At 43.2% G+C, this 55,000-nt stretch overlaps 1 protein-coding gene across 1 annotated transcript; it reads right to left on the reverse strand.

The window, feature by feature from the left end:
• Positions 1 to 18,607: 18,607 nt before the first annotated feature.
• On the reverse strand, positions 18,608 to 43,350 carry LOC311126735 (inner nuclear membrane protein Man1-like). Its single transcript, XM_084200725.1, has 11 exons — positions 41,787 to 43,350; positions 37,741 to 37,781; positions 35,031 to 35,100; positions 34,024 to 34,183; positions 33,218 to 33,363; positions 32,826 to 33,030; positions 27,136 to 27,314; positions 23,134 to 23,215; positions 22,581 to 22,686; positions 20,810 to 20,888; positions 18,608 to 19,918 (listed from the first exon to the last, which is right to left on the reverse strand). The coding sequence occupies exons 1-11, from the start codon at positions 43,342 to 43,344 to the stop codon at positions 19,740 to 19,742; spliced, it is 2,805 nt and encodes a 934-aa protein (XP_084056851.1). The 5' UTR covers positions 43,345 to 43,350; the 3' UTR covers positions 18,608 to 19,739.
• Between the last annotated feature and the right edge of the window lie 11,650 nt (positions 43,351 to 55,000).

Consider the following 55,000-nt stretch of genomic DNA (forward strand, 5'->3'; position numbering starts at 1 on the left):
AGACTGATAGGATACTGTACCTATTAGACTGATAGGATACTGTACCTATTAGACTGATAGGATACTGTACTATTAGACTGATAGGATACTGTAGCCTACTATTAGACTGATAGGATACTGTAGCCTACTATTAGACTGATAGGATACTGTACTATTAGACTGATAGGATACTGTAGCACTATTAGACTGATAGGATACTGTAGCCTACTATTAGACTGATAGGATACTGTAGCCTACTATTAGACTGATAGGATACTGTACTATTAGACTGATAGGATACTGTAGCCTAATAGGACTATTAGACTGATAGGATACTGTAGCCTACTATTAGACTGATAGGATACTGTAGCCTACTATTAGACTGATAGGATACTGTACTATTAGACTGATAGGATACTGTAGCTACTATTAGACTGATAGGATACTGTACTATTAGACTGATAGGATACTGTACTATTAGACTGATAGGATACTGTACTATTAGACTGATAGGATACTGTAGCCTGCGACTATTAGACTGATAGGATACTGTAGCCTACTATTAGACTGATAGGATACTGTACTATTAGACTGATAGGATACTGTAGCCTACTATTAGACTGATAGGATACTGTAGCCTACTATTAGACTGATAGGATACTGTACTATTAGACTGATAGGATACTGTACTATTAGACTGATAGGATACTGTACTATTAGACTGATAGGATACTGTACTACTATTAGACTGATAGGATACTGTAGCCTACTATTAGACTGATAGGATACTGTACTATTAGACTGATAGGATACTGTAGCGCTATTAGACTGATAGGATACTGTTAGCCTACTATTAGACTGATAGGATACTGTAGCTATTAGACTGATAGGATACTGTAGCCTGCTATTAGACTGATAGGATACTGTAGCCTACTATTAGACTGATAGGATACTGTACTATTAGACTGATAGGATACTGTAGCCTACTATTAGACTGATAGGATACTGTACTATTAGACTGATAGGATACTGTAGCCTGCTATTAGACTGATAGGATACTGTACTATTAGACTGATAGGATACTGTACTATTAGACTGATAGGATACTGTAGCCTGCTATTAGACTGATAGGATACTGTAGCCTACTATTAGACTGATAGGATACTGTAGCCTACTATTAGACTGATAGGATACTGTACTATTAGACTGATAGGATACTGTACTATTAGACTGATAGGATACTGTAGCCTACTATTAGACTGATAGGATACTGTAGCCTGCTATTAGACTGATAGGATACTGTAGCCTACTATTAGACTGATAGGATACTGTAGCCTACTATTAGACTGATAGGATACTGTACTATTAGACTGATAGGATACTGTAGCCTACTATTAGACTGATAGGATACTGTAGCCTACTATTAGACTGATAGGATACTGTAGCCTGCTATTAGACTGATAGGATACTGTACTATTAGACTGATAGGATACTGTAGCTACTTGCTATTAGACTGATAGGATACTGTAGCCTACTATTAGACTGATAGGATACTGTACTATTAGACTGATAGGATACTGTAGCCTGCTATTAGACTGATAGGATACTGTAGCCTACTATTAGACTGATAGGATACTGTAGCCTACTATTAGACTGATAGGATACTGTAGCCTACTATTAGACTGATAGGATACTGTACTATTAGACTGATAGGATACTGTAGCTATTAGACTGATAGGATACTGTAGCCTACTATTAGACTGATAGGATACTGTACTATTAGACTGATAGGATACTGTAGCCAAAGGATAGTAATATTAGACTGATAGGATACTGTAGCCTGCTATTAGACTGATAGGATACTGTAGTGCTATTAGACTGATAGGATACTGTAGCCTACTATTAGACTGATAGGATACTGTACTATTAGACTGATAGGATACTGTAGCCTACTATTAGACTGATAGGATACTGTAGCCTACTATTAGACTGATAGGATACTGTCAAGCCTGCCTATTAGACTGATAGGATACTGTGCTAGCTATTAGACTGATAGGATACTGTACTATTAGACTGATAGGATACTGTACCTATTAGACTGATAGGATACTGTAGCCTACTATTAGACTGATAGGATACTGTACTATTAGACTGATAGGATACTGTAGCCTGCTATTAGACTGATAGGATACTGTAGCCTACTATTAGACTGATAGGATACTGTAGCCTGCTATTAGACTGATAGGATACTGTACTATTAGACTGATAGGATACTGTAGCCTACTATTAGACTGATAGGATACTGTAGCCTGCTATTAGACTGATAGGATACTGTAGCCTACTATTAGACTGATAGGATACTGTAGCCTAACTATTAGACTGATAGGATACTGTAGCCTACTATTAGACTGATAGGATACTGTAGCCTACTATTAGACTGATAGGATACTGTACTATTAGACTGATAGGATACTGATACTATTAGACTGATAGGATACTGGTACTTACTATTAGACTGATAGGATACTGTACTATTAGACTGATAGGATACTGTAGCCTACTATTAGACTGATAGGATACTGTACTATTAGACTGATAGGATACTGTAGCTGCTATTAGACTGATAGGATACTGTAGCCTACTATTAGACTGATAGGATACTGTAGCCTGCTATTAGACTGATAGGATACTGTACTATTAGACTGATAGGATACTGTACTATTAGACTGATAGGATACTGTACCCCTGCTATTAGACTGATAGGATACTGTACTATTAGACTGATAGGATACTGTAGCCTACTATTAGACTGATAGGATACTGTAGCCTGCTATTAGACTGATAGGATACTGTACTATTAGACTGATAGGATACTGTAGCCTACTATTAGACTGATAGGATACTGTACTATTAGACTGATAGGATACTGTAGCCTACTATTAGACTGATAGGATACTGTAGCTGGGCTATTAGACTGATAGGATACTGTAGCCTGCTATTAGACTGATAGGATACTGTAGCCTACTATTAGACTGATAGGATACTGTCAGCTAACTATTAGACTGATAGGATACTGTAGCCTACTATTAGACTGATAGGATACTGTACTATTAGACTGATAGGATACTGTAGCCTACTATTAGACTGATAGGATACTGTAGCCTACTATTAGACTGATAGGATACTGTAGCCTGCTATTAGACTGATAGGATACTGTAGCCTGCTATTAGACTGATAGGATACTGTAGCCTATTAGACTGATAGGATACTGTACTATTAGACTGATAGGATACTGTAGCCTACTATTAGACTGATAGGATACTGTACTATTAGACTGATAGGATACTGTACTATTAGACTGATAGGATACTGTAGCCTGCTATTAGACTGATAGGATACTGTAGCCTACTATTAGACTGATAGGATACTGTAGCCTACTATTAGACTGATAGGATACTGTACTATTAGACTGATAGGATACTGTAGCCTACTATTAGACTGATAGGATACTGTAGCCTACTATTAGACTGATAGGATACTGTAGCCTACTATTAGACTGATAGGATACTGTAGACTATTAGACTGATAGGATACTGTAGCCTACTATTAGACTGATAGGATACTGTAGCCTACTATTAGACTGATAGGATACTGTACTATTAGACTGATAGGATACTGTAGACTACTATTAGACTGATAGGATACTGTACTATTAGACTGATAGGATACTGTAGCCTACTATTAGACTGATAGGATACTGTACTATTAGACTGATAGGATACTGTAGCCTACTATTAGACTGATAGGATACTGTACTATTAGACTGATAGGATACTGTACTATTAGACTGATAGGATACTGTACTATTAGACTGATAGGATACTGTAGCCTGCTATTAGACTGATAGGATACTGTACTATTAGACTGATAGGATACTGTAGCCTACTATTAGACTGATAGGATACTGTAGCCTGCTATTAGACTGATAGGATACTGTAGCCTACTATTAGACTGATAGGATACTGTACTATTAGACTGATAGGATACTGTACTATTAGACTGATAGGATACTGTAGCCTACTATTAGACTGATAGGATACTGTACTATTAGACTGATAGGATACTGTACTATTAGACTGATAGGATACTGTAGCCTACTATTAGACTGATAGGATACTGTAGCCTACTATTAGACTGATAGGATACTGTACTATTAGACTGATAGGATACTGTAGCCTACTATTAGACTGATAGGATACTGTACTATTAGACTGATAGGATACTGTACTATTAGACTGATAGGATACTGTACTATTAGACTGATAGGATACTGTAGCCTACTATTAGACTGATAGGATACTGTAGCCTACTATTAGACTGATAGGATACTGTAGCCTACTATTAGACTGATAGGATACTGTACTATTAGACTGATAGGATACTGTAGACTACTATTAGACTGATAGGATACTGTAGCCTACTATTAGACTGATAGGATACTGTACTATTAGACTGATAGGATACTGTACTATTAGACTGATAGGATACTGTAGCCTACTATTAGACTGATAGGATACTGTACTATTAGACTGATAGGATACTGTAGCCTACTATTAGACTGATAGGATACTGTAGCCTACTATTAGACTGATAGGATACTGTAGACTACTATTAGACTGATAGGATACTGTACTATTAGACTGATAGGATACTGTACTATTAGACTGATAGGATACTGTACTATTAGACTGATAGGATACTGTACTATTAGACTGATAGGATACTGTAGCCTACTATTAGACTGATAGGATACTGTAGCCTGCTATTAGACTGATAGGATACTGTACTATTAGACTGATAGGATACTGTAGCCTACTATTAGACTGATAGGATACTGTAGCCTACTATTAGACTGATAGGATACTGTAGCCTACTATTAGACTGATAGGATACTGTAGCCTACTATTAGACTGATAGGATACTGTAGCCTACTATTAGACTGATAGGATACTGTAGCCTGCTATTAGACTGATAGGATACTGTAGCCTAGCTATTAGACTGATAGGATACTGTACTATTAGACTGATAGGATACTGTACTATTAGACTGATAGGATACTGTAGCCTGCTATTAGACTGATAGGATACTGTAGCCTACTATTAGACTGATAGGATACTGTACTATTAGACTGATAGGATACTGTAGCCTGCTATTAGACTGATAGGATACTGTACTATTAGACTGATAGGATACTGTAGCCTACTATTAGACTGATAGGATACTGTACTATTAGACTGATAGGATACTGTAGCCTACTATTAGACTGATAGGATACTGTACTATTAGACTGATAGGATACTGTACTATTAGACTGATAGGATACTGTAGCCTGCTATTAGACTGATAGGATACTGTACTATTAGACTGATAGGATACTGTAGCCTACTATTAGACTGATAGGATACTGTACTATTAGACTGATAGGATACTGTAGCCTACTATTAGACTGATAGGATACTGTAGCCTACTATTAGACTGATAGGATACTGTAGCCTGCTATTAGACTGATAGGATACTGTAGCCTGCTATTAGACTGATAGGATACTGTACTATTAGACTGATAGGATACTGTAGCCTACTATTAGACTGATAGGATACTGTACTATTAGACTGATAGGATACTGTACTATTAGACTGATAGGATACTGTAGCCTACTATTAGACTGATAGGATACTGTAGCCTACTATTAGACTGATAGGATACTGTAGCCTACTATTAGACTGATAGGATACTGTAGCCTACTATTAGACTGATAGGATACTGTACTATTAGACTGATAGGATACTGTACTATTAGACTGATAGGATACTGTACTATTAGACTGATAGGATACTGTAGCCTACTATTAGACTGATAGGATACTGTACTATTAGACTGATAGGATACTGTACTATTAGACTGATAGGATACTGTAGCCTGCTATTAGACTGATAGGATACTGTAGCCTACTATTAGACTGATAGGATACTGTAGCCTACTATTAGACTGATAGGATACTGTACTATTAGACTGATAGGATACTGTAGCCTACTATTAGACTGATAGGATACTGTAGCCTGCTATTAGACTGATAGGATACTGTAGCCTGCTATTAGACTGATAGGATACTGTACTATTAGACTGATAGGATACTGTACTATTAGACTGATAGGATACTGTAGCCTACTATTAGACTGATAGGATACTGTAGCCTGCTATTAGACTGATAGGATACTGTACTATTAGACTGATAGGATACTGTAGCCTACTATTAGACTGATAGGATACTGTAGCCTACTATTAGACTGATAGGATACTGTACTATTAGACTGATAGGATACTGTAGCCTACTATTAGACTGATAGGATACTGTACTATTAGACTGATAGGATACTGTAGCCTACTGATAGGATACTGTACTATTAGACTGATAGGATACTGTAGCCTACTATTAGACTGATAGGATACTGTAGCCTACTATTAGACTGATAGGATACTGTACTATTAGACTGATAGGATACTGTACTATTAGACTGATAGGATACTGTAGCCTGCTATTAGACTGATAGGATACTGTAGCCTGCTATTAGACTGATAGGATACTGTACTATTAGACTGATAGGATACTGTACTATTAGACTGATAGGATACTGTACTATTAGACTGATAGGATACTGTACTATTAGACTGATAGGATACTGTACTATTAGACTGATAGGATACTGTAGCCTGCTATTAGACTGATAGGATACTGTAGCCTACTATTAGACTGATAGAATACTGTACTATTAGACTGATAGGATACTGTAGCCTACTATTAGACTGATAGGATACTGTAGCCTGCTATTAGACTGATAGGATACTGTAGCCTACTATTAGACTGATAGGATACTGTACTATTAGACTGATAGGATACTGTAGCCTGCTATTAGACTGATAGGATACTGTACTATTAGACTGATAGGATACTGTAGCCTACTATTAAACTGATAGGATACTGTAGCCTGCTATTAGACTGATAGGATACTGTAGCCTGCTATTAGACTGATAGGATACTGTAGCCTACTATTAGACTGATAGGATACTGTAGCCTACTATTAGACTGATAGGATACTGTACTATTAGACTGATAGGATACTGTACTATTAGACTGATAGGATACTGTAGCCTACTATTAGACTGATAGGATACTGTACTATTAGACTGATAGGATACTGTACTATTAGACTGATAGGATACTGTACTATTAGACTGATAGGATACTGTAGCCTGCTATTAGACTGATAGGATACTGTAGCCTACTATTAGACTGATAGGATACTGTACTATTAGACTGATAGGATACTGTAGCCTGCTATTAGACTGATAGGATACTGTAGCCTGCTATTAGACTGATAGGATACTGTAGCCTACTATTAGACTGATAGGATACTGTAGCCTGCTATTAGACTGATAGGATACTGTAGCCTGCTATTAGACTGATAGGATACTGTAGCCTACTATTAGACTGATAGGATACTGTACTATTAGACTGATAGGATACTGTAGCCTGCTATTAGACTGATAGGATACTGTAGCCTGCTATTAGACTGATAGGATACTGTAGCCTACTATTAGACTGATAGGATACTGTACTATTAGACTGATAGGATACTGTACTATTAGACTGATAGGATACTGTACTATTAGACTGATAGGATACTGTAGCCTACTATTAGACTGATAGGATACTGTAGCCTACTATTAGACTGATAGGATACTGTACTATTAGACTGATAGGATACTGTAGCCTGCTATTAGACTGATAGGATACTGTACTATTAGACTGATAGGATACTGTAGCCTACTATTAGACTGATAGGATACTGTAGCCTACTATTAGACTGATAGGATACTGTACTATTAGACTGATAGGATACTGTAGCCTACTATTAGACTGATAGGATACTGTACTATTAGACTGATAGGATACTGTACTATTAAACTGATAGGATACTGTAGCCTACTATTAGACTGATAGGATACTGTAGCCTGCTATTAGACTGATAGGATACTGTAGCCTACTATTAGACTGATAGGATACTGTAGCCTGCTATTAGACTGATAGGATACTGTAGCCTGCTATTAGACTGATAGGATACTGTACTATTAGACTGATAGGATACTGTAGCCTACTATTAGACTGATAGGATACTGTAGCCTGCTATTAGACTGATAGGATACTGTACTATTAGACTGATAGGATACTGTAGCCTACTATTAGACTGATAGGATACTGTACTATTAGACTGATAGGATACTGTACTATTAGACTGATAGGATACTGTACTATTAGACTGATAGGATACTGTAGCCTGCTATTAGACTGATAGGATACTGTACTATTAGACTGATAGGATACTGTAGCCTACTATTAGACTGATAGGATACTGTACTATTAGACTGATAGGATACTGTAGCCTGCTATTAGACTGATAGGATACTGTAGCCTGCTATTAGACTGATAGGATACTGTACTATTAGACTGATAGGATACTGTAGCCTGCTATTAGACTGATAGGATACTGTACTATTAGACTGATAGGATACTGTAGCCTGCTATTAGACTGATAGGATACTGTATTCTACTATTAGACTGATAGGATACTGTAGCCTACTATTAGACTGATAGGATACTGTAGCCTACTATTAGACTGATAGGATACTGTACTATTAGACTGATAGGATACTGTAGCCTGCTATTAGACTGATAGGATACTGTAGCCTACTATTAGACTGATAGGATACTGTAGCCTGCTATTAGACTGATAGGATACTGTACTATTAGACTGATAGGATACTGTACTATTAGACTGATAGGATACTGTAGCCTACTATTAGACTGATAGGATACTGTAGCCTGCTATTAGACTGATAGGATACTGTACTATTAGACTGATAGGATACTGTACTATTAGACTGATAGGATACTGTAGCCTGCTATTAGACTGATAGGATACTGTAGCCTACTATTAGACTGATAGGATACTGTAGCCTGCTATTAGACTGATAGGATACTGTACTATTAGACTGATAGGATACTGTACTATTAGACTGATAGGATACTGTAGCCTACTATTAGACTGATAGGATACTGTAGCCTGCTATTAGACTGATAGGATACTGTAGCCTACTATTAGACTGATAGGATACTGTACTATTAGACTGATAGGATACTGTAGCCTACTATTAGACTGATAGGATACTGTAGCCTACTATTAGACTGATAGGATACTGTACTATTAGACTGATAGGATACTGTAGCCTACTATTAGACTGATAGGATACTGTACTATTAGACTGATAGGATACTGTAGCCTACTATTAGACTGATAGGATACTGTACTATTAGACTGATAGGATACTGTGCTATTAGACTGATAGGATACTGTAGCCTGCTATTAGACTGATAGGATACTGTACTATTAGACTGATAGGATACTGTAGCCTACTATTAGACTGATAGGATACTGTAGCCTACTATTAGACTGATAGGATACTGTACTATTAGACTGATAGGATACTGTAGACTACTATTAGACTGATAGGATACTGTACTATTAGACTGATAGGATACTGTAGCCTACTATTAGACTGATAGGATACTGTACTATTAGACTGATAGGATACTGTACTATTAGACTGATAGGATACTGTAGCCTACTATTAGACTGATAGGATACTGTACTATTAGACTGATAGGATACTGTAGCCTACTATTAGACTGATAGGATACTGTAGCCTTGATAGGATACTGTAGCCTGCTATTAGACTGATAGGATACTGTAGCCTGCTATTAGACTGATAGGATACTGTAGCCTACTATTAGACTGATAGGATACTGTACTATTAGACTGATAGGATACTGTACTATTAGACTGATAGGATACTGTACTATTAGACTGATAGGATACTGTAGCCTACTATTAGACTGATAGGATACTGTACTATTAGACTGATAGGATACTGTAGCCTGCTATTAGACTGATAGGATACTGTACTATTAGACTGATAGGATACTGTACTATTAGACTGATAGGATACTGTAGCCTGCTATTAGACTGATAGGATACTGTACTATTAGACTGATAGGATACTGTAGCCTGCTATTAGACTGATAGGATACTGTACTATTAGACTGATAGGATACTGTAGCCTACTATTAGACTGATAGGATACTGTAGCCTGCTATTAGACTGATAGGATACTGTACTATTAGACTGATAGGATACTGTAGCCTACTATTAGACTGATAGGATACTGTAGCCTGCTATTAGACTGATAGGATACTGTACTATTAGACTGATAGGATACTGTAGCCTACTATTAGACTGATAGGATACTGTAGCCTGCTATTAGACTGATAGGATACTGTACTATTAGACTGATAGGATACTGTAGCCTACTATTAGACTGATAGGATACTGTACTATTAGACTGATAGGATACTGTAGCCTACTATTAGACTGATAGGATACTGTAGCCTGCTATTAGACTGATAGGATACTGTACTATTAGACTGATAGGATACTGTAGCCTGCTATTAGACTGATAGGATACTGTACTATTAGACTGATAGGATACTGTAGCCTGCTATTAGACTGATAGGATACTGTACTATTAGACTGATAGGATACTGTACTATTAGACTGATAGGATACTGTAGCCTACTATTAGACTGATAGGATACTGTAGCCTGCTATTAGACTGATAGGATACTGTACTATTAGACTGATAGGATACTGTACTATTAGACTGATAGGATACTGTACTATTAGACTGATAGGATACTGTAGCCTACTATTAGACTGATAGGATACTGTACTATTAGACTGATAGGATACTGTACTATTAGACTGATAGGATACTGTACTATTAGACTGATAGGATACTGTAGCCTACTATTAGACTGATAGGATACTGTAGCCTACTATTAGACTGATAGGATACTGTAGCCTACTATTAGACTGATAGGATACTGTACTATTAGACTGATAGGATACTGTAGCCTGCTATTAGACTGATAGGATACTGTACTATTAGACTGATAGGATACTGTACTATTAGACTGATAGGATACTGTAGCCTACTATTAGACTGATAGGATACTGTAGCCTGCTATTAGACTGATAGGATACTGTAGCCTGCTATTAGACTGATAGGATACTGTACTATTAGACTGATAGGATACTGTACTATTAGACTGATAGGATACTGTACTATTAGACTGATAGGATACTGTAGCCTGCTATTAGACTGATAGGATACTGTAGCCTGCTATTAGACTGATAGGATACTGTAGCCTACTATTAGACTGATAGGATACTGTACTATTAGACTGATAGGATACTGTACTATTAGACTGATAGGATACTGTAGCCTACTATTAGACTGATAGGATACTGTAGCCTGCTATTAGACTGATAGGATACTGTACTATTAGACTGATAGGATACTGTAGCCTACTATTAGACTGATAGGATACTGTACTATTAGACTGATAGGATACTGTACTATTAGACTGATAGGATACTGTAGCCTACTATTAGACTGATAGGATACTGTACTATTAGACTGATAGGATACTGTAGCCTACTATTAGACTGATAGGATACTGTAGCCTACTATTAGACTGATAGGATACTGTACTATTAGACTGATAGGATACTGTAGCCTACTATTAGACTGATAGGATACTGTACTATTAGACTGATAGGATACTGTAGCCTACTATTAGACTGATAGGATACTGTAGCCTACTATTAGACTGATAGGATACTGTAGCCTGCTATTAGACTGATAGGATACTGTACTATTAGACTGATAGGATACTGTAGCCTACTATTAGACTGATAGGATACTGTAGCCTACTATTAGACTGATAGGATACTGTACTATTAGACTGATAGGATACTGTAGCCTACTATTAGACTGATAGGATACTGTAGCCTACTATTAGACTGATAGGATACTGTACTATTAGACTGATAGGATACTGTACTATTAGACTGATAGGATACTGTACTATTAGACTGATAGGATACTGTAGCCTGCTATTAGACTGATAGGATACTGTAGCAGGATAGTATCAATGGAAATGATCTTCAAAATGATGAATATATTTTTGCATTTGGTACATTTGATTTTGTAGCCTACGCTTCCATTGATTTCGCAAATTGACGTTTCTTAAGCTTGCCACCGACTATTTAACATGGCTAATGACTACAGTGTGTTGATGCAGTAGCGGTGTGGCAGCATTGGGACTGAGCACAGCAGGCAGGCAGGCAGTGATTATTGTGCTAAGCAAGTAGCCTTTGTTTTGGACACAATGAACAATAACTGCTGAAGGAGAGTGCCATCCTATCCAAGCCCTCTTAAGAAGGCCCGGGCTATGCATGCCCTCGAACGGGTAGGACGTGCTGCCAAATAATGACTGAGACTACGGCCAACAACCTTGTGGTAAACCCACACGTACATATTACTTCAACTACCTCAACTAGCCGGTGCCCCCGCACATTGACTCTGCACCGGTACCCCCCTGTATATATAGCCTCCCTACTGTTATTTTATTTTACTTCTGCTCTTTTTTTTTCTCTCAACACTTTTTTGTTGTTGTTTTATTTTACTTTTTAATTAAAAATAAAATCCATTGTTGGTTAAGGGCTTGTAAGTAAGCATTTCACTGTAATGTCTACACCTGTTGTATTCGCCGCATGTGGCCAGTAAAAATTTGATTTGATTTGAGTGGTGAATGATGCAGCACATTTCTCTAGTTGATTAGTGGTGATTTGATCACGTTTTAATGGCTTTGTTACTATTATATGAATTGTAAAGGTGAAAATTCTGTCGATGTGCCCTTGAGCAAGGCACTTAACCCTAATTGCGCCTGTAAGTCGCTCTGGATAAGAGCTTCTGCTAAAATGTAAATGTAAATGTGTGACATTACAGACCGGTTAGAACTGGGTGGCCTAACAGGTAACTGGGTATTTTATTAGGATCACTCTTCCTGGGGTCCACACAAAACATGACATAATACAGAACATTAATAGACAAGAACAGCTCAAGGACAGAACTACATACATTTTCTTTTTAAAAGGCACACATAGCCTACAATAGGTAGGTAACTGTGTAATCGCCTATTGACGATAGTATCTTCTGGTCGGTGGAGTATTTTTACGAGCCCCGACGCTCGTTCTGAACGTTAAAACGCATCACTTGCGGTACAGTTTTGTAAACTGCGAGAAATAACTTTAATAAAACAATGGTTAAAAATACTACACACCTTTAATAGGGTTAGGGTCAGTGTTCCCACAGGTTCCAGCTCTTGTTTAGGGAACACAGAAGGAAGGCTATCTAGCATGTTTTGAACACCTGTGTGTCAGCTAACTGGGGAGGAAGGGCAGGTGGTCAATTGGAGACACAGCCTTTGGATCTGTGCTAAACTGCCACAGTAAGTCTCTTTAATAATAATAATAATAATTATTATTATTATTATTATTGTAGTTCCCACGCAGCCAACCGTGGTCGAAGCCAACCTCTGAAAACCCAACCGATAAGAAGAGTTTTTTTTTTTTCTCCAGACATAGTAACTGTGTAGGTCAGTAACAAGGTAGGGCGATCCTTATAACATTCTCCTCTCCTTTTATTTTATTTTACCTTTATTTAACCAGGTAAGCCAGTTGAGAACAAGTTCTCATTTACAACTGCGACCTGGCCAAGATAAAGCATGGACGGTCCGACCATAGAATCGTCTCATTCTAGGAGTTCTGTGAATATTTATTATGGGCCATCCAACTCAAGGTGAACCACCACTTCATACATCGGATGAATTAACTCCCAGCCAGTCAATAATAAAGAATATAATAGAGTAGGCGTATGTTCTATATTCTGTACTAAATGCTCATGCCATGGTTTATTACCAACTACGCTTATAACGGAGGCTGTACTGAATGAACTGAGATTAACCCTGCTTCGAGCTATTTCTAATACCGTTTTGCCTTGATAAGCAAAGGCTGACAAGTGCGCCGTATTAAAAATGCGATAGGCTACAGTCAGTATGGACTACAGTCAAGTGGTCAGCTCTTCTGTAACGTTTGGTCTAGTAGCTTACTGTAACATAATAACTAGCCGTGTTGCTAATGCATCCGATTACACACTGACCCTGGATACAACACGTTTTTACCGTTAATATAAATGTATCCACCAACAACTGTTGCCACGTCAAGTGTCAACGTCGCTACAGAAAAGGCAATATTGTCGCCTACACGTGTATGACTGTGTATTAGAACTGAAGAGGCTATTTCAGCAACTGTTGTCTCAAAACCCCCCTGTATTGTTAGCTAGGCTATCACATGACAAAGACATTGTTTTGTCGTGGACGGTCAACAAGCGCCACTTTCCCCGAGCAGAAAGTTCTGGAAACAAAATGACAATCTATACAGACTCCCACTATTTTTGTCGGGCTATTGCAACAGCTAGTAAATAAAACTACGAATCGAAATGTCGTTCACGTACCTGTAAAAAGCAGGGCCACCAAAGTAACGCAGACCGTCAACCCGCTGACAGACAGGCAGTCCATACGCTGTCAACACAACTCAGTGAGACTAGAGAAACCGAGAACACACCACTGGTCTGTCTGTCTACTGAGGGGTTGGGACTATCTGGCCAAGCTGCAAAACCGGAACTTCTACAATTTATCTTCTCAACATCGGATTTTAAAACTAACGCTAACATTAACCATACTCCTAAAACGTGTGCCTGACCTACGCTTACATGAAGAGCAAAAAGCTAATTGACGTCTTCATACATTTTCACGATTTATGCCAAATTTCGACTTTGCAGCTTGCCACTATAGTGGGAAATGTCTACTGTGGACTTCTTAGTTAGGTAATGACTGGTGCATTGTGGGATAGATTCCAGCGCCACGGGCACAGATCTCCAAATATGAGCAAGAGCTAAATCTGATTACGCGAAGCTGAGTACGTACAGTCGGATCAAACCGAACTAGCAGACTATTTAAATTAAAAACAGTTATCCTACTACTGGCTCTCATTCCTGGAAACACTATCATAATGTATTGTTGCTAGAGCAGATTGGAAAGCGAGTCCAATGAGAGACATAGAATAGACTGGAATATAATAGAACTGTTAGAATAGTGAGACAAATATTTAGAATGAATTAGAATAGAATAGAACTGTTAGAATTCAGTCTGTTTTGAAGAAGCAGTTTTAATTATCTATTTTTTTTTCACTGCTTATGGTGGGTCGCGACTCAACAGACGCCTCAATTGGCGGGTCAGGAAGCAAAGTGTACACAGGCCCTGCTGCTGGACAGGCTCTGCACTGAGGGGCAGGTCGGGTGGAGGTAGAGACGGGCAGGACACCTCCCATTTCCATATAGGAGAAGATATAGAGAGAGATAAAGCTGTGGAACAATACTTCTCACACCATTAGCAGTCTTCAATGCACAGTCTAGCCATGTAGACCAGTGAAGGAAAAAACAAACAAACCTTTAAATCAGCCTTTTTTTACGAGACAATTAAGTGACAAATTACATTAAAATAATCAACTGACCCTTTTAAAATGTCTGGAGATTATTGTACAACCTTGCCTTCATCTGGCTTGCAGGGGGTGATAGTGATATGTCAAACTGAACGATACAATGCAATAGAAATTAAACAGCTTCTGCATATAATAATAGTATATAATTACAGGTATATAAATGTACAGTGTTTCCATAAAATACATAAATCAGAAGAGGAAACCTCATTTAGGGGGTGCAGCCGATAGTTGAAGCAGCCAGCGTCACCTTGGACCACAGAGAAGTGCCACACAGATAGGGTTAGAAAATTCTGGAAAGCGTTCCCAAAATTCCCGGTTGGAAGATACCCGGAATAAAAAGAGGGAATAAGCAGAAAATCCCAAAATCCTCCAACCAGGATTTCAGGAAAACGTAAAGTCTTTTTTGTAAACCGCACACAGACCAAACTTACATGTACATTCACGCACTCACTTTACACAGTCTCTTATAAGAGTTTCAAATACAATTTCTTATACATTTCTTAGTTTCTTATAAGAAAAACAACCTTCGGGTGCATCACTGGTATTCAACATTACAAAAATATAAAAGATTACCATTACCCATGACGCACCACGCAGGAAAGTACAGTAAGCAAAAACTGGCTTCCATTTTGAACGTTGTTTATTTTGTACATATTCAGCTCTGTGCAGTGGAATACAATTGTTTAAAGTGAATGTAAGGTTGTTCTGTAACGGGAAGGAGAGTAAGTACTTTAAATCATGTAAGCACTAACACACAGTATCTAAACAACATTAAAATGACTACCCAAAACGACAACAACCTGACTTTAATTAAAAAAACACTGATTACGTCCCAAATGGCATCCTATTCACCATAGGGCTCTGGTCAAAAGTAGTGCACTATATAGGGAATAGGGTGCCATTGGGGACGGAAACCCTGGTGGGGGTGCAGGAGAGCATATTTGTTGTACACAAACACCTACAAAACCCCCCATTCTGGGTGTTGACCTGAAAAAAACATTCCAAGAAAACACAATTATTTCTGACCTTACGTTCCCTTTAAACAAATGACTGTACCACTTTAGTAAACCCAAGACATTCTCCAGTAATGCAGCGCCAGACGTAAAAAAAAAAAAAAAAGCACAAAGTTAAGGCACAACCAGGTCAACTGTTGCAGGGGACATGACTGCACCAGGTTAAAAACATTTTTAAAATGTGCATCGTTTTGTACAACTTACTGCGCCCCACTTTCAACTTTACACTGCATTTCCCCCCCCACCCCCAACATTTTTTTTTTACGAATCTGAATGGTGACCTATCCTTTCATCTTGAAGCATTATGAATGTGTTCATAGTTAGACGCCAACACAACGTCACGTCTAACTCACAAGCAATCGCTCAGAACTTTACAGTCTCCATTTAGATACAGAGGGGTTGGAATACTTGTGTGCTTCCCAAATGGCACCCTAGTCCCCAAGTAGTATACAACTTTTGGTTGAAATAGGGTGGCATTTGGGACACGACTATTGAGTTTGTACTTTCATAAAGAAAATATTTGAAATCAGCTTATTTCCCGCATCAACGTTAAACACCATTTATTCCGTGTTACATCTAAAAAAACAACTGGGTTTTGCATTCTCTCTCTGTGCATCATTATAATAACATCAACATTACATTAGGTCTGTGTTTATGAACAACAAAATGGCTGGATACAATTAAAATAACCACTATAACAAAAAGAAGTCAAATGACTTTCAACATGGCAGGAAAAAAAAAGTGTTTGTATGCGTCCCAAAATGGCACCCCATTCCCTTAGTAGTGCACTATAAAAAAGAAACAGGGTGCCATTTTGGGACGCTGATTTTTCTTTCTCACAAAGTAGTTATAAAACGGTATGCATAAATGACCAATAAAAGGAATCTGGAGCGTCACATATGGAACCAGCTGAACTCTGTTCCTGTACACAGGACTGGCTGCGTCTGACATGGCACCCTATTCCCTTTGTAGTGCACTACTTTTGACCAGGACCCGTAGGGTTAGTGCACCATATAGGGAATAGGGTGCCATTTAACACACAGGACTGTATTGGAGGGACCATAGAACAGCGATGCATGGCTTCCACTCCATCTACACATCCATGGATATATACAAAACATATTAAAACCAGTGTCTTACTGAGAATCCATTCACCCCTCTGAATGGCAACACATACACAATCCATGTCTCAAGGCTTAAAAATCCTTCTTTAACCACCTGTCTCCTCGCCTTCATCTACACCGACTGAAGTGGATTTAACAAGCGACATCAATAAAAGGGATGATAGCCTTCACCTGGTCAGTCGGTGTCATGGAAAGAGCAGGTGTTCTTAATGTTTTGTATACTCAGTGTACGTGTGACTCCCAAATGGCCACCCTATTTATTCCCTATATATAGTGGGGCTCTGGTCAAAAAGTAGTGCACTCTAAAATGGAAAAGGAGTGCCATTTGGGTTGCAGGAAGCCTAGGTATGCATACATCCCATGTTCCAGCAGAAGTCTATGTGGATGGAACAATTAAAGAGCATGAACCATAAATCAATTAGAAATCAAAAACAGTTGTTATTCATGAAAACAGTAACACAAAACAATATAACATTGGAATCCATTGGAATATATTCTGACTGACTGGAGAAGTGCTTCAGGAGCTTGAGGGAGGAAAGATACTTAAAAAATGGCCACCAATACGGAATTTTAAAAAAAGACAGAAAAGCAAAGAAGCCAAAAAAAAATGGACGACTGACTGACCGCCCACGTTATTGCTCCCTCTTCTCTGAGCGCCACAGGGAGGGAGTCTCTCTCTCTAAGATGTAGGCCCAGAGTGCACTAACACCACCAGCCAAAAATCACAGTCTCGCAAACAAGTTACCCATGGATGTTATCCTCCCCAACCCTCACAAAAACGCTTCCACCTCTGATACAGAATCTGATGCAGTCAGCACGTTAAAAGAGAAATTGGGAGCGGTAGGCCGGAAAAATGAGCTTATGGTTTTGCTTTATTAATACAGACAACTCAAAAAAAGGACGCCACCGCCACCAACCAACCATTCAACATGTATCTACAGCTTCCAGCTAGCACCCAGCCTTTCCCCCCGCCGCTCCACTAAAACACCAAAAGAAAAAAGGGGATTACGTCCTCCAGGAAATAAACATCCACATTATGTTATAAATTCAAAAGCTTAAATAAGAGGCATACTTTAACCAGCACATGCAGCAATTTCAATGTATAGCCCAACTCAACTCCTTGAGAAATCATGGGGCCAGTCATTAAAAGAGGGGGATGGTGGGAAGGAGGGGAGACGAGAGAAAGAAGGGATTGTTTCTCTCTCATTTCTCTCTTTAAATATGCCATTAGAACGAAATGGAAGTTTGTTTCCTTGTTAAATCCATAAAAGTTTGTAATACAAAAAGACACAAAAAATTTTAAATAGTGTCGACGGCACCAGCGAATCACACATCTCCACCTTTCTCATGGAGAGCTCAGACCACGCCCCCTAGTCTCCAATCTCCCAGCCCATTGGTTGTTCAAGCGGTCTTCCAAAGTTTAGCTCACCGCTTTTGTTTTCAACACTGATTGTTCTTTACAATAAAAACACCACAGGTCTGTCAGTCAGTCTAAATCCTCCCAACCACTCCTGTGGTCCAGACAGGTTGTGGACAACCAACAGTCAGACAGACAGACAGTCAGTCCCCTTAAAGAGAAAACAAAGCCCTGTGAGTTGGACAGACGGTTCACCCAGCCCTGTGAGTTGGACAGACGGTTCACCCAGCCCTGTGAGTTGGACAGACGGTTCACCCAGCCCTGTGAGTTGGACAGACGGTTCACCCAGCCCTGTGAGTTGGACAGACGGTTCACCCAGCCCTGTGAGTTGGACAGACGGTTCACCCAGCCCTGTGAGTTGGACAGACGGTTCACCCAGCCCTGTGAGTTGACAGACCAAGCCACCATCACCTCCAGTGGAGGCTGGCTAAGGGGAGACTGAAGGAAGGGGGGCTTGTGTTGAGGTGAGACCGTTACACTGTGGTAAGAAGGAGCTGGTTGGGTTGGTAGCGTTGGTAGCTGTGGGGTTGAGGGAGAGAGGAGGCTGGGGTAATCTGCCCCCCCCCCTCAGGAGAAGCCTAGAGAGTTAGCGTTAGTGCTGGTATCAGGGCTGGTGTGGTGACGTAGCCTGGACATGGTGTTCATGTGAGTACCAGAGGGCTTCAGGGAGGTGGTACAGCCCTGGGCCTGGGGAAACCGCTGGTGGTAGCGGTCCAGACGCAGGTACTTCACCGTCACCAGCTTCCCTGGGAGGGGGGAGGGAGGGAGGGAGAGAGAGACGGGAGGGGAGGAGAGGAGAGACGGGAGGGAGGGAGAGAGAGACGGGAGGGGAGGGGAAACGGGAGGGAGAGACGGGAGGGAGGGGGGGAGAGACGGGAGGGGAGGGAGGGAGAGACGGGAGGGAGGGGGGGAGAGACGGGAGGGGAGGGGAAACGGGAGGGGAGGAGAGGGGAGGGGAGGAGAGACGGGAGGGAGGGAGAGAGAGACGGGAGGGGAGGGGAAACGGGAGGGAGGGAGAGAGAGACGGGAGGGGAGGAGAGACGGGAGGGAGGGAGAGAGAGACGGGAGGGGAGGGGAGACGGGAGGGGAGGAGAGACGGGAGGGGAGGAGAGACGGGAGGGAGGGAGAGACGGGGGAGGGAGAGAGGGGAGGGGAGGGGAAACGGGAGGGAGGGGAGGAGAGACGGGAGGGGAGGGGAAACGGGAGGGAGGGGAGGAGAGACGGGAGGGGAGGGGAAACGGGAGGGAGGGAGGGGAGGAGAGACGGGAGGGGAGGAGAGACGGGAGGGGAGGAGAGACGGGAGGGGAGGAGAGACGGGAGGTAGGGAGAGGAGAGACGGGAGGGAGGGAGAGACGGGAGGTAGGGAGGGAGACAATGAAGACCAACCATGTGACTAAATCTCTTAAATCCTTCCTACTTTATCCAGTATCAATTACCAAAACACCACATGACTAGTAGTACAAATGCTATTGGCTCATAGTTTGCAAACACGGGATTGTTGAAATTGGTTAGATAAATGTTGAGCACCAGGACCTCAGCAGGGAACAACAAGGTCCATTAAAGGATGGAAGGACAATGAAGCCCAAACCAAGACAAGTGTGTTGATGCTAAAGCCTTGTCATTTAAAATGGATTTACCATCGAACCAGGAGCCGTGTAGCGCCTTGAAGGCTTTCCCTGAGTGCTCTGATGACAGACACTTCACATAGACACAGCCCTGGGGAGAGAAAAGGGGGGAGGGGGGAGAGGGGAGAGAGGGGGGAGAGGGGGAGAGGGGGGAGAGGGGGAAGAGGGGGAGGGGGAGAGAAGAGGGGAGAGGGGGGAGAGGGGGGAGAGGGGGGAGAGGGGGGAGAGAAGAGGGGAGAGGGGGAGAGAAGAGGGGAGAGAGAAGAGGGGGGAGGGGGGGAGAGAGAGAGAGAGAGAGAGAAGAGGAGAAGAGGAGAGAGAGAGAGGGGAGAGAGAGAGAGAAAGAGGGGAGAGAGAGCGAGAAAGAGGGGAGAGAGAGAGAGGAGAGAGAGAGAAAGAGGGGGGAGAGAGAGAGAGAGAGGGGAGAGAGAGAGAAAGAGGGGAGAGAGAGAGTTTAACAAGCTCTTCTATCACAGGTTGTAACACAGCCACATCACTCTGCCTGTAGAGACTCACACACTGCAATATATAACAACCATATGGCTGTTGGTCACATCTGGTCAGTGACTATATAACAACCATATGGCTGTTGGTCACATCTGGTCAGTGAATATATAACAACCATATGGCTGTTGGTCACATCTGGTCAGTGAATATATAACAACCATATGGCTGTTGGTCACATCTGGTCAGTGAATATATAACAACCATATGGCTGTTGGTCACATCTGGTCAGTGAATATATAACAACCATATGGCTGTTGGTCACATCTGGTCAGTGAATATATAACAACCATATGGCTGTTGGTCACATCTGGTCAGTGAATATATAACAACCATATGGCTGTTGGGCACATCTGGTCAGTGAATATATAACAATCATATGGCTGTTGGTCACATCTGGTCAGTGAATATATAACAACCATATATGGCTGTTGGTCACATCTGGTCAGTGAATATATAACAACCATATGGCTGTTGGTCACATCTGGTCAGTGAATATATAACAACCATATGGCTGTTGGTCACATCTGGTCAGTGAATATATAACAACCATATGGCTGTTGGTCACATCTGGTCAGTGAATATATAACAATCATATGGCTGTTGGTCACATCTGGTCAGTGAATACATAACAACCATATGGCTGTTGGTCACATCTGGTCAGTGAATATATAACAACCATATGGCTGTTTCGTCACATCTGGTCAGTGAATATATAACAATCATATGGCTGTTGGTCACATCTGGTCAGTGAATATATAACAACCATATGGCTGTTGGTCACATCTGGTCAGTGAATATATAACAACCATATGGCTGTTGGGCACATCTGGTCAGTGAATATATAACAATCATATGGCTGTTGGTCACATCTGGTCAGTGAATATATAACAACCATATATGGCTGTTGGTCACATCTGGTCAGTGAATATATAACAACCATATGGCTGTTGGTCACATCTGGTCAGTGAATATATAACAACCATATGGCTGTTGGTCACATCTGGTCAGTGAATATATAACAACCATATATGGCTGTTGGTCACATCTGGTCAGTGACTATATAACAACCATATGGCTGTTGGTCACATCTGGTCAGTGAATATCAAGTGTATAGAGTCAGTCCAAAACCACTAGAAATCTGGGGAATAAGAACCGAGACATTGTGTACGTCCCAAATGGGAGCCTATTCCCTATATAGTGCACTACACTTTGACCAGTTTTCCCCCATTTGGAAAACAGCCATTGCGTGCTATAAAAAAACAGCTGTGACACTCACCTCTCTGGAGTTCTTGTCGACAGCGATGTGGACGATACCGTCGTTGTCACAACACTTCTCCAAGATGGCCTCGTGGATGGCCAGGTGCCAGTTTTCACCAACCTCCCTGTTACACACACACACACACACACACACACACACACACACACACACACACAGGGGTTAGACGTCAGCTAGGAGTCCTAACCCACCTCTAACCTGGTAAGTCAAGAACACACAGGTAGGACAGGTCACTACATGGGGTACACACAGGTGTCATTCCACTGGAATAGGTGTTCCATGGTTGGACTAGGTCACATGTAGACAGACGGCTCTAGCCCCCAGTGAAACCACTTGATGCAATTTATCTAAGAGTTGAGGGCGATGATGTTGGCTTAGTCATTATGTATGTATGTATGTATGTATGTATGTATGTATGTATGTATGTAGCTGCTGACACTGACATGCAAAGAGGACGTTTTAGTCCGCTGATGAGTACCACGCTCACCCCCCAACACAACCCTAAAAGATTTACGCTGAAGACATTTGCTTAGTAATAACCTCCGGTACTCACATGACTGGATCAAACATGTTTCTGATCTTGAGACACGGTGTTAAACTGTTGGGAGGGGAGTTTCTCCTGTCCAGAGGGAATGCTGAGAAGAGAGGAAATACAGACGGAAATAGACGTTAGATGGACAGAGACAGAGACAGGAAAGAGACGTTAGATGGAGAGAGACAGACAGGAAAGAGACGTTAGATGGAGAGAGACAGAGACAGGAAAGAGACGTTAGATGGATAGAGACAGACAGGAAAGAGACGTTAGATGGAGAGAGACAGGAAAGAGACGTTAGATGGAGAGAGACAGGAAAGAGACGTTAGATGGAGAGAGACAGGAAAGAGACGTTAGATGGAGAGGGACAGGAAAGAGACGTTAGATGGAGAGAGACAGGAAAGAGACGTTAGATGGAGAGAGACAGAAAAGAGACGTTAGATGGAGAGAGACAGAGACGTTAGATGGAGAGAGAGAGACAGGAAAGAGACGTTAGATGGAGAGAGACAGGAAAGAGACGTTAGATGGAGAGAGACAGAGACAGGAAAGAGACGTTAGATGGACAGAGAGAGAGACAGGACAGAGACGTTAGATGGAGAGAGACAGAGACGTTAGATGGAGAGAGAGACAGGAAAGAGACGTTACATGGAGAGAGACAGGAAAGAGACGTTAGATGGAGAGAGACAGAGACAGGAAAGAGACGTTAGATGGAGAGAGACAGAGACAGGAAAGAGACGTTAGATGGAGAGAGACAGAGACAGGAAAGAGACGTTAGATGGAGAGAGACAGAGACAGGAAAGAGACGGAGAGAGACAGAGACAGGAAAGAGATGGAGAGAGACAGAGACAGGAAAGAGACGTTAGATGGAGAGACAGAGACAGGAAAGAGACGTTAGATGGAGAGAGACAGACAGGAAAGAGACGTTAGATGGAGAGAGACAGAGACAGGAAAGAGACGTTAGATGGAGAGACAGACAGGAAAGAGACGTTAGATGGAGAGACAGACAGGAAAGAGGCGTTAGATGGAGAGAGACAGAAAAGAGACGTTAGATGGAGAGAGACAGAGACAGAAAAGAGACGTTAGATGGAGAGAGACAGAGACAGGAAAGAGACGTTAGATGGAGAGAGACAGACAGGAAAGAGACGTTACATGGAGAGACAGAGACAGGAAAGAGACGTTAGATGGAGAGAGACAGCGACAGGAAAGAGACGTTAGATGGAGAGAGACAGGAAAGAGACGTTAGATGGAGAGACAGAGACAGGAAAGAGATGGAGAGAGAGAGACAGGAAAGAGACGTTAGATGGAGAGACAGACAGGAAAGAGACGTTAGATGGAGAGAGACAGACAGGAAAGAGACGTTAGATGGAGAGAGACAGAAAAGAGACGTTAGATGGAGAGAGACAGAGACAGGAAAGAGACGTTAGATGGAGAGAGACAGACAGGAAAGAGACGTTAGATGGAGAGAGACAGAGAGAGACAGGACAGAGACGTTAGATGGACAGAGAGAAACAGGAAAGAGACGTTAGATGGAGAGAGACAGAGACAGGACAGAGACGTTAGATGGACAGAGAGAGAGACAGGAAAGAGACGTTAGATGGAGAGAGACAGAGACAGGAAAGAGACGTTAGATGGAGAGAGACAGACAGGAAAGAGACGTTAGATGGAGAGAGACAGAGACAGAGACAGGACAGAGACGTTAGATGGACAGAGAGAGAGACAGGACAGAGACGTTAGATGGAGAGAGACAGAAAAGAGACGTTAGATGGAGAGATACAGAGACAGAAAAGAGACGTTAGATGGAGAGAGACAGAGACAGGAAAGAGACGTTAGATGGAGAGAGACAGAGACAGAAAAGAGACGTTAGATGGAGAGAGACAGAGACAGAAAAGAGACGTTAGATGGAGAGAGACAGGAAAGAGACGTTAGATGGAGAGAGACAGGAAAGAGACGTTAGATGGAGAGAGACAGGAAAGAGACGTTAGATGGAGAGAGACAGGAAAGAGACGTTAGATGGAGAGAGACAGGAAAGAGACGTTAGATGGAGAGAGACAGGAAAGAGACGTTAGATGGAGAGAGACAGGAAAGAGACGTTAGATGGAGAGAGACAGGAAAGAGACGTTAGATGGAGAGAGACAGGAAAGAGACGTTAGATGGAGAGAGACAGGAAAGAGACGTTAGATGGAGAGAGACAGGAAAGAGACGTTAGATGGAGAGAGACAGGAAAGAGACGTTAGATGGAGAGAGACAGGAAAGAGACGTTAGATGGAGAGAGACAGGAAAGAGACGTTAGATGGAGAGAGACAGAGACAGGAAAGAGACGTTAGATGGAGAGAGACAGAGACAGGAAAGAGACGTTAGATGGAGAGAGACAGAGACAGGAAAGAGACGTTAGATGGAGAGAGACAGAGACAGGAAAGAGACGTTAGATGGACAGGAAAGAGACAGAGACGTTAGATGGACAGAGAGAGAGACAGGAAAGAGACGTTAGATGGACAGAGAGACAGGACAGAGACGTTAGATGGAGAGAGACAGACAGGAAAGAGAAACGTTAGATGGACAGGAAAGAGACGTTAGACATACAGTATAACAGGAGGGAAGCAACCTTTTCTATTTTCTGACATAGACTATTGACCAAAAGTATGTGGACACCTGCTCATCGAACATCTAATTCCAAAATCATGGATATTTTTTATATGGAGTTGGTCCCCCCTTTGCTGCTATAACAGCCTCCACTCTTCTGGGAAGGCTTTCCACTAGATGTTGGAACATTGCTGTGGGGACTTGCTTCCATTCAGCCACAAGAGCATTAGTGAGGTCGGGCACTGATGTTGGGCGATTAGGCGCTTGCTCGCAGTCTGCGTTCCAATTCATCCCAAAGGTGTTCGATGGGGTTGAGGTCAGGGCTCTGTGCAGGCCAGTCAAATTCTTCCACACCGATCTCGACAAACCATTTCTGTATGGACTTCACTTTGTGCCCGGGGGCATTGTCATGCTGAAACAGGAAGGGCCTTCCCCAAACTGTTGCCACAAAGTTGGATGCAATGAATCATCTAGAATGTCATTGTATGCTGTAGCATTAAGATTTCCCTTCACTGGAACTAAGGAGCCTAGCCCGAACCATGAAAACAGCCCCAGACCATTATTCCTCCTCCACCAAACTTTACAGTTGGCACCATGCATTGGGGCAGGTAGCGTTGTCCTGGCATCCGCCAAACCCAGATTTGTCCGTCGGACTGCCAGATGGTGAAGCGTGATTCATCACTCCAGAGAAGGCGTTCCCACTGCTCCAAAGTCCAATGGCTCGGCCATGGAAACCCATTTCATGAAGCTCCTGACGAACAGTTCTTGTGGTGACGTTGCTTCCAGAGGCAGTTTGGAACTCGGTAGTGAGTGTTGCAAATGAGTAAAGACGATTTTTACGCGCTACGAGCTTCAGCACTCGGCGGCCCCGTTCTGTGAGCTTGTGTGGCATACCACTTCGCGGCTGAGCCGTTGTTGCTCCTAGACGTTTCCACTTCACAATAACAGCACTTACAGTTGACCGGGGCAGCTCTAGCAGGGCAGAAATTTCACAAACTGACTTGTTGGAAAGGTGGCATCCTATGATGGTGCCACGTTGAAAGTCACTGAGCTCTTCAGTACGGGCCATTCTACTGCCAATGTTTGTCTATGGAGATTGCACGGCTGTGTGCTCGATTTTATACACCCGTCAGCAACGGGTGTGGCTGAAATAGCCGAATCCACTCATTTGAACGGGGTGTCCACATACCTTTGTTTTTACATATACTGTACATGTTCTTCGTTAGATTCCAATGCATTGGTCTACTTAATACAGTACACTTTACATTGACCAAAACTCCATCTACAACCTACATGCTGCACATAAAAGCCAAGGTACACGCTGCTCTTGGGAAACCATAACCCAACTCCTTCACAGTTAAGGGACTAGGTCTGCGTCCCAAATGGCAGGGCTCCGGTCAAAAGGAGTGCCCTTCACAGGGAACAGGGTGCCAGGTTAGTTACCTTTGCCCTGCCAGACTTTGGAGGGGATGAGTGAGATCTGGTCGCAGCTCAGAGACGGCTGGAGCCACCTCCACACCAGGAAGTCAGCTCCACCAATCCGCTGAGACTCCGTCCTGATACGGCTATCGTTGGCTGAGAGGAAGGTCACGGCCCGGTCCCAAACCTTCTTCAGCTTCTTTCTGGGATGGTAGAATAGAAACTAACAGTTATCATCACTAGCTTGTCTCTCTGGTAGAATATAAACTAACAGTTATTAATCACTAGCTTGTCTCTCTGGTAGAATATAAACTAACAGTTATTAATCACTAGCTTGTCTCTCTGGTAGAATAGAAACTAACAGTTATCATCACTAGCTTGTCTCTCTGGATGTTAGAATATAAACTAACAGTTATTAATCACTAGCTTGTCTCTCTGAATGTTAGAATATAAACTAACAGTTATTAATCACTAGCTTGTCTCTCTGAATGTTATAATATAAACTAACAGTTATAATCACTAGCTTGTCTCTCTGAATGTTAGAATAGAAACTAACAGTTATTAATCACTAGCTTGTCTCTCTGGTAGAATAGAAACTAACAGTTATTAATCACTAGCTTGTCTCTCTGAATGGTAGAATAGAAACTAACAGTTATTAATCACTAGCTTGTCTCTCTGAATGTTAGAATAGAAACTAACAGTTATTAATCACTAGCTTGTCTCTCTGGTAGAATAGAAACTAACAGTTATCATCACTAGCTTGTCTCTCTGGTAGAATAGAAACTAACAGTTATTAATCACTAGCTTGTCTCTCTGAATGGTAGAATAGAAACTAACAGTTATTAATCACTAGCTTGTCTCTCTGGTAGAATAGAAACTAACAGTTATCATCACTAGCTTGTCTCTCTGGTAGAATAGAAACTAACAGTTATTAATCACTAGCTTGTCTCTCTGGTAGAATATAAACTAACAGTTATTAATCACTAGCTTGTCTCTCTGGTAGAATATAAACTAACAGTTATTAATCACTAGCTTGTCTCTCTGGTAGAATAGAAACTAACAGTTATCATCACTAGCTTGTCTCTCTGGTAGAATAGAAACTAACAGTTATTAATCACTAGCTTGTCTCTCTGAATGGTAGAATAGAAACTAACAGTTATTAATCACTAGCTTGTCTCTCTGGTAGAATAGAAACTAACAGTTATTAATCACTAGCTTGTCTCTCTGAATGGTAGAATATAAACTAACAGTTATTAATCACTAGCTTGTCTCTCTGGTAGAATAGAAACTAACAGTTATTAATCACTAGCTTGTCTCTCTGGTAGAATAGAAACTAACAGTTATTAATCACTAGCTTGTCTCTCTGGTAGAATAGAAACTAACAGTTATTAATCACTAGCTTGTCTCTCTGAATGTTAGAATAGAAACTAACAGTTATTAATCACTAGCTTGTCTCTCTGGTAGAATAGAAACTAACAGTTATTAATCACTAGCTTGTCTCTCTGGATGTTAGAATAGAAACTAACAGTTATCATCACTAGCTTGTCTCTCTGGATGTTAGAATATAAACTAACAGTTATTAATCACTAGCTTGTCTCTCTGAATGTTAGAATATAAACTAACAGTTATTAATCACTAGCTTGTCTCTCTGAATGTTATAATATAAACTAACAGTTATAATCACTAGCTTGTCTCTCTGAATGTTAGAATAGAAACTAACAGTTATTAATCACTAGCTTGTCTCTCTGGTAGAATAGAAACTAACAGTTATTAATCACTAGCTTGTCTCTCTGAATGGTAGAATAGAAACTAACAGTTATTAATCACTAGCTTGTCTCTCTGAATGTTAGAATAGAAACTAACAGTTATTAATCACTAGCTTGTCTCTCTGGTAGAATAGAAACTAACAGTTATCATCACTAGCTTGTCTCTCTGGTAGAATAGAAACTAACAGTTATTAATCACTAGCTTGTCTCTCTGAATGGTAGAATAGAAACTAACAGTTATTAATCACTAGCTTGTCTCTCTGGTAGAATAGAAACTAACAGTTATCATCACTAGCTTGTCTCTCTGGTAGAATATAAACTAACAGTTATTAATCACTAGCTTGTCTCTCTGGTAGAATAGAAACTAACAGTTATTAATCACTAGCTTGTCTCTCTGAATGGTAGAATAGAAACTAACAGTTATTAATCACTAGCTTGTCTCTCTGGTAGAATAGAAACTAACAGTTATTAATCACTAGCTTGTCTCTCTGAATGGTAGAATATAAACTAACAGTTATTAATCACTAGCTTGTCTCTCTGGTAGAATAGAAACTAACAGTTATTAATCACTAGCTTGTCTCTCTGGTAGAATAGAAACTAACAGTTATTAATCACTAGCTTGTCTCTCTGGTAGAATAGAAACTAACAGTTATTAATCACTAGCTTGTCTCTCTGAATGTTAGAATAGAAACTAACAGTTATTAATCACTAGCTTGTCTCTCTGGTAGAATAGAAACTAACAGTTATTAATCACTAGCTTGTCTCTCTGAATGGTAGAATAGAAACTAACAGTTATTAATCACTAGCTTGTCTCTCTGGTAGAATAGAAACTAACAGTTATCATCACTAGCTTGTCTCTCTGGTAGAATAGAAACTAACAGTTATTAATCACTAGCTTGTCTCTCTGGTAGAATAGAAACTAACAGTTATCATCACTAGCTTGTCTCTCTGGTAGAATAGAAACTAACAGTTATTAATCACTAGCTTGTCTCTCTGAATGGTAGAATAGAAACTAACAGTTATTAATCACTAGCTTGTCTCTCTGGTAGAATAGAAACTAAAAGTTATCATCACTAGCTTGTCTCTCTGAATGGTAGAATATAAACTAACAGTTATTAATCACTAGCTTGTCTCTCTGGTAGAATAGAAACTAACAGTTATTAATCACTAGCTTGTCTCTCTGGTAGAATATAAACTAACAGTTATTAATCACTAGCTTGTCTCTCTGGTAGAATAGAAACTAACAGTTATTAATCACTAGCTTGTCTCTCTGAATGGTAGAATATAAACTAACAGTTATCATCACTAGCTTGTCTCTCTGAATGGTAGAATAGAAACTAACAGTTATTAATCACTAGCTTGTCTCTCTGGTAGAATAGAAACTAACAGTTATCATCACTAGCTTGTCTCTCTGAATGTTATAATATAAACTAACAGTTATTAATCACTAGCTTGTCTCTCTGAATGTTATAATATAAACTAACAGTTATTAATCACTAGCTTGTCTCTCTGGTAGAATAGAAACTAACAGTTATTAATCACTAGCTTGTCTCTCTGGTAGAATAGAAACTAACAGTTATCATCACTAGCTTGTCTCTCTGGTAGAATATAAACTAACAGTTATCATCACTAGCTTGTCTCTCTGGTAGAATATAAACTAACAGTTATCATCACTAGCTTGTCTCTCTGACATGGTAGGAAAACACAGTTAAACTGAACAAGATGGGATTTGTTCCCTGAAACTGACATTGCTCCTCAGGGGCTAAACCACTGAATCTGCCCTAAACACAAACTAGTATAGGAAGTTAACTGTACGGATCTCATGGACTTCAAGAAGCCATGTCCATTTTTGTCGATAGCTAAGTGGTTACACAAACAGTGGAGTGTGATGATAGTTTCGTTGGAAGTTGAGGGTGGTTCTGTACTGTAGGACCCTATAAAATCTGTAACATTTTTGCCTGGTTCCATTAGTTTCCCCCCCAAAAAACTTCAATTTCCTCCTTTTAGTTTTTCCAGGTTTCCGTTTCTTCCCAGTTTTTGCTCTCAAAATCAAACTTTTTTTTAATAGGAAAACTACTAAATTGGATATTCTAAGCCCACAACAACGCTTAAACCACATCAGGAGTCCACTTTTGAGGTCTGGGAAAAATCTAATAAATGTTTATATATTTTGGTGTAGTTCCCCTTTTAATTAAACTGTGAAGCAGCCAGAGACCATCGTTTGGTTAGCGACGTTTCAATGTTTCTGTAGCGCTCATGTGATTGCAAAGTTTGCCAAACAAAATGGCCACTGGATTGACGCAAATAATCAGGATATCATTCTGCCAGGTAGGCATAGTCTACTTTGTAGTCAACATTTAATTGAGAAGATTTTGGGGAACTTTTCCATCTACCAGAAGAGAGCTTGTCAATATATTAGCGTCAATCGCCAACACAAAGTGGTAGACAGACAAGACAGACCAGAGACAGACAGACAGACAGACAAGACAGACCAGAGACAGGCAGACAAGAGACAGGCAGACCGACAAGACAGACCGACAAGGAAGGAAGGAAGGCAGGCAGGCAGGACAGACAAGACAGACAGGACAGACAGGGGCATTCCTGTGCCGTTGCCTGAAAATACGAATCACAGTACGGTTACATGCGCACAATACGATTATTGTGCATAGTCTGGTTAATATCATAGTTTTAAAACGTTGACATGCTTTGCAAGAAGAACGATTTCCCTAATAATCCTGTTTCCATGGACACATCTGAAATCAGGCTTCCTGATGGGACTTAAATAAATACAGAAACCAATCAGAATCATCGTTCTACCACGTGTTTTTTTTTTTGGAGAAGGCTATTTGAGTTCGGACACAAAGTTTGTACGTGAAAACTATTTCTAAGATGCATACTTTCAGTTTTTCCTAACTCACTACACTCGCACATAAGAGGGAGGCTGGCGCTGCCCGGTGCTGCCACATGCCATAAGAGGGAGGCTGGCGCTGCCCGGTGCTGCCACATGCGTAGATCAAACACACTGCTGGAACGCTGATTAAGCCGGTTACATTTCCTAATCATTTGAAAGATTGCTCAGAAAACCAGGTGTTTTAACTTGGTGTATGCTTACCCGGACAGATAGGATACATGTGGATACGTTTTGATCTTACGATTAGCAGGTGTTTACATCACTGCCATAATCAGTTTAATATCGAATTATTAGTGTGCATGTAAACGTACTCACTGATGCATTTTGTTCATGTCTTATGATAAACTTGGGCAAATGTAATGCATTTTCTAATAAGTTCAATACATTTAGTTGATTCCCTACTAAATTCAATAGATTTTTTGAATATTGTTGAACTCTGTTTTAATGTCTGGATTCCATGATTCCGTCCACAACGCAGATTTTATAGGGCCCCTAGTACTGGTACTGACCTGTACTGGGGTTGGACCAGGAAGTCTCTGACGTGAGGGATGGGTCGGTAGGGGGTTAGTACTGACCTGTCCTGGGATTGGACCAGGAAGTCTCTGACGTGAGGGATGGGTCGGTAGGGGGTTAGTACTGACCTGTCCTGGGGTTGGACCAGGGAGTCTCTGACGTGAGGGATGGGTCGGTAGGGGGTTAGTACTGACCTGTCCTGGGGTTGGACCAGGGAGTCTCTGACGTGAGGGATGGGTCGGTAGGGGGTTAGTACTGACCTGTCCTGGGGTTGGACCAGGGAGTCTCTGACGTGAGGGATGGGTCGGTAGGGGGTTAGTACTGACCTGTCCTGGGGTTGGACCAGGGAGTCTCTGACGTGAGGGATGGGTCGGTAGGGGGTTAGTACTGACCTGTCCTGGGGTTGGACCAGGGAGTCTCTGACGTGAGGGATGGGTCGGTAGGGGGTTAGTACTGACCTGTCCTGGGGTTGGACCAGGGAGTCTCTGACGTGAGGGATGGGTAGGTAGGGGGTTAGTACTGACCTGTCCTGGGGTTGGACCAGGGAGTCTCTGACGTGAGGGATGGGTAGGTAGGGCTGGAGGTCATTGTTCTCCTGACACGCCGCGTTGTGGCTCTTCAGAACATCGATGATTCTCTCCACCATGTCATACATCTGCCTGGTCTCCTCCTCCTCTCTCCTCCAACGGTACTTCATGTAGTAGATTACACCCCACACCAGACCAATCACTAGAGAGAGAGAGAGAGAGCAGGTTAGATACTTCATGTAGTAGAATACACCCCAGACCAGACCAATCACTAGAGAGAGAGAGAGAGCAGGTTAGATACTTCATGTAGTAGAATACACCCCAGACCAGACCAATCACTATATAGAGAGAGAGAGAGAGAGACAGAGAGACAGAGAGAGATTTCTAACCTGTTAGGATGAGCAGCAGCCTGTGGATGACTGTAAAGAAGGCTCTTCTGAAGCGGCAGGAGAAGGACATTTTGGGGTGGGTCGATTCCAGACGAGTCACCTCACTCACCTCCGCTACCGTCTCCTCTGGGTTATCCCCGATCAGCCTGGCAGAGAAGAGGAGAGAGAGAGAGAGAGAGGGAGAGAGAGGAGGGGAGGAGGGAGGGAGAGGGAGAGAGAGGGGAGGGGAGGAGGGAGGGAGAGAGAGAGAGGAGGGGAGGAGGGAGAGAGAGGAGAGAGAGGAGAGGGGAGGAGGGAGAGGGGAGGAGGGAGAGCGGAGGGAGAGGGGAGGAGGGAGAGGGGAGGGAGGAGAGGAGGGAGAGGGGAGGGAGAGGGGAGGGAGAGGGGAGGGAGGAAGAGAGAGGGGAGGGGAGGAGGGAGAGGGGAGAAGGGAGAGGAGGAGGGAGAGGGGAGGAGGGAGAGAGAGGAGAGGGGAGGAGGGAGAGAGATGAGAGGGGAGGAGGGAGAGAGAGGAGAGGGGAGGAGGGAGAGAGAGGAGAGGGGAGGAGGGAGAGAGAGGAGAGGAAGGAGGGAGAGAGAGGAGAGGAAGGAGAGGGAGAGGTGCCATTAGTATGAGAATACATCACAGTGGGCGATAACAGGGTCCTGTTCATTAGGCACCAAACAGAAGAACACAGACAAACAGGGAGAGACACCCTGGACTACCTGGTCCAATATGAAATGCCCAGTTTGGTTTTCTGTTGCAAAGCGTTTTTAAAACTGCATGCCCTAATGACCACGACCCTAGACGCTCTTCCCTTATTTACCGTATGCCAACATCCTCTCCTGACCGTATGATCCACTCCAGAGAGAGGAGTAGCCAGTGACGGTAGTCCTCATTCTGCTGTATCAGATAGTCAGAGGCATCCTCCATAGACAGACTCCTGTTGGCCTGCTGCTGCTCCGGGTCTGTACAGTCATGTTGTCCTGATGGGGGGACAATATTAAACGTTAGCTCCAGATAAACCACTTATTATTAGACAGACAGGCGGACTGACACCTCATTTCAACAGTAATCCACGGAGTTAAGATTTCAAACTATCCTTGAGCTGTTAGTGTCGTCATTACAGCTAAAAAAAAAAGGTGTGCCATTTGACAACATACACTGTGTGAACAGAACATTAGGAACACCTTCCTAATATTGAGTTGCACCCCCCCCCTTTTGCCCTCAGAACAGCCTCAATTCGTCGGGGCATGGACTCTACAAGGTGTCGAAAGCGTTCCACAGGGATGCTGGCCCATGTTGACTCCAATGCTTCCCACAGTTGTGTCAAGTTGTCTGGATGTCCTTTGGGTGGTGGACTATTCTTGATACACACGGAAAACTGTTGAGTGTGAAAAACCCAGCAGCGTTGCAGTTCTTGGCACAAACCGGTGCGCCTGGCACCTACTACCATACCCCGTTCAAAGGCACTTAAATATTTTGTCTTGCCCATTCACCCTCTGAATGGCACACACAGAATCCATGTCTCAAGGCTTAAAATGCCTTCTATAAACCGTCTCCTCCCCTTCATCTACACTGATTGAAGTGGATTTAACAAGTGACATCAATAAGGGATCATAGCTTCCACCTGGATTCACCTGGACAGTCTATGTCATGGAAAGGGCAGAGTTTTGTACACTGTGTACACCCTGGGGTCTTCATTTGAAAACGACACATTCTAACTATTTAAGCGTAGCATACAGCCAAGGTTGGAGGATGGAAGAATCTCATTTAATTGAGAACAAAAACAACAACAACAACAAAAATCAGCAAGATCCTTTCTTAACGTACCAGCAACATTAGCCAGGTGGTCATGAAGTTTGAGTAGGAGTTTCAGAATGGTGTCCTTCTCTGTCTTGGTCTGAAATCCACAAAAGATCAAGTCAATATTTCTGTGGCAGTATTACAGACATCTGTCAACACAAATGACGTACTGCTAAAGTCTATTTATTCATGTTTTTCAGGTAAATGCTCACGTGTGGCCGTATTAGAGATAATGTTTCATGTAGACTACTATATATACAAGCCATCTTTCAGTCCTATACGTTACAATATCGCTGTAATGCTAGCAGGGCCTGAAACTAACTTGTTGGTCCACCAGCCACTGTAGATATAGAAATCAATAAAATCTACCAGCCACTCAGATATTCTGCCAAAATTACACACAAAAAAAAAACAGATTAAAGCATGCTTTAATGTTTATTAAACAATTAAATGTATGACAAAATAAGGTGGTATATTGCTTAATTTCATGAAATATTTTGTGACTTTACCAAAATATAATGTAACCTGCCCCTTTAAGGGTGGGAGGTGACCTCTGCTGAGTCATGTTTGTGCCTGTGAGATTGAGAGAGTGACTAGCATCCGCGTGGTCCTCTCTTCCCTAGCAGTTGGAACTCAAAACATAGAAAAAAAAAAACCTGGCTGGTGAACAAAACAAATGTAAATAGCCAAGAAACACGAGGACAAAGACTCACTTTGCAGACTTTCATTTCAAGTAAATTTGACCAAAATGCTACTGCAGCATTTATTAAGCTATAAAATGTGATCATACTTGACTATTTATATTCACAGATGCGCGAGAGAAAACGCTTGCACTGTGGAGCCCTGACCATCCGCCAACGTGGCTGGTGAAATAGACATCTTCTTACCCGCCAAAGCCGAAACCTAATCAATAACGTCTCTCCGCAGACCGCAGTTACTACATGCCACGCCCACTACGCGTCACTTATTAAAATGCTGTGCCCACCGCCATTGAGGCTACTAGCTCTGCCTCTGGTCCACACTCCAGCACAGTAGGTGGCGGTAACGCACCAACGTTGGATGCCAATCGCTGAACAAACTCCCACCGAAGGAGGGAGGCTGCTAGCTAGCTAGGCTAGGGGACAGCGGCACACAGAGTCCTTCGATCCCGCCTGCCGAGCACTGCTTTCCTGCAGTTCTGTTAACGTTATGGCGAGGGAAGTAGCTAGCTAGTGTCGCCAACCCAACTCTTGCGTGGCCCTACCGGGTAGTGATTACCCTCGCCGTAACGTTAAAATAACTGCGGGAAAGCAGTGCTCCGCAGGCGGAGGGGCGAAGGACTCTGTACCGCTGTCCCCTAGCCTAGCTAGCTAGCAGGCGGAGGGGCGAAGGACTCTGTACCGCTGTCCCCTAGCCTAGCTAGCTAGCAGGCGGAGGGGCGAAGGACTCTGTACCACTGTCCCCTAGCCTAGCTAGCTAGCAGGCGGAGGGGCGAAGGACTCTGTGTACCGCTGTCCCCTAGCCTAGCTAGCTAGCAGGCGGAGGGGCGAAGGACTCTGTACCACTGTCCCCTAGCCTAGCTAGCTAGCAGGCGGAGGGGCGAAGGACTCTGTGTACCGCTGTCCCCTAGCCTAGCTAGCTAGCAGGCGGAGGGGCGAAGGACTCTGTGTACCGCTGTCCCCTAGCCTAGCTAGCTAGCAGGCGGAGGGGCGAAGGACAGTATGTGCCGGTGTCCCCTAGCCTAGCTAGCTAGCAGGCGGAGGGGCGAAGGACAGTATGTGCCGGTGTCCTAGCTAGCTAGCAGCCTCAATGGCAGTGGGCGTGGCACGTAGTAAGGGACGTGTAGTGGGAGCATCACGTAATAAGGGACGTGTAGTGGGAGCATCACGTAGTAAGGGACGTGTAGTGGGAGCATCACGTAGTAAGGGACGTGTAGTGGGAGCATCACGTAGTAAGGGACGTGTAGTGGGAGCATCACGTAGTAAGGGACGTGTAGTGGGAGCATCACGTAGTAAGGGACGTGTAGTGGGAGCATCACGTAGTAAGGGACGTGTAGTGGGAGCATCACGTAGTAAGGGACGTGTAGCGGGAGCATCACGTAGTAAGGGACGTGTAGCGGGAGCATCACGTAGTAAGGGACGTGTAGCGGGAGCATCACGTAGTAAGAGACGTGTAGCGGGAGCATCACGTAGTAAGGGACGTGTAGCGGGAGCATCACGTAGTAAGGGACGTGTAGTGGGAGCATCACGTAGTAAGGGACGTGTAGTGGGAGCATCACGTAGTAAGGGACGTGTAGTGGGAGCATCACGTAGTAAGGGACGTGTAGCGGGAGCATCACGTAGTAAGGGACGTGTAGCGGGAGCATCACGTAGTAAGGGACGTGTAGCGGGAGCATCACGTAGTAAGGGACGTGTAGCGGGAGCATCACGTAGTAAGGGACGTGTAGCGGGAGCATCACGTAGTAAGGGACGTGTAGCGGGAGCATCACGTAGTAAGGGACGTGTAGCGGGAGCATCACGTAGTAAGGGACGTGTAGCGGGAGCATCACGTAGTAAGGGACGTGTAGTGGGAGCATCACGTAGTAAGGGACGTGTAGTGGGAGCATCACGTAGTAAGGGACGTGTAGTGGGAGCATCACGTAGTAAGGGCGCAGAATGCAGTGGGCGGTCTACAGATGTTCATGTTAGGCCCTGATTGTTTGACAACTACACTAACTTGGCCTTAGACTAGGGCCAAAATTATAAGAAAATATACTTACATAAGACTTGTCAAACTCACTGCCAAACGGGTGGTTCTTAACTGAAGAAAGAACAAAAACACAGCAATTATAATCCGACCACGCCCCATTTAATTGAAAGTCTGAAACAGGGGGGCTAGGGGGAGAATAAAGACTGACAGTTAATGAAGACATCACAGACAGATGGTCTTTCATTACCTACTGTAGTTAGTGAGGGTTGAGGAGAGACTAGAGAAGACAGTCACAGTGAGGATTGAGGAGAGAGTAGACAGTTACAGTGAGGGTTGAGGAGAGACTAGAGAAGACAGTCTGATTGAGGAGAGACTAGAGAAGACAGTTACAGTGAGGGTTGAGGAGAGAGACTAGAGAAGACAGTCACAGTGAGGATTGAGGAGAGACTAGAGTAGACAGTCACAGTGAGGGTTGAGGAGAGACTAGAGAAGACAGTCACAGTGAGGATTGAGGAGAGACTAGAGAAGACAGTCAGTGAGGGTTGAGGAGAGACTAGAGAAGACAGTTACAGTGAGGGTTGAGGAGAGACTAGAGAAGACAGTCACAGTGAGGGTTGAGGAGAGACTAGAGAAGACAGTCACAGTGAGGGTTGAGGAGAGACTAGAGTAGACAGTCACAGTGAGGGTTGAGGAGAGACTAGAGAAGACAGTCACAGTGAGGGTTGAGGAGAGACTAGAGAAGACAGTCACAGTGAGGGTTGAGGAGAGACTAGAGAAGACAGTCACAGTGAGGGTTGAGGAGAGACTAGAGAAGACAGTCACAGTGAGGGTTGAGGAGAGACTAGAGAAGACAGTCACAGTGAGGGTTGAGGAGAGACTAGAGAAGACAGTCACAGTGAGGGTTGAGGAGAGACTAGAGTAGACAGTCACAGTGAGGGTTGAGGAGAGACTAGAGTAGACAGTCACAGTGAGGGTTGAGGAGAGACTAGAGAAGACAGTCACAGTGAGGGTTGAGGAGAGACTAGAGAAGACAGTCACAGTGAGGGTTGAGGAGAGACTAGAGAAGACAGTCACAGTGAGGGTTGAGGAGAGACTAGAGAAGACAGTCACAGTGAGGATTGAGGAGAGACTAGAGAAGACAGTGAGGGTTGAGGAGAGACTAGAGAAGACAGTCACAGTGAGGAATGAGGAGAGAGACTAGAGAAGACAGTCACAGTGAGGGTTGAGGAGAGACTAAAGATGGGACAACAGACAGGCAGATGGTCGCATCATCTGTCTGCCATGCTCCAGTCTCTGGCCTGGCCTGCCATGCTCCAGTCTCTGGCCTGCCATGACCACTACTACCACTACCAACACTACTACCACCACCACCACCACCACCACTACTACGTTTACTACTACTACTACTGTTTGAGCGACCATTCATTATTCAACACTTCCTCCCCACATTAAATGCTTCCTATACAGAGAGCCTGTAGTATACGGTTTAATTATAATGAATGAAGAAAACCTGTAGGCATGAATTTGTCTACAATACCCTATGGTTGGGATATACAGTACCAGTCAAAAGTTTGGACACACCTACTCATTCAAATGTTTTTCTTTATTTTTACTATTTTCTACATTGTAGAATAATAGTGAAGATGTCAAAACTATGAAATAACACATATGGAATCATGTAGTCACCAAAAAAAGTGTTAAACAAATCAAAATATATTTTATATGAGATTCTTCAAACTAGGTGATCGGATTATCTCTGCATGTGTGGTTCCCACCGTGAAGCACGGAGGAGGTGGTGTGATGGTGGGGGTGCTTTGCTGGTGACACTGTCTGTGATTTAATTAGAATTCAAGGCACACTTAACCAGCATGGCTACCATAGCATTCTGCAGCGATACGCCATCCCATCTGGTTTGCGCTTAGTGGGACTATCATTTGTTTTCCAACAGGTCAATGACCCAAAACACCGGTGTAAGGGCTATTTGACCAAGAAGGAGAGTGATGGAGTGCTGCATCAGATGACCTGGCCTCCACAATCACCCGACCTCAACCCAATTGAGATGGTTTGGGATGAGATGGACCAAAGAGTGAAGGAAAAGCAGCCAACAAGTGCTCAGCATGTGGGAGCTCCTTCAAGACTGTTGGAAAAGCATTCCTCATGAAGCTGGTTGAGAGAATGCCAAGAGTGTGCAAAGCTGTCATCAAGGCAAAGGGTGGCTACTTTGAAGAATCTCAAATATATTTTTGATTTGTTTAACACTTTTTGGTTACTACATGATTCCATGTGTTATTTCATAGTTTTGATGTCTTCACTATTATTATACAATGTAGAAAATAGTAAAAATAAAGAAAAACCCTTGAATGAGTAGGTGTGTCCAAACGTTTGACTGGTACTGTATATGCATGACCGTAGCCGATCCGTTCAAACCACACCAAGTCAGGCCCCCTTTTTATTTTTATTTTTTTAATCTGAGAAGGTGAACTGAGAAACTAACTGCACTGTAAAATGCAGCTGAATGGGTTATTGAATATTTCATGTGTTTGTGGCTTTGACAGCACTCAGAGGTGCAGTCCTGAGGTAGAGTATGAGTCTAGCTCTAGTGACCAGGCAGGCATTTGCTTAGGCCTATAGTGTTAATACCTCAAGGTAAATACTACAGTATCCGTATTAAGGCAAGGCTCTATCGTGTCATTTGTAACAGCATACCTGGGCACACCCTGGGGGGAGGGGGAGGGGGATCGTACCCTGAAGCACACACAGTGGGGTTGAATGGGCTAGCTTAGTGGTTAAGATTGTTGTGCCAGTAACCCGAAAGGTCGCTGGTTCTAATCCCCGAGCCGACTAGGTGAAAAAAATCTGTCGATGTGCCCTTGAGCAAGGCACTTAACGCTAATTGGTCATGTAAGTCGCTCTGGATAAGAGCGTCTGCTAAATGACTAAAACTGTAAATGAAGCGGCCGATAGTTAGCCAGCCTATGGAAGCCAATGGATGGGAGGTAGCTTGTTGACATGCTAATACCTCTGCTGTACCCTCCATAAAATACGTGTCCCTCTATGTAGAATGATGTTGTAGGACTTCCTGTCTTTGAAGGTGTGAAAAAATGGTATGCACTCACTAACTGTAAGTCGCTCTGGATAAGAGAGTCTGCTAAATGACTAAAATGTAAACGTGAAAATGTGTGAATGGCTCCGAGGGTGACAACTGCTAGGCCTGCTTCGTTACACACTAATTAGTCCTATGAAATCATTGTTTTTAGGCCTAAATGTTTAGGTTCCTTGTGGCGATTTTCTGCTAAGAGGCAAATAACTGATTTTGATGTCCGACAACGAGTGACTCCGTGCAGAATGCAAAAACTCATCACGTACTGTAGAGTAAACTATAGGAAATCATTTCTGGAGGGTATAGGTTTACATCTCTCCTTATTGTCTCCTCCCAGAATTAAAATGTATCAAATTCAAAACATGCGAGTAGCAATTTAAAACCTTTGTTAGATTGTTTTCATATTACAAATGTCCATTGCATTACATTTACATTTTAGTCATTTAGCAGACGCTCTTATCCAGAGCGACTTACAGTTAGTGAGTGCATACATTATTTTTTATTTTATTTTTCATACTGGCCCCCCATGGGAATCGAACCCACAACCCTGGCGTTGCAAACGCCATGCTCTACCAACTGAGCTACATCCCTGCCGGCCATTCCCTCCCCTACCCTGGACGACGCTGGGCCAATTGTGCGCCGCCCCATGGGTCTCCCGGTCGCGGCCGGCTACGACAGAGCCTGGATTCGAACCAGGATCTCTAGTGGCACAGCTAGCACTGCGATGCAGTGCCTTAGACCAGTGCCTTTGCACAAGGCTAAAGTCCGGCCGTCCTATGCCTAAAGCAGTATCTAGACAGTCAGTCACCTAATATAAAAAAATACCAGGGCTGGTTATCAATCCGTTTTAAATATTGATATTATACTGCAATGTGGAAGCAAATTGAAGCTTTAGAATGCTACAATTGTACAGTAAACCTAGCCACAGAATGATGGATTGGATTGAGAGACAACAAAAAAAACACTACTAGCTAACTATGTTTAGGAAGTTCCATTTCATAGGGCTGTAAACTTACTGACAACATCGACCTCAGAGGCTCCAGACCCCCGCATCCGGAGGTACATGAGGCCGAGCAGGAGGAAGAACAGGCAAGCGGCCATGAGCAAGAACATGGACAGGTAGTGTGCGCTGAAGCCCCAACCACCGGTGGACGACCCCACCTCCTCCCGCTTGAATTGCTGGAGCAGCTCATCCTCCGGCGCCGTGTGTTTGTGCTTGAGGCTCGACTGGCTGTAGGCATGGTTGTGCCCGCTATGATTCGAATGGTTGGGCCGGTAAGTAGCGGATAGAGTGTTGTAGTTGGAGAACCGCGGTCTCAGGCCGATGCTGAATCGGCTACTGCTGCTTCTGCTGCTAGTGGCGCCATCCCCACTGTCGACGTGGTTTTTGTTGTAGGCGGAGGACGGGGAATTGTTGCCGCTGCTTTCCCCGGGGCTGCCGCGGTCGCTCTCCCCCATCACAGCCGACACGTAGATGGTCCCCCTGGGGTAATGGCGTCGCAGCAAGCCCCCGCTCAGAGACGATTCGCCGGGGCCTCGCTTCTTTCCCTCGTCCTCGTCATCCTCCTCCTCCCCTCGGCCTCCCATCATGTCTAGTCGACTCCTACTAGCGCCAGGCGTGTCATTTAGCCTGATTGCCATGGCTGCAGTCTTTTCCTGGCCGCTCTCTGACCCCCTGGCACTTCTGTGGGGAGACGACTTGAAGGAGTGACTCCGTCTGGAGCAGTGTACCTGTAAGCGGCGGTCTCGTTGACGGTCCTGCCCAGATATGATTCCCTCTTCTTCCTCCTCTTCCGAATCCGAGTAATCCCCGACTAGTTTACTACTGGTATTCAGTGAGTAAGACGCCCTGTTCCCATTCAGAGACCGACTGTCTCTCTCCGTCTCCCCTTGGAAATCTTCTTCCTCTTCGGGCTCTACGTCATAACCCTTCCCCTCCGCGGGCTGCGAGACCTCGAGGCTCGATTTTCCCCGGTCCACCCAGCCGAGAGAACCGGGTCCGCTTCTCCTCCCCTCCAGCAGCCCGGCGGGAGAGGAATTGTTGCTGCTGGTACTCACATAGACTCCCAGGCTCTTTCGGGCGGCGGTGGCAGCTCCCGTTGTAGGCCTGATCTGCTGTTGTTGTTGGTGGTACGCGGAGCCTCGGTCTCTCCTGCCGCTGTGGTTCGGTCCTCGTTTTTTCTGCGGGGCCTCCACGTCCGATTCGTCCGAGCTAAAGCCCAAAACGAACTTCCCCGCTCCGCCAGCTCGCTTTTCGTTCAGGCCCGGTCGACCGCCGGGGCTCCGGCTGCTAGGGCTCAGGTGCGTGACGTCACCGCTAGCTGGCCTGGCTCCGACTCCCGAAGCTCCCGCCGCTGTGTAGCCGCTGTTGCCATCGCCACTAGTGCCGTTGTTGACGCCGCCACTGTTTCGGTTTTTCCCCGCCCTGGTTCCTTTCTGTTGCTGCTCATCGCGCAGTTTCTTTAGTTTTTTCAAATAAACAGGTCGCGTGTTCTCGGACACCGGGCCTGGGCTGAACCCAAAGCGCTTTAACTCGGAGAAAAGCTCCTCGTCGGTTAGCTGCGCCGTCGCCATCTTTGCTCGAAAACTCAAAAGCTGTGACGGAAGTGACGTACAAATAGCAGAAGCAGACAGAAAGAAAAAAAAGAAGAAGAAAGTCTACCAAAGTCAGTCAGCTGTCTACAGGCAGGGGGCAGGCAGCTCAATGACCTGCTATAAGAACCATCACGTCTAAAAAGTAGCTTCTATCTAGTGCGTGTCTGACAGAATTCTATTTAAATGAGTCGTTTTACAAACACATTGTTTTATATGAATATTGATTTAGGAGGTTTGCCTCAAAGGGGAGTCTAAGGGTTGAGCCAATCAAATACATGGTTGGTGATTCCCCCCATCTAGCTACTGTAGATTCGATTCGATTTTTATTTAGTCACATCCACAGGGTCGCAGATGTAGTTGCAGTGTACAGTGAAATACTTAAGCGCCGAGCTCCAACACTGCATCATTCCTATAATAGTCTATAGGAATCTATAGTCTATTATTTATTGTATTTTGTGAGCACTGTAGACTATTTTGCATAAACCACCTAACCGTATGATAAAGGCCTACTACATACTGTATGAGAGACTGTCTTGTATGCATGTCGTGTCACCTTTAGACCAGGTGAGGGCATGATTACATTTACATTTTAGTCATTTAGCAGACGCTCTTATCCAGAGCAACTTACAGTTAGTGAGTGCATACATGTGTGGAATAGGGTTGTAGGAAATGTAGTCTACATTCATTGGAAGTTCACAAATAAGAATTTCGTGATTAATAAAGGTTGTAGGCCTACTGGTTTGAAACATTCTATTGTAGGAGTTTTATGGAGATTTTTTATTTTTATTTTTAAATAAAAATTATTTTTAAAATGCTTTATACTCAGTGTAGCCTATGGGATTTGTTATTCAGTGATCCAGTGAGATTGATTTGAAATATTTAATCATTGACAAAACTCGGTTGGAATGCAATAAAATAACTAATGTCTGGAATTTCTGCATTCTCACCCGTTTCCACTCAAATCCCCCGGAGTCCCATCCTTTAGAAGAAGGCACCAGGTGACATACCACCATCTGAAGTGTTTATCTTGGAGAGTTTATGAGCCTTATAAGACATAGACCACACAGGAAGATGATTTGTCTTGAATTCCCCCCCCCCCCCTTTTTCCTCTTCCTATTCTGGAAGCTTGTATTGAGTCAATGCAAAAAAAAAAAAAAAAAATGTTTCAGAGAATAGGTCTACTAGCAACATCATTCAATTCTCATCACCGTGTGAATATTTTGTAGGCTATCAATTATAATGATTGTTATGTTTATTTTACTGGGATTCATCATAAAAACGGATGTGTGTAAAAAAAAAAAAAAAAAGGAAAGATTAGACCAATACTCCGACCAATAAATAAGTATTTATAGTGCCAGTTGTTTGTCAACATGTTAAGCCATTTACTTCCCACCGCATGAATCAATAGGCAGGGCATAGCCTAACTAAATGTGCGCCAACTCTTTACTGCCCACTGCGCCACCGTGTGGCCACACACCCTCCCTGCAGCGCCTGCTGTGTACAAGTAGCTTGCGACGAAGCGCAGGCGTCTCACTGTCAATGAAAGAGGCTCGCTCTCGGCAGACCAGACTAGAGGACAGTGCCTAACCCAGGATACACAGACGCACAATTTTAACTACGAGGAGACCGAACGGAGATCAATTCACAATTTAAAGGGTTAGATTTGAGAGGCTGCAACTCAGAATGGCTACCGATACAGCCTCTGTTTTTCTGTCCCCCTTCAAAACGTGCTTTCTTCTACTTTTGGGTGGTTTGGTGTCCAAAGCTGCGCAGGACCAGCAGGGAAGTTTGTACATGTGGATTGATGCCAACCAAGCCAGAATCCTAATTGGTAAGTAGCGTTTATTTGCAATTAACCAATGTTACAGTGTCACTTGTATTGGCTTAACGTGCATAGAAAAGTTGGATTGTAACTTTAACTTTAAAGGGTAAGTTCCATGCACTGTGACCCCTATTATATTGGACTGAGTAAAAATTTTGTAGCCACCCCATGCTCTTTCGCATGTGTTGATGCTCTTGTTGAAATGTCAGTGTGTGTTATTGTGCAGGGGTTTGAGGAGGATATCATTGATCGTGTCAGAGGGAAAGATTGCCCCATTTACAACTGACTTAAGGAAAAGTTAGGGGATCATGTTGTAAATGTGTGTGTTATTGTACAGGGTTTGAGGAGGATATCTTGATCGTGTCCGAGGGGAAAATGGCTCCATTCACAACTGACTTCAGAAAGGCCCAGCAGAGGATGCCTGCGATACCAGTGAATATCCAGAACGTCAACTTCACCTGGCAAGCTACTGAACAGGTAGGAGACGGTGACAGGATCACATTAGCCTATAGGCCTACTTACATTTGAAAAGAGGAAAATGTGTATATTTGATTCCATTTATTGTTTGACTTTTAGTGATAATTGAAAGGCTATATCAAAGGCTATTGATCTGAGAACATGCGCGTAATTGTAGCCTAATGCACAATGCGGTGACTAGTGCGCAATTCTATATGGCAAAAAGGCTGTAATTCATTTCGTTTTGATAAAATAATGATACATTTTGTTGTTCTTATTATTTTGAATCGGTAAGGCTAATAGCCTATATTTAGTACGCATTGATTAACTACATTATGCATAAAAAAAAAAAAACTCACTTCAAATGAAGAATGTCTTTGAAATTATTGTCTCGATAAAGATCAATAAACTAGGCAAGAGCCACTGACTATCCCCCACACTTAAGCCTTCATTCATAAACTAGTCCACATTTCTTCTGAACTATTGTTTCTCACGCTTTCCCCTACATCAAAGACCCAATTCTGATCAAACAACTACGCAATTTTGAGGTTTAAAAAAAATAAGCCTATGTGCGCGGTAGCAGCAGATGATTGATTTTTTTAAAAGAGTTTTAGCTTGAGCTCTCTGACCAGTTTCCTTTTTTAATATTCTAATTCCCGTCTCTTGCGGTATTTTACATGTCGGTGTCGTGGAACCTGCCGCCACGGATCAAAGCACCGGGCCGCGGCGAGGCCGCCTCTAGGACATGTGCCAAACATCTGGTCCATCTGCGCATTGAAAACATTGGGTCAAATTCTCAGACGCGTGCCAGACCCAACCCGCGCGCTTTATTGGAACTGAGAGGGAAAAGAAAGTTCCATTTGGGATTCGCTTTGTGCAATGGTGTTATTGCCTTGTTCATAATCTTTGTTATGAGTAACAGCTTTGGCAATAACAGTCAGTGAAGTGGTAAAATATTTTTTTTTATCTACACAAAATGCCTTTCAACAAGTCTTCTCTCTCCTATAAGGGATTTGGTAACCTTACTGTGAGGCCGTTGGACAATATTGACATTTATGTATAACAGACATAAAACGGTTATAAACTATTGATGATAATAATGCAATGAGGATGAAAATGTATCCTCTTTTATGTTCAGAGACTTTGAGCTTCATGAAGACTTCACAAGAGGAGCCTAGGCTAAACATTACCAGTTGTGTGGCACACATCCCTGCAAGGCGGGTCCCCAATATATATATATACAGTGGGGAGAACAAGTATTTGATACACTGCCGATTTTGCAGGTTTTCCTACTTACAAAGCATGTAGAGGTCTGTCATTTTTATCATAGGTACACTTCAACTGTGAGAGACGGAATCTAAAACAAAAATCCAGAAAATCACATTGTATGATTTTTAAGTAATTAATTTGCTTTTTATTGCATGACATAAGTATTTGATACATCAGAAAAGCAGATCTTAATATTTGGTACAGAAACCTTTGTTTGCAATTACAGAGATCATACGTTTCCTGTAGGTCTTGACCAGGTTTGCACACACTGCAGCAGGGATTTTGGCCCACTCCTCCATACAGACCTTCTCCAGATCCTTCAGGTTTCGGGGCTGTCGCTGGGCAATACGGACTTTCAGCTCCCTCCAAAGATTTTCTATTGGGTTCAGGTCTGGAGACTGGCTAGGCCACTCCAGGACCTTGAGATGCTTCTTACGGAGCCACTCCTTAGTTGCCCTGGCTGTATGTTTCGGGTCGTTGTCATTCTGGAAGAACCAGCCATGACCCATCTTCAATGCTCTTACTGAGGGAAGGAGGTTGTTGGCCAAAATCTCACAATACATGGCCCCATCCATCCTCCCCTCAATACGGTGCAGTCGTCCTGTCCCCTTTGCAGAAAAGCATCCCCAAAGAATGATGTTTCCACCTCCATGCTTCACGGTTGGGATGGTGTTCTTGAGGTTGTACTCATCCTTCTTCTTCCTCCAAACACGGCGAGTGGAGTTTAGACCAAAAAGCTCTATTTTTGTCTCATTAGACCACATGACCTTCTCCCATTCCTCCTCTGGATCATCCAGATGGTCATTGGCAAACTTCAGATGGGCCTGGACATGTGCTGGCTTGAGCAGGGGGACCTTGCGTGCGCTGCAGGATTTTAATCCATGACGGCTTAGTGTGTTACTAATGGTTTTCTTTGAGACTGTGGTCCCAGCTCTCTTCAGGTCATTGACCAGGTCCTGCCGTGTAGTTCTGGGCTGATCCCTCACCTTCCTCATGATCATTGATGCCCCATAAGGTGAGATCTTGCATGGAGCCCCAGACAGAGGGTGATTGACCGTCATCTTGAACTTCTTCCATTTTCTAATAATTGCGCCAACAGTTGTTGCCTTCTCACCAAGCTGCTTGCCTATTGTCCTGTAGCCCATCCCAGCCTTGTGCAGGTCTACAATTTTATCCCTGATGTCCTTACACAGCTCTCTGGTCTTGGCCATTGTGGAGAGGTTGGAATCTGTTTGATTGAGTGTGTGGACAGGTGTCTTTTATACAGGTAACGAGTTCAAACAGGTGCAGTTAATACAGGTAATGAGTGGAGAACAGGAGAGCTTCTTAAAGAAAAACTAACAGGTCTGTGAGAGCCGGAATTCATACTGGTTGGTAGGTGATCAAATACTTATGTCATGCAATAAAATGCAAATTAATTACTTAAAAATCATACAATGTGATTTTCTGGATTTTTGTTTTAGATTCCGTCTCTCACAGTTGAAGTGTACCTATGATAAAAATTACAGACCTCTACATGCTTTGTAAGTAGGAAAACCTGCAAAATCGGCAGTGTATCAAATACTTGTTCTCCCCACTGTATATATATATATAAATCATGTTTTGGGTTTGGGCCCCCCAGATAGCATATGAACCAGTGGAGGCTGCTGAGGGGAGTACAGCTCAAAAATAATGGCTGTAATGGAGCCTAAATGAATCAGGAATGATCAGGGGCAGCTATACCATAAGGACCCCTTATTCATGTCCTCATTACATGTAGTGCAACAAGTCCACTCATGATCTGGAAAGTTCTCTACTTTTTGATAGATTTAAACAAACAATATTGAAATCACCATGGTCACAAAAACCATCTGCCTGATAGATATATGAATTTTGGTTAAAATATGTTACATTTAATTAGGTTTTAGAGTCATAAAGCAACTGATGAAAAAAACTAAATCGCTACTGTGTGTTCCACTATGAATGAAGAAAATGGTCACTTTTGTCAACTCCGTAAAAAAACATAAACTCTGTCAGATTGTTTGTCTAACGTCAGGGTGGGAATTGAACCTTTTGGTCCACCAGACTGGCATACCAGACACCTCTGCCTCCCCCTCAAGGCAAAGGGGCCCACCAGCTCTAGAGGCCCATGCGCCTGTCATCCCATGTCTATTTTATTTTTTTGATTTTTTATGAATAAATCATTTTGACAGTAACCCTCCCAAAACAAGTGTAAGGGGATACTAGTGATAAAAGCTACGAAAGCGCCAGTGCAATAAGTGGAGCTTACTCAGGTGTTTCAAAAGCGCATATCAGACCGAGAGCCTAATGCTTCTTAGGCAGGCTAGTTCTTTATGAGTTTTAGTTTAGAAAACGATCTCTCCGCAGGAGCGACAGTTACAGGGATGGTAAAAAACAGCTTGATTGCCGTAGCAACTTCAGGGAAACTGGGCAGAAGGGAGTTCAAATACAGCAGTTCTGTAACATCCGTTAATTGAGACTCTCGTTCTCCTTAATTGCCGGCCTCAACACGTTATGGAAATAAATTACATTACATTTATGTCATTTAGCAGACGCTCTTATCCAGAGTGACTTACAAATTGGTGCATTCACCTTATAGCCAGTGGGATAACCACTTTACAATGTTTTTTTTTGTTTGATTTTTTTGGGGGGTGGGGTGGGGTGGGGTAGAAGGATTACTTTATCCTATCCCAGGTATTCCTTAAAGAGGTGGGGTTTCAAATGTCTCCGGAAGGTGGTGAGTGACTCCGCTGTCCTGGCGTCGTGAGGGAGCTTGTTCCACCATTGGGGTGCCAGAGCAGCGAACAGTTTTGACTGGGCTGAGCGGGAACTGTGCTTCCGCAGAGGTAGGGGAGCCAGCAGGCCAGAGGTGGATGAATGCAATGCCCTCGTTTGGGTGTAGGGACTGATCAGAGCCTGAAGGTACGGAGGTGCCGTTCCCCTCACAGCTCCGTAGGCAAGCACCATGGTCTTGTAGCAGATGCAAGTTTCAATTGGAAGCCAGTGGAGTGTGCGGAGGATCAGGGTGACGTGAGAGAACTTGGGAAGGTTGAACACCAGACGGGCTGCGGCATTCTGGATGAGTTGTAGGGGTTTAATGGCACAGGCAGGGAGCCCAGCCAACAGCGAGTTGCAGTAATCCAGACGGGAGATGACAAGTGCCTGGATTAGGACCTGTGCCAAAGTGGTTATCCCACTGGCTATAAGGTGAATGCACCTATTTGTAAGTCGCTCTGGATAAGAGCGTCTGCTAAATGACGTAAATGTAATGTAAATGTACTCTCCGAATGTTGTAGAGCATGAACCTACAGGATCGGGTCACCGCCTTGATGTTAGCGGAGAACGACAGGGTGTTGTCCAGGGTCACGCCAAGGCTCTTCGCACTCTGGGAGGAGGACACAACGGAGTTGTCAACCGTGATGGCGAAATCATGGAACGGGCAGTCCTTCCCCGGGAGGAAGAGCAGCTCCGTCTTGCCAAGGTTCAGCTTGAGGTGGTGATCCGTCATCCATACTGATATGTCTGCCAGACATGCAGAGATGCGATTCGCCACCTGGTTATCAGAAGGGGGAAAGGAGAAGATTAGTTGTGTGTCGTCTGCGTAGCAATGATAGGAGAGGCCATGTGAGGATATGACAGAGCCAAGTGACTTGGTGTATAGCAAGAATAGGAGAGGGCCTAGAACTGAGCCCTGGGGGACACCAGTGGTGAGAGCACGTGGTGCGGAGACAGCTTCTCGCCACGCCACTTGGTAGGAGTGACCGGTCAGGTAGGACGCAATCCAAGAGTGAGCCGCTCCGGAGATGCCCAGCTCGGAGAGGGTGGAGAGGAGGATCTGATGGTTCACAGTATCAAAGGCAGCAGACAGGTCTAGAAGGACAAGAGCAGAGGAGAGAGAGTTAGCTTTAGCAGTGCGGAGAGCCTCCGTGACACAGAGAAGAGCAGTCTCAGTTGAATGACCAGTCTTGAAACCTGACTGGTTTGGATCAAGAAGGTCATTCTGAGAGAGATAGCAAGAGAGTTGGCTAAAGACGGCACGCTCAATCGTTTTGGAGAGAAAAGAAAGAAGGGATACTGGTCTGTAGTTGTTGACATCAGAGGGATCGAGTGTTGGTTTTTTGAGAAGGGGTGCAACTCTCGCTCTCTTGAAGACGGAAGGGACATAGCCAGCGGTCAAGGATGAGTTGATCAGCGAGGTGAGGTAAGGGAGAAGGTCATCGGAGATGGTCTGGAGAAGAGAGGAGGGGATAGGGTCAAGCGGGCAGGTTGTTGGGCAGCCGGCCGTCACAAGTCGCAAAATTTTATCTGGAGAGAGAGGGGAGAAAGAAGTCAAAGCATAGGGTAGGGCAGTGTGAGCAGGACCAGCAGTGTCATTTGACTTAACAAACGAGGATCGGATGTCGTCAACCTTCTTTTCAAAATGGTTGACGAAGTCATCCACAGAGAGGGAGGAGGGGGGGAGGGGGAGGAGGATTCAGCAGGGAGGAGAAGGTGGCAAAGAGCTTCCTAGGGTTAGAGGCAGATGCTTGGAATTTAGAGTGGTAGAAAGTGGCCTTAGCAGCAGAAACAGATGAAGAAAATGTAGAGAGGAGGGAGTGAAAAGATGCCAGGTCCGCAGGGAGTCTAGTTTTCCTCCATTTCCGCTCGGCTGCCCGGAGCCCTGTTCTGTGAGCTCGCAATGAGTCATCAAGCCACGGAGCTGGAGGGGAGGACCGAGCCGGCCGGGAGGATAGGGGACATAGAGAGTCAAAGGATGCAGAAAGGGAGGAGAGGAGGGTTGAGGAGGCAGAATCAGGAGATTGGAGGGAGAAGGATTGAGCAGAGGGAAGAGATGATAGGATGGAAGAGGAGAGAGTAGCGGGAGAGAGAGAGCGGAGGTTGCGACGGCGCATTACCATCTGAGTAGGGGCAGAGTGAGTAGTGTTGGAGGAATTACCTGTATAGGAAGCCCTGGGGACAGGTTGTCTGGATGCTGGACAGCCAATCAATTGGTAGATGCAAACAGATTACCATCTTTAGCAGACAACAGTTCTTTAGGGCTTGAACACAAAAAAAAGCGATTTGGTTTGTACTGGTGAACCGATGTTTGAGTTGTGTGGTTGCAATAGCAACAGTCCCTTATCTCTGGTATATCTTGGCATGCATCATTCAAGACTAAGTTCATATTGTGTGCAGCCCAATGGACCTATAATGCACAATGTCTCAGGAAAGACTGTCTGGGGCGGCAATACTCGGTATAGAAAACAGTCAGTTCCGCTACCTGGACCTAAAAGCCGTAGTGGAAACATTTGCACACAAAAAAAAAAGGAGGCTTCAGGTCTCTCAAGTTGGATCTAATTTGATTTAATTTAATTGACCTTGAATATTGCAGCCTGTTTGTGTAGGCTATTAGCCAGACAAAACCCACTGAGGTCAACAATAAATAGTGGCTGAGTTTATCCTCAAGCCGACTACTTTTCTTCCTCATTGTTAGGCTATTTGATGCGGAATTTTTTATAAAACATTTATAAATAGCATCTAAATATGGTAAATAGCTACAGACAGTATACTGCATAATGACACAACCCATAGTGAGGTAGTGGTTTGGAGGGTGGACTGACTATTATTTGTCATAGTCCCCCGTGTAGCTCAGTTGGTAGAGCATGGCGCTTGCAACGCCAGGATTGTGGGTTCGTTTCCCACGGGGGGGGGCAGTATGAAAATGTATGCACTCACTAACTGTAAGTCGCTCTGGATAAGCGCGTCTTCTAAATGACTAAAATGTAAAAAAATGTAGACTGGTTTTACGCGCGAACTTTCTATCCAAGCTGGGAGAGAGCGTGAGGACGGCTAACGTCATGCTGGTTCAGGTAGCCTCTACAGGACGGCTGTATACCTTGCTGGGTCCAGAGAAACCGCGCGTCACGCCCTGACCTTAGAGATCCCCTTTATTCTCTGTTTTGGTTAGGTCGGGGTGTGATTTGGGTGGGCATTTTAGTTTTTCTATTTCTATGTTTGGTCGGGTGTGGTTCCCAATCAGAGGCAGCTGTCTATCGTTGTCTCTGATTGGGGATCATACCTAGGCAGCCTTTTTCCCCACCTTTAGTTTGTGGGATCTTGTTTTTGTATAGTTGCTTTGTAGCCAGCAGAACTTTACGTTCGTTCGTATTTTGTTGTTTTGTCGGTGTTCACGTAATATATTAATATGTTCGCCTACCACGCTGCACCTTGGTCCGATCCTTTAATCAACGAACGTGACACTGCGTTACGCCAGTGCAGACTCTGTGGCAGGTAGATAAAAAAAATCTACCAGCCACTTAGATTCTATTAACCAGACAAATTGTTTTTTATTTCGCCATAATTACACCAAATATCACAAATAAAGGATGAGCTTTGTGATGTTTCTTAAACAACAAATGTATCACTAATAAGAAGTAATGTGGTATATTGCTCAATACAATCGTCTTTTATATATACAGTGTATATTCAAGAGTGTACAAAACATTATAAACACCTTCCTAATATTGAGTTGCACCCCCCTTTTTTTTCAGAACAGCCTCAATTCGTTGGGGCATGGACTCTACAAGGTCTCGAAAGCGTTCCACAGGGATGCTGGCCCACATGTTGACTCCAATGCTTCCCACAGTTGTGTCAAGTTGGCTGGATGTTCTTTGGGTAGTGGACCATTCTTGATACACACGGGGAAACTGTTGAGTGTGAAAAACCCAGCAGCGTTGCCGTTCTTGTCACACTCAAACCGGTGCACCTGGCACCTACTACCATACCCCGTTCAAAGGCACTTCAATCTTTTGTCTTGGGGTATAATGAATTAGTTAATTATTATTTGATAAAATATTGAATTTGGCCTTTACTAGAAATGCTTTTGATAACACATTCAATAATGGCTAAACAGACAGTCAAAAAATAAATCATAAGGAATAAGATTTTGAAGTGTCTGTCCTATAGCTAGGATGATATGAGAAAGATCAGGAAGTATTTTAGTTTCTTGGATATTTAACTCCCTTTTTTTTTCATTGGCACAAAACTACCTCCGTACTTCCATTCATTTTTGAAACCGTTACCAGGTTCCTTCTGACGCGTCACTTGTGGACACCATCGTGTTCGTGAGAGTCTCATCTGTCCATAAAGTATTCGTTTATACCCCGTTCTGACGCTACAGACGTTTGTGAGAAGACAGATGTTCGGGACGTCTCCTGTCTGATAAACAGCGCTGTAGCACTGACAACTTCCACCGCAGATGCAGAAGGCCGCCATAGGTGGATGCGGTGAATTGAAAACGCAGCCCATACAAAAAACCCCCCCCCGGATATCTGTAGCTTAAACTGATGGATTTTGATTGGGGATTTTTTTATTATTATGTTAATTTGGATTGACGCACGGTCGACTCTTAAGGATGAAGGGGGCGTGCCATTACCGTGGTAACACCGCGCCGCGTCAGTGTCAGACGTGAGAATCTCCGTGTCTCTTCGCTAGCAGCAGACAGTTGCAGCAAACTCTAACTAATATTGAAAAACAACCTTAGTGTGTGAACAAAACAATGGAACTAGCCAAGACACACCAGGACAGAGGGCTGAAAGACTGGTTGTTTTTATTGAGGATTTTCAAATGAATCATTTTCCATATTTTACTAATGTTTGTATTGAACTTTATTATTATTTTTTTTTTTATATGTCTGTTTTGAGTATCTGTTGTCAACTCCGTCAGTGGCTTGTCAACTCCATCACTGATGGAGTCAATATTTTTGTTATTCGGGAAAAATATTTCAATCACTGTTCTGGCAGAGGGGCCCCGCGAAACTGCACTACTCCACTACACATAACATGTGCTGCTTCCGAACAAGGCAGCGTGACAAATCATTTATGAATCATGAGTGAATATAGTGCACTACTTTTGACCAGGGCCCATAGCATCATATTCCCTATATAGTGCACTACTTTTGACCAGAGCCCATAGCATCATATTCCCTATATAGTGCACTACTTTTGACCAGAGCCCATAGCATCATATTCCCTATATAGTACACTACTTTTGACCAGGGCCCATAGCATCATATTCCCTATATAGTACACTACTTTTGACCAGGGCCCA

This window comes from Coregonus lavaretus, assembly GCF_964263955.1.
Source record: "Coregonus lavaretus genome assembly, contig: HAP1_SCAFFOLD_3781, whole genome shotgun sequence".
NCBI classification, from domain to species: domain Eukaryota; kingdom Metazoa; phylum Chordata; class Actinopteri; order Salmoniformes; family Salmonidae; genus Coregonus; species Coregonus lavaretus.

Excerpts from the sequence above, each read along its gene's own strand:
- LOC311126735 (XM_084200725.1), bottom strand. The coding sequence starts at position 43,344 with ATGGCGACGGCGCAGCTAACCGACGAGGAGCTTTTCTCCGAGTTAAAG. Across the intron at positions 23,216-27,135 it reads CAAAGTCTGGCAGGGCAAAG|CATTCCCTCTGGACAGGAGA; the intron begins GTAACTAACCTG and ends CTCTCTTCTCAG. Across the intron at positions 22,687-23,133 it reads AACATGTTTGATCCAGTCAT|GGAGGTTGGTGAAAACTGGC; the intron begins GTGAGTACCGGA and ends TGTGTGTAACAG.